General features: G+C 50.8%; 1 protein-coding gene across 1 annotated transcript; it reads left to right on the top strand.

The window, feature by feature from the left end:
- The first annotated feature begins 12,166 nt into the window (after window positions 1-12,166).
- On the top strand, window positions 12,167-51,011 carry ALPL (alkaline phosphatase, biomineralization associated). Its single transcript, XM_087701796.1, has 12 exons — window positions 12,167-12,239; window positions 19,072-19,199; window positions 19,693-19,812; window positions 20,986-21,101; window positions 27,183-27,357; window positions 33,725-33,900; window positions 43,497-43,640; window positions 45,043-45,112; window positions 46,748-46,882; window positions 46,991-47,182; window positions 48,232-48,351; window positions 49,757-51,011. Exons 2-12 carry the CDS (start codon window positions 19,127-19,129, stop codon window positions 50,023-50,025), a joined length of 1,590 nt encoding a protein of 529 aa, XP_087557922.1. The 5' UTR covers window positions 12,167-12,239; window positions 19,072-19,126; the 3' UTR covers window positions 50,026-51,011.
- The last annotated feature ends 17,294 nt before the right edge of the window (window positions 51,012-68,305 follow it).

The following is a 68,305-nucleotide window of genomic DNA, read 5'->3' as shown; positions in this document are numbered from 1 at the left end:
GAGTAGAGTAAAGTAAAAGTTGGAGTTTGGAGTTTATTCAATTTGTAGGCCGCCCTATTCCCCGAAGGGACTCAGGGCGGCTGAACAAAAGCCAAGGGAGGGGAAATTACAAAAAGTAAGACAAAAACAATCAGACAATACAAACGAGTTAAAAGCACAACAGACACAGCAAATTCGAGTAGGGGGGGGGGGGGGAACTCAACCCCAGGCTTGCTGGGACAGCCAGGTCTTCACGGCCGTCCGGAAGGCCCGAAGGGTGGAGAGGGTCCGAATCTCCACGGGGAGCTCGTTCCAAAGGGCCGGAGCAGCCACAGAGAAGGCCCTCCTCCGAGTAGTCGCCAGCCGACAATGGTCGGCCGATGGAATACGGAGGAGGCCTAATCTGTGGGATCGAATGGGTCTGTGGGAGGTAATCAGCAGAAGGCGGTCTCTCAAGTACCCAAGTCCAATACCATGTAGGGCTTTATAAGTAATAACTAGCACCCTGAAGCGTATCCGGAGACCAATAGGTAGCCAGTGCAGCTTGAGGAGGATAGGTGTAACGTGGGTGTACCGGGGTGCACCCACAATCGCTCGCGTGGCCGCATTCTGGACCAACTGGAGTCTCCGAACACTCTTTAAGGGCTGCCCCATGTAGAGCAGTAAAGTAAAGTAGAGTAGAGTAAAGTAGAGAATAAAGTAAAAGTAAAGTAGACTAAAGACAAGTAGAGTAGAGAATAGAGTAAAGTAAAAGTAAAGTAGAGTAGAGTAAAGTCAAGTAGAGTAGAGAATAGAGTACAGCAAAGTAAAAGTAAAGTAAAGGTAGAATAGAGTAGAGTAAAGGTAGAGTAGAGTAAAGTAAAGGTGAGAGGTGAGTGGAGTGGAATAGAGTAAACTAAAACTAAACTAAACAGAACAACATTCCCCATTTAAATCAAGGGGAAGGCAACTTCTTTTTTTTTCTTTTTTCTTTTTTCTTTTTTTTTGTTATCTTCCTATGAATCCCTTTCAAGGATTGATTTTATTCTAACCACTAATGATTTGCTTTCTAGGGTCAAGAAGACAAAGATTGCGGCTAGGGTCCTTTCGGACCATAACCCAGTTTGGATGGAGTTGGGAAGGGTAGTGCAGGCAAGAAGGTCTTGAAGATTGAATGAAAACTTATTTAGATATGAAAAGTATATTAATGATTGTAAAAAATTACTATCTGAATATTTTGTTTCGAATATGAATAAGGGTACATCTATGGAATTTGTATGGGACGCAAGCTAAGCGTATATGAGAGGAGTCTTGATGAATATAAATAAAACACATAGAAATAAGCAAGGGTTAAAACGAACAGAACTGGAAGAGGAAATTAAGAGAAAAGAGCTGGAGTTAACAATGAACCCAGACGATACAAAGGTTAAGGAAGGGAGGTGTGGTTTTCTCGATGCTACATATTATCATATATGGTGGACCTGCCAAAAGGTTAAGCAGAAATGATTTAAACTGTTAAAAGTTAGTTCAGTAAGAAGAAGCTAAGGTCAATGTAGAATGTCATTAATTTCTTTATCTCTTTTTTCTCAATAGATTTTAGACTGTGTTAGTTAAAAATCCATACCGTGTACGGGTTCTGGGAAGTCGGGGGGGGGGAGGAGGAGGGGGGGTTGGGGGGGGAGGGAGGGAGGGGCACACACACAAAAAATTGTACTTCAATGTCTTAATGATTGACAAATGACGAAATATTTGTGTGGTTTTTTTTTTTAAAGAAATAAAATAAATATTTGTCACAAAAAAAAGGGGGGGGAAGGCAACTTCTGACCCCAGGCCTCAAGCAAGGAATGTGGGGTGGCTGCTTCTCCTCCCTCCCCTGTAACACACACACACACACGTTCTCCCTCGCCAAAACCACTGGCTGCCCACCAAGAAGCCCTGGGCCAAGGGGATGCTAGCGGAAGCAGCCCTCGCCGCCGACACAAAATCACAGCACTGCAAGAAACGAAAGACTTCAACTCTTCCCACGTGCCTCCCCCTCCCCTCCCTGCTTCTCATTTAGTTCAGAACCAGCACAAAACTAATGCTGGCAACTAAAATCTTTTTCTTATCCCTATTTATTTTGGTTGGGGAAAAAATGATCAAGCAGCATTTATAGACTTGAAACCAGAGATTTTTTTTGTTGGGCATTCTACCGGAAAAAATGTGATTAAAAAGATGATATATCTGGTTTTACATAAACTGCAGCCAGAATTGTAAACCCCTGATGTTGCATTCATATTGCACTATACCGTACAATTCAATATTGTTACTGCCTTGGAATAGAAGCTGTTTTTCAGCCTATTGGTCTTTGTTTTTATTGTCCTGTACCGGCTGCCAAGTGGTAATAGTTCAAAAAAAAAAAAAACGGGAGCCCAGGGTGAGATGGATCTTTAAGAATGTTTTGAACTTTCTTAAGGCAGTGGGAGCTATCAAGCTTTTCCAAAGAGGGGAGAGGGCAGCCAATCATCCTCTGGGCAATGACGTCGACCCTCCGGAGCGCTGTCCTATCTGCCCCTGGGCAATTGGCAAACCAGGGACATTCCCGGGGAAGCCGCCCTGTCTCATCTTGCCCACCGGCATTCCCATTCCTCACCATCCAGTCAGAGCTGAAGAAGCTTCTTGGATGAGAAGCGAAACGTCTTCGAAAGAAAAGAAAAAACAAGGAAGTCCAGTTGCCTCTTGAAAAAGCACCTCTGGGACAACCATGACCTGGAGGACTTGAGAATCTCTGCAGACTTTTAGATATACAATTTGGGAGGAGGACCCTTGGAATGGTGGGGGAACAGGAAGGGATTCCCAGAGGGGAAAGAATTGGAGACTACAGGAACCATTTGCACCACTCAGGTGACCCTGAGGACACAGGCAAACCTCCAAGTGGCCTCAAGGACTCTCCAAAAGGATGCAAATGACCAGCTGCCTGCAAGGAATATCAATCCTTCCATTCCCCGCCATCCAGTCAGAGCTGAAGAAGCTTCTTGGATGGGAAGCGAAATGTCTCCAAAAGAAAAAAAAACAGACTGTCGAGGTTGCCTCCTGAAAAAAGCACCTTTGGGTCTCACCAGATTTGTTGACCAGGAATAAAACAAAGTGGGTTGTTCATCACGGTGGGAGCTGCAGGAAGGACAGGCCTGAGGGCAGGAGATGAACCCAAATCAAACTTTTCCTTGGATTGAAATGAATGACCATAGGCTCTCTCCTTCCTTCCTTCTCCATCTCTCTCCTCTCTCTCTTCTTCCTTCTCTCTCTCCTCTCTCTCTTCTTCCTTCTCTCTCTCTCCTCTCTGTCCTTTCTTCCCTCTTTCCTCTCTTTCCTTCCTCTCTCTCCTCTCTCTCTTTCCTTCTCTTTTGTCTCTCTGTCCTTTCTTCCCTCTTTCCTTCCTTTTCTTCTTTCTCTTCCTTCTCTTTCTCTCCTCTCTCTCCTTCCTTCTCTCCTCTCTCTGTCCTTCCTTCTCTTTCCTCTCTCTGTCCTTTCTTCCCTCTTTTCTTCCTTCTCTCTCTCTTTCTCTCTCTCTCCTCTCCTGCCTTCCTTCTCTCTCTCCTCTCTCTGTCCTTCTTTCTTTCCTCTCTCTGCCCTTTCTTCCCTCTTTCCTCTCCTTCCTTCTCTCTCTTCTCTCTCTCTCCTCTCTCTCTCCTTCCTTCCTTCTCTCTCTCTCCTCTTGGATGAGAAGCAAAACATCTTCAAAAGAAAAACCAGAAAGTCCTTTCTTCCCTCTTTCCTCTCCTTCCTTCTCTCTCTTCTCTCTCTCTCCTGTCTCTCTCCTTCCTTCCTTCTCTCTCTCTCTCCTCTTGGATGAGAAGCAAAACATCTTCAAAAGAAAAACCAGAAAGTCCTTTCTTCCCTCTTTCCTCTCCTTCCTTCTCTCTCCTCTCTCTCTCCTTCCTTCCTTCTCTCTCTCTCCTCTTGGATGAGAAGCAAAACATCTTCAAAAGAAAAACCAGAAAGTCCAGTTGTCTCTTGCGGGGGGGAAAAAGCACCTTGGGGACCCCAGCAGGGATCTGTTCAGCATCTCACCTCTCTTCCCCCTTCCCCACTAACCCTGTCCTTCGCCCTGGGAAATGGAAACTGGGCCAAAAGAATTCCTACCTGACCAAAGCTAGAGGGCTCCCCCAGGACTTGGGTCCCCTTAGGTCAGGAAGCCAGCAAAGGCCTTCCTGGGGAAGACCCCTGGCTTGTAGGGGTGCTGCACAAAGGGACATTGCTGTGTCCTTCCATACGCCCAGGAAGACGAGTTCGAAACCCACCCCATTCTCTTTAGCAGCCGGAAATAAGGAGTGTTGTACTCTTGAGTGCAGCGACACAAGGGAAACTGGGCAACGAAACCCAGAGGCGTTACTGGTTCTGAATCACTTCCTGTTCCCATTTCTCACTGGGCCTGGAAGAGAACAGGCTGCGCAGTTCCCACTGCAGCCGCCAGCAGGGCTCCCTTCCATCTGGACCGGCTCACCTTCCTGGGGTTGAGCGTGAGGCAGAGCCTCTGTCCCTTGCCAGAGGAAATGTTCTTGGCAGCCTGGCAAAGCCAGGAAAAGTGGCGCAAGCTGCTCGGGCCACAGCAGGACGCTGCCCACCCAGAAATGACCCGTGGCCTCAGAGCAATGCAAGGGCCGGCAGCTGTTGAAAAGGTTGAAAAGGGGCCAGAGCAACCAGCTGGGCACCCCACAAGCCCCGAACAGAAACCAGGCAAGGAGAAGAGCTAGGGCAGGTCGTCCTTCTGCGGGCAGACAAACAGAAATGCTGAGGAGAGAGATAGATAGAAAGTTAGAGAGAGAGAGAGAGAGATTAGAGAGAAATGCAGAGTTACAGAAAGAGAGAGATGAGAGAGAGTGTGAAAAAGAGAAAGCGAGAGAAAATGAGATACACAGAGAGAGAGAGAGAGAAAGAGAAAGAGAGGAGAGAGAGAGAGACAAAAAGAGGGGGGGAGACATAGATGAGAGAGAGAAAGAAAGCGACAGATACAGAGAGAGAGAAGAGACAGAGATACACAGAGTTACAGAAAGAGAGAAATGAGTGTGTGAGAGAGAGAAAGTGAAAGAGAAAACAAGATACGCACACAGAGAGAGAGAAGAGAGAGGGGGGAGAGAGAGAGACAAAGAGAGGGGAGAGACAGAGAGCTGAGAGAGAAAGCGAGAGAGAGATGAGGGGGAGAGAGCGAGATGAGAGAGAAAAAGAGACAGACAGAGACATGAGTGAGACAGAGAGAGACAAAGAGGGAGAGGGAGTGGGAGAGAGAGAGAGAGAGAGACAAAAAGAGGGGAGAGACAGAGATGAGAAAGAAAGCGAGAGATACAGAGAGAGAGAAGAGACAGATACACAGAGTTACAGAAAGAGAGAAATGAGAGAGAGTGTGAGAGAGAGAAAGTGAAAGAGAAAATGAGATACACAGAGAGAGAGAGAGGAGAGAGAGGGGGGGAGAGACAGAGAGATGAGAGAGAAAGTGAGAGAGAGAGAGAGATGAGGGGGAGAGAGCGAGATGAGAGAGAAAGAGAGACAGAGACATGAGTGAGACAGAGAGAGACAAAGAAAGAGAGAGAGAGGGAGAGAGAGAGAGAGAGGAAGGGAGGGAGAGAGAGAGAGAGAAGATGGGTGCTGTGCCACGATGACTACAGATGAGAGGATGAACCAAAGTTTAAATCATAGATAGCACTTCCTGCCCCGAAGCAGCAAAAGAAGGGCTGGATCCACCGTTGCTCAAGGCCCACAGGAAGCGCAAAAACCGCTTTTCCTGCCTCTTTCTAAGTAGTCCTGCCCACTATGAGACTGGGCCACCTTACCCGTCAGGTCTCCAAAGTAACTTCTGACCGTTCTGGGCGCCACGAGGAGGCAGTCGGAAGGGGCCAAGCCAACCCCGGGCCTCCCTCTCCTAGCAGAAGGGCGACTGGGAAGCAGCTGCGGAGTGGCTGCTGTTTACTTGCCTTCCCGGTCCCCATCCCACCCCCCAACCTTTTCCTGGCACCAGGCGAGGAGGAGACGTCAAGCAGCTGCGTCAGCAATCCAGGGGAAGGGTTCCAGCTTTTTCCACATCACTCGTCTACAGGAGCAGCAGCGGGCGGCTGTTCTTAGGGGGGGGAGGGCAAAGGTCACAGAGGCCGCCTGCCCCTCTTAGAGAAGAGGGCTGGGAGGAACAAGTGGGGGGGCGGTCTCCACTCTCCTTCTCTCTCAAGAGGGCCGCTCCGGCCAGGCACCCCAGGATCAGCGGGGTCTTGTTTGCAAGGTCTTGGAGCAGAAACTGAAGCAGCCTCGCTGGAGGGGAGGCCCGGCAAGGCGTTGGGGTGGAGACAAGAGCGGCCAGTGGGGCAGAGGCGGTTCTGGAGGGGCTACCCCAGCTAGCTGTGGCCTAGAGGTGGCGCTCTCGCCTCACAATCAGGAGGTTGTGAGTTCGAGCTGTGGTAGAGGCAAATGTAGGGTCTCCTGCTGGGGCAGGGGGTTGGACTAGATGACCTTCAAGGTCCCTTCCAACTCTATTAATGTCAAATCTGTTAAAGGGTGTAGGGTCTCCTGCTCGGGCAGGGGGTTGGACTAGATGACCTTCAAGGTCCCTTCCAACTCTATTAATGTCAAATCTGTTAAATGGTGTAGGGTCTCCTGCTCGGGCAGGGGGTTGGACTAGATGACCTTCAAGGTCCCTTCCAACTCTGTTCATCTGACAGCAGGAGCCTCACACTTTGTCCTCAGCCTTCCCCACGCTCTCTGCACCCACAAAGCCCACGGGGCTGGCGACCCTCCAGAGGATGAGGGGCCTTCTACTCCGTTCCCTCAGATGACACTGACAGATGAATAGGAGGCTGTGGGGGGGGTCATCCCCTCCTTTCGCCCCAATTCAGCCCAGGGGCCACTGAACATTGTGGGGCCGATGAAGGGCCAATGAGGGGGCGCGGCAGGGCCTCCAATCAGGGGTCACCTGGAGTTTTTTGGAGGGAAACTTGCCTATAAAAGGGGGGCGGCTGAGGGAACCCGGTCAGAGCTGAAGTGAAGAGCCAAGGGGAGGCAGTCCCGACAGGATCCAGCCCCGAAGACTGCGAGTTCCCCGCCCGGGAGAAGAGAAGCAGCGCTCCGAAAACCTCTGTCGGAGGCACCACCGACCCGCGAGACCTTTGCCGGCTCCGTCCCAGAGCTCGGCTGGGGAGCCCATGGGAGAGCGTCAGCCAAAAGAAGAGAGTCCCGGCCAAGCCTCGCTCGCAGTGCCCCGTCCCGAGCCCGCCGAAGAAGGCGGCTTCTCCCTACCGAACCGCGAGCGCGTTTCCAGTCCCAGCAGACTAAAAAGCGCGTCAGCTGGCCCGGCAAGGAAGTGAAGCCGGGGCCGTGCGCGAAAAGTCTCCTCCCCGCCCGCCCGCCCACGCCCGTGTGTGTCCGCGAGGCCAAAAGCCCGGCCAGCGCCTCAGGCCCGAGAGCAGCCCGCTGGCCGGAGGGGCGCCGGGCATGTGCGGCTCCGCCCTGGCTCCAGGCGCTCCCTCAGTGGCCTCGGAGAACGCACCATGTTGGGCGAAGGAGGGCGGGAGGCTGCCGTCCTCCAAGGAACGCCTGGGGCCGCAGTTGTGCCCCGCGGGGGGAGGGGGAAGAGGGAGCCCCGGGTAAGGTCCTGTTCCGCGGCTGAGCCTTTCCGTCACCGCCAGACGAAGCAGGCGAATTCTCCGCCGCCACGCTCGCTGAGGACTAGCCGCGTGGAGGGTCGGGGGAAGGGCTGGAGTCCCACAGGGGAGAGGAAAAGGTCCTGTGCATCAGCTCCCTTCCCCTGATGTCCCCCTTTCCCGGCTCACCATGGCCGTCGTCTCCGCCGAAGGGCTCCTTCCTCCGCGCCCGACTCGCCGCCCCGTGTCAGCCTGCGGGGCGGCCGCCGCGCACCACAGTCGTGAGGACGCCGCCGCCGAGTTAACCGAGCGGCACGGGCGCTGCCCAATCGCAGCCGGGCAACTGGACACACCTGGTTCCGCCCGACCAATCCGAGGCGGTGGGGGCGGGACTTCTGCGGGGGGGAGGAGTTACAGCAAGCGATTGCTTTCCTGCCCAGGTGCGCTTGAAGGTAACCACGCCGCGCCGCTTACCTGGGCGAGCGCGGCGGAGGGAAGGGACGCCGGGCTCTTCACGACCCCCGAGCTCACTCCAAAAGCTATGGGGCAGGAGACTCGAGCGGCCGTCTGGACTTGTTTGTCCCCACGGAAACATCCCGGAACAAGATGCGCTTTTCTGCCCCGATCCAAACGGGGGGAGGGCGGGTTCCTGTATACGCATATATGTGCATATATCAAATTGTGATGCTTGGCTGTCAAAGCAGATCAATCCAGTTGAATGAAACGGAAGAGCTCTCAATTTTCATTCTGTTTTGCAACCTTATGTTTATTAAAAGAGTGAGCCACAAACACCCAGGTCACATAAGGTTAAGGTTCGAACCGGTGCTGTCCAAAGATGTCTCCATGGTCATGCGGCTGGCATGACTCAACACTGAAGACGCATGGAACGCTGTTACCTTCCCACCAAAATTAGTGGTCCCTATTTTTCTGCTTGCATTTTTTACTTGCTTTTGAACTGCTAGGTTGGCAGACGCTGGGACAAGCCATGGGAGCTCACTCTGTTATGCGGATAAGCTTACACTGTTTAGGCATAAGTTTACACTACTCACACTGCAACTCCTGTTGCAAATAGCATCAGAAATACAAATAGGCTAAATCCCACCAAATCTCCCAAGCCTTGCGAGGTGGAAGCTGCTCCCCTCCCACACTTCCCATCCCACAGTAGTCTGGTTCCCATAATAAAGTGGCAGGGCAGCTTGACACAAAGGCTGCCCAGAAATCCACCCGAATCATTTCATATCTTCCAGACTGAACGGCTCGGCCCTTTCACGCTGCTTCTGAAATTTCCTTCCCTTTTCCTGAAACAGTTTGGCATTGTTGCCCTGCTGGGAGGAAGTTATGCAAGGCCGCCTCCCATCCTGTGATGGGCCCTGGGGGGTGGGAAATCGGGCACGGAAGGAGGCAGCCAGGGGAAAACCCCATGCTGCCTGCCCTCTTTGGAGAGGAGATTCCCCACCCACACTTATCTTAAGGGGGACTGTGGGAACAGCCTTCCCTGGCAGCCTGGCAATGAGACCCTTGCATGCAACTGAACTGTTCCTCACCCAGCCCAGATCTCTTCCTCTTGCTTGGGGGGGGGGGCATCTGGGATCTTTTCTGGGCAGGCAGGAACCTGATGCGGGGGGGCTCAAACTAGGCTGAGCTGTTTGGCTGCCAAGAAGGCATTGGTGGACACAAATAGCGCCTGCCTCCTGAATCAAGGTGCCCCCCCCCATTTAGGCTGCAGTCATGATTGATGGGTTTTCATGGCAAAGATACTGGAGTGGGTTGCCATTTCCTTCTCCAGAGGATCACGTTTTGTCAGAGCTCTCTGCTATGACCTTCCTGTCTTGGGTGGCCCTGCACAGCATAGCTCATAGTTTCATTGAGTTATGCAAACCACTTTGCCATGAGAAGCCAGTAATCCATGACATCTTAAGGAAGGCTGAGCGCCAAAGAATGGAGGCCTTTGAACTCTGGTGCTGGAGAAGAAGACTCCTGCATTGAGTCCCTTGGACTGCAAGGCCATCCAACTGGTCAGTCCTAGAGGAGATCAACCCTGACTGCTCTTTAGAAGGCCACATTCTAAAGAGGAAACTCAAAGACTTTGGCCACCTAATGAGAAGGAAGAAGGACTCCCTGGAGAAGAGCCTCATGCTGGGAACGATGGAGGGCAAAAGAAGAAAGGGACGGCAGAGAAGGAGGTGGCTGGATGGAGCCACCGAAGCAATCAGCATGAGCTTCCATGGGCTCCAGAGAATGGTAGAGGACAGGAAGGCCTGGAAGAAGGTTGTCCATGGGGTCACAATGGGTTGGACATGACTTTACAACTAACAACAAGGATGATGGGAGATGCAGTCTGGTGCTCAAATTCCAGCACAGCATCTCCACCCCTCCACCCTGCCCTGATCAACAGTGCCCTTCCTGTGGGTCTACCCACCCCATTTCTGACCACTTGCATGACTCCAGCCAGTTCTGACCCCATGGCACAATAATAAAAATCATCCAAAGCGCCACACTTTTTTCCCCACACCTGCGCCTATTTGTTTGAACCCAGAGAAGGAAAGGTGAGCTGGCAAAGGAGAGTGCCAGGGGCTGCCGACCGAGAGCCTGGGTCTCCCAGGGGGTTTGCAAAGACGAACCTCAAGCCAAGAACCTTATGTGGTTTATTCAATTGTAGTTATCCAAAGCCCTCCATAATCTTTCCCCACGCATGGCAGATAGGAAAAAATGTCCTTCCTTCTGTTTGCCTGGGTGCTTTTGCTTGCCCAGACTGGATTCTGCAACCGTCTCCCCAGCCTGCATGGAGGGGAGGGGGGCAGGCAAACAGGACCCTCAGGATCCACATCTCCAATCTGTCCCAGGAAGCAGGAATTGCCGCTGCGGAGGGAGCATTTCTTGGTTGTGTTTGTGTGTGTGTGTGTGTGTTGAAAAGGACACAGCTGTTGTTTTCTCACCGGGCTAATGTTTAGCTTGCTCTTGTTTTTACAGCTGTGTAGCCCTCGGGCTGGCATTTTCTCCTTTCCGGATTGGCAGCTTCTGATCATTTCCTTGCAATGCTGGGGGGAGGGGGGGCGTGCGCATGCCCGCAGCACTGCTTTGGCTCCAGGGTCAAAGTCTGCCGGTTGTGTTGCAGCGGGCAGGGAAGCTGTGCCCTGCTGCAGCCTTGGGCACAGAAATGCCTGGCAGCTTCCCAACTCTTTTGCAAAGGTCGGTCCCAGGAAAAGGCTTCTGCGGGCAGAAGCAGATGCCCAAGCTGGCACACTTCCCATCCTGGCGAAGCCCTTGCAGACCTTTCCAAGAATCTCACCTATTTTCATCCCACAAGCCAGGTACCACCGATGGGCTCAACGGAAGAGCCAAGAAAATCCCACCAGTGATTAGCACCTCCCTTGCCACTTGCAAGGGACGCGATGGCTCAGTGGCTAAGATGTTGAGCTTGTCGATCAGAAAGTTCGGAGGTTCGAATCCCTCGCGCCTTGTAATGGTAACATGTCCCAGCTTCTGCCAACTTTGCAAGTACGTTAAAAATGCAAGTAGAAAAATAGGGACCACCTATTTTGGGGAAGGTCAGAGCGTTCCCTGTGCCTTCCGTGTTTAACTCATGCTGGCCACATGACCACTGAGACGTCTTCGGAGAAGCGCTGGCTCTTTGGCTTTGAAATGGAGATGAGCACCGCCCCCTAGAGTCGGGAACGACTAGCTCATATGTGCGAGGGGAACAGTTACTTTTACCTGCCATTTGCCCCCAGCGATGGGCCGAGACCTTTGCCCGGCTCCGTCGCCGGAGAGCGCAAGGAAAGTCCCGCCCCTCCGCAGGCCGGCCGGTTTGTTTCTTGGCCAAGGCTGCCCCCTGCTGGCAAGATCGCAGCGCTGCAACCGGCAACTTTTGCGCCGCGGAAATGCCCGTTATTTCACCACCTGCACTCCCATGCGCTGCATCCAAAGCGATCCGGGGGGCGGAAAGGAAAGGACCAGATTTATTGGGATTTTTAGGGTGGGGGAAAAAAAAGGATCCCCGGTCAGAGAAGCAGCCATGGGTGGGAGAGACAGCCTTGCCCCACGACTAGGTAGCTAAGATACTGAGCTTATCGATCATAAAGGTCGGCAGTTCTGCGGTTCGAATCCCTAGTACACGTCTCCTGCGGGGGCAGCGGGTTGGACTAAACCTCTAAGGTTCCTTCCCACTCAGTTACTGTTACTGAAATCCTAATCAATTGGGGAGCCCCCACCACCCTCTTTTCGGAAAGGAGCTCCTTCCTCGTGTGAGTTCCAGGAAGAAAACTCCTCCTGAAACGGTAAAACTCCGCACAAGTCTCCGAGAAGGCTGGGCGATGCCGTCGGAGGCGCGCACCGCCCCCGGGTGCCCGACAGGAGCCCACCGGGGAGGGCAGCGGCCGCGATCCCCGAGGGAGACCCCGCCTAGTTAACGCCTAGGGCAGGATCGGAGCCGTCGGGGGGAGAGAGAGAGAGAGAGAAAGAGAGAGAGAGAGAGAGGCAGCGGTGCAGCGGCCGGCAGGGGGCAGCGTTGTTTTCTCCGGGCTCGGGGAGCCAAAGAGGGGGGGGCGCCGGCCGGGGAGCCTGCCCTCCCACCCCTTCCCCGCCTCCCTCCGCTGCCTCCCGCTTAAAAAGCCCCGCCGGTGCCCTGCAAGCGTGCCCAGGAGACCGACGGGGCCGGAGCGCAGGACGCGGAGAGGCAAGGTGAGGCAGAGGGAACCCCGCTCGCCCTCCTTCTTCCCCCACCCACCCCCATCCACGATCTTCGCCCTGGCGACCTGGCAACGGGGTCCCTTCGAGCATGGGCAGAGGGCGAAGGCGGGTCGGGCCAGGAAGGGCATCCCTCGGGAAGGGAGCTGGGAAGCCGGATCGCGTGTGTCGTGGGGAGGGGGGGGCACTTTTCGCTGCTTCACACTCTCTCTCACACACACACGAGGCTCAGCGGTGCCCAAAAGATGCCAGGCGCCCATAGCCCGGGCAGGTCCTGACCTCCATGCGGCCACCTTCTCCCACACCAGCCTTGCGAGGAAGACCACAATCGCTACAGGAGAGGGAAAGGAGACTGGAAAGCAACCGGGCTGTTTTGCCCTCCCCCTATCCCACCCCGCAGCTGGTCAGATTTGCGGCGGCGGGGGGGCTCCCCTGAATGAATCCCTTGGCAGGGCAGTCGGATCGGGTTAACTTCAGGCACGCTCAGCGAAGTGACGATGTCGAGACACCCCCTCTCCCCTGTCCGAGGATTCTGCTCCCCCCCACAGAAGCCCCAGCCAGGGATCCTCTCTCCAGCCTGGGTTGGGGTGGGGGGTGCCCATGGCTGGCATCCAGAATCCGTGCCAGGCAAGTGGGAGCAAGGCTCCCAGGCAACGCCGCCGGGCAATTTTGCCAAAGCAGCTGCCCAGCGTTTTGTCCTCCGCAAGCTGCCTGGCTCATCCAGGCCAACCTCCCGAGAGGGAAGGCAGCGGCGGGTGGGGGGGGGGAGGCCGGGGGGGTAGATTGAATTGAGTGTCCCATTGAAGGAGGGTCTGGAGCAGCCCGTGCCAGAGGGGCAGGAAGGCGCGGGGGCAGGTGTGCAAATCTAAAAGTCACGTTTAACCTGGGTGAGAAAGGGTGGCAGAGAACGGAGGGGAGAGAGGGGGTAGAAGGGGTGGAGTAGATTCCCCCCCCCCCAACAGGAAGAAGCCGGGAGTTTTTCAAGCACTCACCAAGTTTGCCCAAGACAATTTACCCAGCCTTGCCAAACTGCCACTCACAAGGCGGGCAAGTCCCGGACCGCACCTGTTGCAGATTCATCCCGGTGGCAGAGCAAGATGGGAGAAGGGGAGGTGGGGTGTTCCCAATACACATTACAGCCCAGCCTGCTGTGCCTCCTTTGTGGGCCAGGAAGCAGAAAAGAAAGGAAACAAGTGAGCTACAGAGCAGCAAGAATCCCCCCCTCCAGCCCCCTCGCCCCCAGCTAGAGAAAGGACCCTCCCTGGGATTACAGGAGAGACACTATGGAGCAAAGAGAGCTCAAAAAAGTAGCCCATGAAATCTGTGTTCGTCTGGCTGTCCCCCCCCCTTAGAGGTACTAATCCCACTCTATAAAGCTTTAGTAAGACCACACCTAGAGTACTGCATCCAGTTTTGGTCACCGCAGACGTTGAGACTCTAGAAAAAGTGCAGAGAAGTGCAACTAGGATGATGAAGGGACTGGAGGCTAAAACATACGATGAACGGTTGCAGGAACTGGGCCTGGCTACTCTAGTGAAGAGAAGGACCAGGGGAGACAGAATAGCAGCCTTCCAATATTTGAGGCGCTGCCATAGAGAGGAGAGGATCAAGCTATTTTCCAAAGCATCCGAAAGCCGGACAAGGAACAATGGATGGAAACTGACCAAGGAGAGATTCAACCTAGAGAAATTTTGGTGGACATTGAGAACCATCAACCCAATGGAACAGAAGTTGCCTTCGGAAGTTGTGGAAGCTTCATCGCTGGAAGCTTTCAAGAAGAGATTGGATGGCCATTTGTCAGAAATGGTGTAGAGTCTCTTGCTTGGGCGGGGCGGGTGTGTGTGTGTGGGACTAGATAACCTACAAGGCCCCTTCCAACACCGTTAATCTGTTAATCTTTCTACCTGGCTTTCAACCCGAATAATACCCCTTCCTTGGGGACAGTCGCCACATCGCCTAAGGTCACTCCATGCCTACAAGCATACCTGGGGACTTTCTCAAAGCGGCTCCCCTAGGCAACCGGACGGGCCCTGCCCAGAGTGTGGGTCTCGCATGACTGCCTTGCAAAGGAACAGGGGGGGGGGAAAGTGCTGAAGCGTGGCTGTTGGTTCTTCTTCAAGAGGGTGGCATGTGGGCCTTGAGGTTCCCTTTGCTGTCTGGCAGAAAGCAGGGGCAAGGTGAGGGGGGGCAGCCTCAGGGTGTCCACTGCAGCCCCCTGTCTGTTGCACGACCCTGGGATGGGGAGGATGTTCTTGGACAGAGTGGGAAGGGACCTTATAGGTCATCTAGTCCAAACCCCCCCCCGCTCAAGCAGGAGACCCTACACCATTGCTGACAGATGGCAGCCCAGTCTCTTCTTGAAAGTCTCAACTGATGAAGCTCCCACAACTTCCGAAGGCAACTTCTGTTCCACGGGATGATTGCCCTCACTGTTAGAAAATTTTTCCTTATTTCTAGGTTGAATCTCTCCTTGGTCAGTTTCCATCCATCGTTCCTTATCTGGCTTTCGGGTGCTTTGGGAAATAGCTTGACCCCCTTCCTCTCTATGGGAGCCCCTCAAATATTGGAAGGCTGCTATCCTGTCTCTCCTGGTCCTTCTCTTCGCTAGACCAGCCATGCCCAGTTCCTGCAACCGTTTTAGTCTCCAGGCCTTTGGTTGTCTGAGATAGATTCAGATTAACAGAATTGGAAGGGACCTTGTAGGTCATCTAGTCCAACCCCCCCTCCCGTCCAAGCAGGAGGCCCTACACCATTCCTGACAGATGGCAGTCCAGTCTCTTCTTCAAATCCTCCAGGGATGAAGCTCCCACAACTTCCGAAGGCAACTTCTGTTCCAGGGGTGGATTGTTCTCCCTGTCAGAAAATTCCTCCTTATTTCGAGGTTGAATCTCTCCTGGTTCAGTTTCCATCCATCGTTCCTTGTCTGGCCTTCGGGTGCTTTGGGAAATAGCTTGACCTCCCCTTCCTCTCTATGGCAGCCCCTCGAAATGAATTGAATTGAAGGACTTCTGAGACGCTCTTCCCCTGCTGTCCCCTGTTGTAGGAGACCCCCGATGGCCGGCTGGGAGAGCCTCTGCTGTGGGCAGAGTGGGTTGCCCAGATTGCTTCCCGTCTCAGGGCAAAAAAATAGCCCTGCCCAGCAGGACGGCGGCAGAATCTCTTTTTCCAAAACCTCCATCTGTATCTTGCCGAGGAAGCCCCCCACGTCCTGCTGAAGGCGGTGGGCTCAGCCGCTGCCTCCCCTGCTATCTAAAGACTGCCAGGGGAGGGCGGTGCGTATGGGCATAGGCAGCAGCTGCTCCGTCCATCCCAGGTGCCAAGACGCCTGGGAAATGCCTCCATCCGGCTCTTTCATGGCTGGGGGCCGGGGGGGGAAGCAATGGAGCGAGGGGAGGGGGGGGGAGAGAGAATTGGCTTTAAGCCTGCCTGCCAAAAGCTCCCGGCTCCCCTTAAGCGCATTTGATGGATTCAACAGCGCTCAGGGGAATAATCCCAGAGAATTAGTGACAGCAAAGAGAGGCTTACGGCAACGGGGAGGGAGGGGGGAGCTGCTTTGCCCCACACGCAGGTGGCAGCGTGGGAGAGCCAGGCCCCCAAGAGAAGATTTTGCAGCGAAAGGACTGGGATAGACAGGGAGGATGCTTCTCCCACGGTCAGCCCGGTGGGGAAGATTCGTCTGGTCGTCCGGATGCATGAAAAGGAGATTTGTGTGTGGCATCACAAGCGGTTGTTGAGGAGGAAGGGCCGGGTGAACTGCATCCAAAAGTCACTCTTCATTCAAACATTTCCCTTGGGAGCCTGCATTAGCGAAGGTGATGGACGATATCGCGCCGGTTCCTCCCACCAAGACTGTCCAGGCTCTCTGTCCAGTTGGGGGGCACCTTCCCCACCTGATCCCATCCGGACACAAGCTGGTCTGCCCTGGCACTGCCTTGTCTTGGTTCTTGACAGGTCTTGTGAGTTTTAGAGTTCCAACATAGCCCAAAGATACCAACTGCTTTGCCAGAAGAGCTCTCTCTCTCTCTCTCTCTCTCTCTCTCTCTCTCTCTCTCTCTCTCTCTCTCTCTCTCTCTCTCTCTCTCTCTCTCTCTCTCTCTCTCTCTCCTCTCTCTCTTCTCTCTCTCTCTTTTTTTTTTCCAATCTCTCTCTCTCTCTCTCTATCTATCTATCTATCTATCTATCTCTCAATTTCAATCTCTCTCTCTCTCTCTCTCTCTCAATCTCTCAATCTCTCTCTCTCTCAATCTCAATCTCAATACCAAGAGGGAATTTAAGCAGTGGTAAAATTCAATATTTTTACTACCGGTTCTGTGAGTGTGGTTTGGTGGCCGTGGTAGGGGAAGGATATTGCAAACACCCCATTCCCTCCCCACTCGAGAGGAAGGATACTGCAAAATCTCCCTTTCCATCCCCCTCCAGGGGAAGGATACTGCAAAATCTCCATTCCCTCCCCACTTCAGGGGAAGGATACTGCAAAATCCCCATTTCCTCCCCACTCCAGGGGAAGGATATTGTAAATCTCCATTCCCTCCCCACTCTTGAGGGAGGGATACTGCAAAATCTCCCTTCCCTCCCCCACTCCAGGAGAAGGATACTGCAAAATCCCCATTCCCATTCCCACCCCACTCTTGGGGGAAGGATACTGCAAAATCTCCATTCCCTCCCAGCTCCAGGGGAAGGATACTGCAAAATCCCCATTCCCTCCACACTCCAGGGGAAAGGATACTGCAAAATCTCCATTCCTCTCTCACCACTCCAGGGGAAGGATACTGCAAAATCCCCATTCCCTCCCCACTCCTGGGGGAAGGATACTGCAAAATCCCCATTCCCACCCCACTCTTTGGCCAGCCAGAGGTGGTATTTGCCGGTTCTGCGGGCTACTCAAACTTTCCACTACCGGTTCTCCAGAACCTGCTGAATTTCACCCCTGAATTTAATCCTCTTTTGAGCTGGACAAACCGTGTGGCCGTCTTTACGATGAAGATACGGAGGCGGCTGACCAAACTGGTTTTATTTATTTCAATATATATTTTTTGGGTGAGATTTCCATTCCAGATTATGAACCGCCCAGAGTCCCAAGGGAGTGGGCGGCATACAAATTTTATTAAATTGAAATTGAAATTGAAATCTGAACTCCCTGGCGTTCTCCCCATGCAAACAGTGACGCAGTTCTTTGATGGTCGCCAAAGATAAGCTCCCAACTCTCCTCCCTTCCTCTCTGCGGGTGAGGAGGAAAGAGGGCCCCGAAGTGGTGTAGGGTTTCCTGCCTAAGTTGGGGGGGGGTTGGACTAGAAGGCCTCCGAGGTCCCTTCCGACTCTGTTATTCTGTGTTTCTAAAGCTCCACCATTTCTTCAGCTTGCAAGCTGCCCTCTTCCTGGAGGCCGAAGCGAGGTAGTTCCCCAGGAGGAGGCTGTTGTGCAGCACCTGACCCCCCCCACCCTTCAAGGAAGTGCTCCCCGTGAGGCAACACACAGGAAGCCGAGAGCTAAAACCGCAGGACAGCCCAGGGCAGGAGAGGGGCTGGCAGCCACCAAAACCTGCAATCTTCTCCCGCAAAGGAATTCTGGGGCTTACAATTTGGGGGAGGGTGTTGTGGGGGGGGTGGAGCAGCAGAGGCAGGCAGGCCTGCTTTTCTTCCCCTGCTGCTTTTCCAACAGAGGGTGGTCCGGGGAAGACCCTCCAGGCTTGCCCACGCTTCCCTCGTGGCCCCGCGGCGATGGCTATCAATCCGAATAGAGCTGGAAGGGGACCTTGGAGGTCTTCTAGTCCAACCCGCTGCTCCAGCAGGAGACCCCCATCCCATTTCAGAGAGGTGGCTGTCCAGTCTCTTCTTAAAAACCTCCAACGATGAAGCCCCTGCAACTTCTAGTGGCAAGCTGTTCCACCGGTTAATTGTGTTCCCCGTTGGGAAGTTTCTCCTCAATTCCAGGTTGTTTCTCTCCCCGATTAGTTTCCATCCATCGTTTCCTGTCTTGCCTCCTTGTTGACACACACCCCCTCTTCTTTGTGGCATCCTATCAAATATTAGAACACTGCTATCCTACTTCTCCTTCTTTTCTCTAAACTGGCCATATCCAGTTCTTGCAACTGTTCATCGTGCGGTAGGGGAAACAGAGGGGCGCCTAAAGAAATAGAATAACAGAGTTGAAAGGGCCTTGGAGGTCTTCTAGTCCAACCCCCTGCTTAGGCAGGAAACCCATCACCACTTCAGTCAAACAGATATCCAACAGCTTCTTAAAAACTTCCAGTGTTGGGGCATTCACAACTTCTGGAGGCAAGTTGTTTCTCTGGTTAATTGTTCTACCTATCCGGAAATTTAGTTCTAAATTGCCTCTTTCCTTGATTAGTTTCCACCCATTGCTTCTTGTTCTGCCTTCAGGTGCTTTGGAGAATAGCTTGACTCCCTCTTCTTTGGGGCAACCCCTGAGATATTGGAAGACTGCTGTCATGTCTCCCCTAGTCCTTCTTTTCCTTAAACTAGACATACACGGTTCCTGCAACCGTTCTTCATACGTTTTAGCCTCCGGTCCCCTAATCCTCTTTGTTGCTCTTCTCTGGACTTTTTCCTAAAGTCTCAACATCTTTTTTGTAATGCAGTGACCCAAACTAGACACTGCATTCTAGGTGTGGCCTTACGAATAAGGATTTCTGAAGCGCTACGAACTCTTCGCGCAATTTTGATTCGGTGCCTCTGTTTATACAACTAAGAATTGCATTGCCTTTTTTGGCTGCCTCCACATACAGCTGGCTCATATTTAAGGGATCACCTGACCTTGGTGGCTGGCTCTGGGGCTTGATGGGGATGTCCCTCTGTGCTCCCTGTAGGATCCAGAGAATTTTGTCCTGTGTGCTGGGGAAACCGTTTCCCTGAGACTCCACAATGAAGGCCCTTCTGCTGATGCTGATGCTGCTTCCCTTCTTGGCGCAGGCCTCCCTCTCCTTTGTGGTCCCAGGTAAGAAAGGAGGCTGGCTGGGGTCCTCGGCCGGGACTGGGGAAGGAGCAGAAGCCCTATCCATCAAGGTTGTGTGTGTAGGGGGGGAGACACAGGTATTGGGGTGCTCTTGGGGGCTCAGTGGCTAAGACGCTGAGCTTGTTGATCAGAAAGTTTGGCAGTTCGGCGGTTCGAATCCCTAGCGCCGCGTAACGGAGTGAGCTCCCGTTACTTGTCCCAACTTCTGCCAACCTAGCAGTTCGAAAGCACGTAAAAAAGATGTGAGTAGACAAAATAGGGATCACCTTTGGTGGAAAGGTAACAGTGTTCCTTGCGCATTCGGCGTTGAGTCATGCCGGCCACATGACCACGGAGACGTCTTCGGACAGCGCTGGCTCTTCGGTTTTGAAAGGAAGATGAACACCGCCCCCTAGAGTCGGGAAGGACTAGCACGTATGTGTGTGAGGGAAACCTTTATTTGTACTTTACCCACTTCCTCCCCTCCCCATTGCAGAAAAGGAGAAGGACCCTCAGTTCTGGCGGCTCCAGGCCCAGGAGACACTGCAGAGAGCCCTGAGTCTTCAAAGGCTGAACACGAACGTGGCCAATAACATTATCCTCTTCCTCGGAGACGGTGGGTGCAAGATGGTGGAGTCTGCCTCTCCTGGGTCATAGGCCAGCCTGAGAAGGCCGATCGCCCCTTGGCCCCTTTCAGTCTATGCCCTCCCTTTGCTTAACTCACTGGTGATCATAAAGAGACACGCTAATTCATCTTTCCTTTGGCAGCTGCCACTGGACGGGTGTGGGGAGGGGAAGATGTGTGAAGGAACGGGAGGAGGGGAGGAGGGGGTGGAAAGTCCCCCAGAAGAGAGACGGGTCCTCCCCAGTGGTGAAATTCAAATTTTTTTACTACTTTTTGTGAGCGCGGCATGGCAGAGGAAGGATACTGCAAAATCCCCATTCCTCCCCACTCTTTGGGGAAGGATACTGCAAAATCTCCACTCCCTCCTCACTCCAGGGGAAGGATACTGCAAAATCTCCATTCCCTCCCCACTCCAGGGGAAGGATACTGCAAAATCTCCATTCCCTCCCCACTCCAGGGGAAGCATACTGCAAAATCTGCATTCCCTCCCCACTCTGGGGCCAGCCAGAGGTAGCATTTGCCAGTTCTCAAACTACTCAAAATTTCCGCTACCGGTTCTCCAGAACCTGTCAGAATCTGCTGAATTTCATCCCTGGTCCTCCCAGAGAAACTTCCCTAAACATTTTTTAAAAAAATTCTGCTTTTATTATTTTTATAAAGAACTTGGAGGCCAGGAGCATAGTTCCTCCTCCTCTTTTCCCTACAACAATCCTGCGAGAGAAATAGAGATAGAGATAGATAGATAGATAGATAGATAGATAGATAGATAGATAGATAGAGATAGATAGAGATAGATAGAGAGATAGAGATAGAGATAGAGATAGAGATAGAGATAGAGATAGAGATAGAGATAGAGATAGAGATAGAGATAGAGATAGAGAGAGAGAGAGAGAGAGAGAGAGAGAGAGAGGGGTCAACACAACTTGTGGAAATGCCCGTCAGGCGGATGCTCCCCCTCCAATTCCCCCCTCCCCAACCAGACTGACACAGATGACATTTTGGGATGTACAGGAATGCCATGGCTGCGTTTCTCAGCTGGAGACCCCCAAGGCTCCTGGGCGACCATGTTGCTGTGGCTTCATGGGGAAACTGAGGCAGCACCAGGGGCAACAGGGGGACTCTCTTAACTGGTGGGCAAGGCTCACCCAGATTCTCCTTCACCAGGGATGGGCATCTCCACCGTGACAGCTGCTCGTATCCTGAAGGGCCAGCTGCAGCGGAAGACAGGCGAGGAAACCATATTGGAAATGGACCGCTTTCCGTTCGTGGCGCTCTCTAAGGTAAGGAAGGCCCCGTCTTCCTTCAGGCTGACGGCTGCTGATGGGTGGAGGAGGAAGGGAAGCCGAAAGAGTCCCAAGCCGTGTGCCTCGCCCGTTCTCGGGAAACCTCCCCAGAAGTTGGCAAGGCTTCAGGTGACACATACGGACCCCGGCCGAGAGGGAGAGGCTGGCAGGGCAGCGGGAACCCCGAGGTTAGCTCATGTCACGGTGTGGGCAGAGAATGAAGAAGAGAGAGAGGAGAGAGAGGGAGGGAGGGAGAGAAGGAAGGACAGAGAGAGGAGAAGGAAAGAGAAGGATTGGCAGAGAGAGAAGGGAGGAGAGAGGGAGGGAGGGAGAGAAGGAAGGACAGAGAGGAGGGAGAGAGAAGAAAGGAGAGAGATAGGAGAAGGAAGGACAGAGAGAAGGAAAGAGAGAGGGGGGAAGAGAGAAGAAAGGAAAGAGAGAGGAGAAGGAAGGACAGAGGGAAAGAAGGGCAGAGAGGGAAGGAGAGAGAGGAGAGAGAGGGAGGGAGGGAGAGAATAAAGGACAGAGAGAGGAGGGAGAGAGAAGAAAGGAGAGAGATAGGAGAAGGAAGGACAGAGAGAAGGAAGAAGAGAGGGTGGAAAGAGAGAAGAAAGGAAAGAGGAGAAGGAAGGACAGAGAGAAAGAAGGGCAGAGAGGGAAGGAGAGAGAGAGGGAGAGAAAGAAGGACGGAGAGAAGAGAGAGAGAAGAAAGGAGAGAGAGAGAAGAAGGAAGGAAAGAGAGAAAGAAGGACAGAGAGAGAAGGAAGGAGAGAGGGAGGGGAGAGAGAAGAAAGGAGAGAGGGGAGTAAGGAAGGAAAGAGAGAAGGAAGGACAAAGAGAGAAGGAAGGAGAGAGAGGGGAGAGAGAAGGAGAGAGAGAGGAGAAGGAAGGACAGAGAGAAGGAAGGACAGAGAGAAGGAAGGAGAGAGGGAGGAGAGAGAGGGAGGGAGGGACAGAAGGAAGGACAGAGAGAGGAGAGAGAGGGGAGAAGGAAGGAAAGATAGAAAGAAGGACAGAGAGAGAAGGAAGGAGAGAGGGAGGGGAGAGAGAAGAAAGGAGAGAGGGGAGTAAGGAAGGAAAGAGAGAAGGAAGGACAGAGAGGGAAGGAAGGAGAGAGGGGGAGAGAGAGAAGAAAATAGAGAGAGAAGAGAAGGAAAGAGAGAAGGAAGGAGAGAGGGGAGAGAGAAGGAGAGAGAGGGGAGGACAGAGAGAAGGAAGGACAGAGAGAGAAGGAAGGAGAGGGAGGGAGGGAGGGACAGAAGGAAGGACAGAGGGGAGAGAGAGGGGAGGACAGAGAGAAGGAAGGACAGAGAGAGAAGGAAGGAGAGGGAGGGAGGGAGGGACAGAAGGAAGGACAGAGGGGAGAGAGAGAGGAGAAAGGAGAGAGAGAGAGGAGAAGGAAGGAAAGAGAGAAGGAAGGATAGAAAGAGAAGGAGAGGGGGAGAGAGAGAAAGACCGGGCACCAGAAGACAGGCAAATCCCCGTGGGCATGAGGTGCCAATTCACAGCCTGAAGGAAGCGAGGTTGCTTCCCGTAAAAGACAAAAGCCATCTCTGTAGGCAAAGAGGGAGGATGCCAGTAACTCGCAGAGCGAAAAGGCACAAGGTCAGTGCCCGGGGAATCTACCCAGGAACCTGTTATACTCTGCCATCACGCGCTTAAGACTGGCGGGGGTGGATTAAAGGACACAACGTCACACCCTGGTTCCTTCTCCCTGTCTGAAAGTTTCTCCTTATTTCCAGGTTGAGTCTCTCCTTGTTCAGTTTCCATCCATTATTATTCCTTGTCCGGCCTTCAGGTGCTTTGGAAAATAGCTTGACCCCCTTCCTCTCTGTGGCAACCCCTCAAATATTGGAAAGCTGCTCTCCTGTCTCCCCTGGTCCTTCTCTTTTCTAGACTAGCCATGCCCAGTTCCTGCAACCATTCATTGCATGTTTTAGCCTCCTGGCCCCTAATCAGATTCAGATTAACAGAGTTGGAAGGGACCTTGTAGGTCATCTAGTCCAACCCCCTGCCCAAGCAGGAGACCCTACACCATTGCTGACAGATGGCAGTCCAGTCTCTTCTTGAAAGCTTTAGCCCAGATTTAACAGATTAACAGAGTTGGAAGGGACCTTGTAGGTCATCTAGTCCAACCCCCTGCCCAAGCAGGAGATTGTTGACAGATGGCAGTCCAGTCTCTTCTTGAAAGCCTCCAGGGATGAAGCTCCCACAACTTCTGAAGGCATCTTCTACTCCATGGGTTGATTGCTCTCACTGTCAGGAAATTCCTCTTTATTTCTAATTTCTCCTTGATCAGTTTTCATCCATTGTTCCTTGTCTGGCCTTCAGGTGCTTTGGAAAATAGCTTGACCCCCTTCCTCTCTGTGACAGCCCCTCAAATATTGGAATATCCCGTCTCTCCTGGTCCTTTTCTTCTCTAGACTAGCCAGGCCCAGTTCCTGCAACCGTTCATCATATGTTTTAGCCCCCAGTTCCCTAATCATCCTGGTTGCTCTTCTCTGCACTCTTTCTAGAGTCTCAACATCTTTTTTATAGTGTGGGGACCAACACTGGATGCAGTTTTCTAAGTGTGGTTTTACTAAAACTTTTTAGAGTGGTGTTAGTCCCTCCCTTGATCTTGATTGTATCCCTCTGTTAATGCAATTTAGGATTGCATTGGCTTTTTTGGCTGCTGCTGCACACTGCTGTCTCCTATTTAGCTGAATGTCAACTAAGACTCTGGAATCCCTCTCACAGTCACTGCTATTAAGCCTGGTTTCACCCACTCTCTATGTGTCCTTCTGGTTTTTTGTCTTGCCTAAGTGATGACAGCCTCTGGCTGATCTCTGGGAAAAGTCACGCAATACTTCCCTTGGTGGGTCAACCCCCCCCTCCCTTTTTTTGGATGGGATTATGGAAATGGCAGTTACTGATGCAATGGCTCAGTGGCTAAGACACTGAGCTTGTCGATCAGAAAGGTCGGCAGTTTGGAGGTTCGAATCCCTAGCGCCATGTAACGGCGTGAGCTCCCGTGACTTGTCCCAGCTTCTGCCAACCTAGCAGTTCGAAAGCACGTAAAAAATGCAAGTAGAAAAATAGGAACCACCTTTGGTGGGAAGGGAACAGCATTCCGTACGTCTTTGGGAGTTGAGTCATGCCGGGCACATGACCACGGAGACGTCTTCGGACAGCACTGGCTCTTCGGCTTTAAAATGGAGATGAGCACCGCCCCCTAGAGTCAGGAACGACTAGCACAGATGCGCGAGGGGAACTTTTACCTTTATGGAAATGGCCAAGCTTACCAGGAGGGAGCCACAAGAGAGAAGAGATGGAACAATCCTTCCCAGGTCAAATATCTCATCTCCGATTTTCGCTTTTCTTCCGCTTCCTGCAAGTGTTTAAAATCTGCGGTTATCACAATGGACAGGCCACGCTTGCTTGCTCAAAGGAGGGATATTTCGCAACCGCCACCTCGCTTTGCCAACTCCGTGCCTCTAATCCCACGGACAGGAATGGGAGGATATTGATATCAATGTTTTTTGTTAAAATGTTGGAACACCGGGTTCTAGGCAGAGTTGAGACATGTTCGTAGTTAGCAAGTTGCAAGCTTGCAATCGTTGGCAGCCACCTTAAATGGGCAATAAAAAGAGCTGGACCCTATCGGAGAAACTAAAATTGTTTTTTTTAATAATGTATGTGTATATTTATATGTTGTATTTGTGCTGATAAATAAATAAAGGGAGACTAGTATAGATCTATTTCAAGCTATTTAGCTCTCATCAGCTAGCCATACCTTTACTGGGATTTGAACCTGGGGTATATTACATACTAGGCAGACTTCTTCACCATTAGGCCACAGGCTCTTATCCGTTATCAGCGAAGCCAGGGTGAAAGGTATCTATTAGATTTCTTTTACAACCCCCGGTATGCCCAAATATGGGAGGAAGATCACTACTTCCATTCTCTGTCCTTCGGCTCGTCACAAGAGACCATCCAGGCAGAAACCTGGATATTGGGTTTCTACCTGGATGGTCTCTTGTGACGAGCCGAAGGACAGAGAATGGAAGTAGTGATCTTCCTCCCATATTTGGGCATACCGGGGGTTGTAAAAGAAATCTAATATGTATGTATGTATGTATGTATGTATGTATGTATGTATGTATGTATGTATGATGTCACAACCCCTGGTATGCCCAAATATTTGGGCATACCAGGGGTTGTGACATAATACATATCTATTTCCCTAGCCTAGCTGATAAAGGAAGAGATCCTGTGGCTTAGTGGCTAATATAGCTGCCTGATATGTAATACAGCCCAGGTTCGAATTCCAGTAAGGGTACGGCTAGCTGATGAGAGCTAAATAGCTTGAAATAGATCTATACTAGTCTCCCTTTATTTATTTATCAGCACAAATGCAATATATATATATATATATATATATATATATATATATATATGTATGTGTGTGTGTGTGTGTGTGTGTGTGTGTGTGTGTGTGTGTGTGTGTGTGTGTGTGTGTGTGTGTGTGTGTATGTGTATATGTATATGTATATGTATATGTATATGTATATGTATATGTATATGTATGTACACACTCCACTTTCCACTAACCAGTGTGTCATCCGGGTATAAATATTTTGTGCCAACATTAAAATATACAATAAAAGATATTCATTATTTAATCTCATCTTGGCTAAATTTCCAATACCTTAAGTATCTAATCTTATAACCATCCAATTGTGATTTATTTAACTCTATTAATTGTATTAAATACTAATACATTTTCTGTACTTTAGATAACTTCTTTTACTATTAATTCTTATGTCTATTCTCTAACCACCGATAAAAAGATTCCCAAATTGAAAAATTAACAGTTTCTTCTTCCTCTTTGATTGTCATTTCTGCACATTCTAATATTTCCCTAATCACCACCTCCTCTGTAGGAACCTCTTCGCTTTTCCAATTTTCTGTAAATGCAACCCCAGCTGCTGTTATAACACGAATAATCAAATATGCATTTCCTTTTTTAAAAAAATTAACAAACATGTAAAATATACAGACACCAAATCTAGAATAAAACCACATTTACACAATAAAATATGAACAGGAGCTTCCTGTTCTTTCTAATAGCAATTATCAATCGATAACGCTCACCTTATATTATTTCCCCTTCTATTGTATCTCATTTGGATTTCACCATTCTTTCCTTTACTATAATTTTCTGGTAAAACCCCCTGCAGGAATATTTCAGGTTTTAACTCTCTGTGTTGTATCATCTTTTCCAGCCCTCCCGTATGTATTTTAGGCCAATATTTTTTTGTTTCTCGCACAGGTCCATCACATAAGAGAAATTAAAATTATTAATTTATTTATTTATTAATTATCAAAATTAATCAAAATTAATCAGGATTAATTAAAAGTAATCAAAAGTAATCAAAAGTAATCAAAAGTAATCAAAAGTAATTAAAATTAATTAAAATTAATCAACATTAATCAAAATTAATCAAAATTAATTAAAATTAATAAAATTAATTAAAACTAATAAAATTAATAAAATTAATTAATAAAAAGAAGGACTATACGAGACATGATAGCAGTCTTCCGATATCTCAGGGGCTGCCACAAAGAAGAGGGAGTCAAGCTTTTCTCCAAGGCACCTGAGGGTAGAACAAGAAGCAATGGGTGGAAACTAATCAAGGAGAGAAGCAACCTAGAACTAAGGAGAGATTTCCTGACAGAACAATTAATCAGTGGAACAGAAGTTGCCTCCAGAAGTTGTGAATGCCCCAACACTGGAAGTCTTGAAGAAGAGGTTGGATAGCTGTTTGTCTGAAACGGTTTAGGATTTCCTGCCTAAGCAGGGGGTTGGACTAGAAGACCTCCAAGGTCCCTTCCAACTCTGCTATTGTATTGTATTGTAAAATTGTTGATGGCTGTTTGCCCAAGGAGGGATCACCTCCCTCAGACCCCAGTTGGTAGCCGTAAGAGCTGGCACCCAGAGCCGTACCCCACACCCGTTGTGCCATCCGTGCGGTGGGAAGAAGCAGTCCCTACAAGTGAATCGCCCACCATTTTCCAATCCTTTCTTTCTGGCAGACCTACAACACCAACGCGCAGGTGCCGGACAGCGCGGGCACGGCCACGGCTTACTTATGCGGCGTCAAGGCCAACGAAGGAACCGTGGGGGTCAGCGCCGCCGTGAGGCGGTCCCAGTGCAACACGACGGCCGGCAACGAAGTGACCTCCATACTCAAGTGGGCGAAAACCGCAGGTGAGGCAAGGTGGCACAGTGGTTAAATGCAGCACTGCAGGCTACTTCAGCTGACTGCAGTTCTGCAGTTCGGCTGTTCAAATCTCACCGGCTGAAGGTTGACTCAGCCTTCCATCCTTCCGAGGTGGGTGAAATGAGGACCCAGACTGTGGGGGCAATATGCTGACTCTGTAAACCGCTTAGAGAGGGCTGAAAGCCCTAGGAAGCGGTATATAAGTCTAACTGCTATTGCTATAATCTAGATCCGTGAGGCCGGAACGATGGCACGCTTGCCACAGGTGGCACACAGAGCCCTCCCTGCGGGCACATGAGCAGCCCGTACCCATCATGCAATGCATGTGCAACACCCACCCACCCCACGCTCCCCCAGTCTCCCCACGCTTCCCCCCCCAACGCCCCATTTTGGGCCTAGTAGGCCTTCCTGCAGCCTCCTGGGAGCAAACACGGGCCGTCACGCCGCTTCCCCTGCACTCCCCCCGCCCCTGCGCATGCATGCACACCTCCCACCAGCCAGTTGATTTTGGGGTCTCTGCCGCACATGCGTGGTGGGAGGGGCGCATGCGAGAGAAGTGCGTGCATGCGCGGGGGTGGGGGAAGCGTGGGGGTGCAGCGCACCCCCTCCCTTATGGCCTGTGTCTACTCCCAGGAGGCTACAGGGAGGCCTACTAGGCCCAAAATGGGGCATGGGAGGGGGGGGGGTCAGGCACAGGGAGGCCGGGGTGTGTGTGTCGCGCCTGCATTGCATTATGGGTGTGGGCTTTCAACACGCTACGATAGAAACGTTAGCCATCCCTAACGTGGATTTGAGATGGTTGGCGGAGCACGGGATGAGCGGTCTGGCTTCCAGGCAAGGTTCCTCCCAGTGGCGGGTTGCCAATTTTTAAAAAAATTACCGGTTCGGGGGTGCGCAATTCTTTTGCGCATGCGCAGGTGGGCGGAGTCTCCCGCCACAGCTACTACCGGTTCACGCGATCCGAGCCAAACCGGGGAGCAACCTACCTCTGGTCCAGTGGTGGGTTCCAAAAATTGTGGGTGTGGCCTCCTTTGTGGGAGTGGCTTGCCGGCCATGTGACCTGGTGGGAGTGGCTTGCCCGCTAATGTGTTTTCTTTCTTTCTCTCTTTCTCTCTCTCTCTCTTTCCTTCCTTTTGTCTCTCTGTCCCTTTTTTCTTTTTTTCTTTCATCTCTTTCTCACTCTTTTTCTTTCTTTTTTCTTTTTTCTTTATTTATTTCTTCCTTCCTTTCTTTCTCTCTCTCTCTCTCTCTCTGTCTGTCTGTCTCTCTCTGTCGCAGTGGTGGGTTTCAAAAAAATTTGGAACCTCTTCTCTAGGTGTGGCCTGCTTTCCGGGTCCACTGGTGGAATCTCTTCTAACCGGTTCGGTAGATTTGACGAACCGATTCTACCGAATAGGTGCGAACTAGTAGGAACCCACCTCTGCTCTGGTCCCTCCTGAGGAGTACCTGTGTTGGGAGAATGGAAGTCTTGAGAAGGGTTGAACGTCAGATCTTGCGGAAGTTTTTAGGATGGGTGTGCTTGGAACGGCTCCCAGTTGGCCGGCAGCCGAAAGGGTGCTTGATAAAAACAATTAGCTTATGAAACAGCTGGGCTCGTGTTTCGTCGAGATGAGGTGGCGCTGTCAGCTGACCAGGAAACAAGATGGGGAAATGGGCCCCTGGCATGTTTGTATTCCTGACCCAGGGTGCTTCTCTAGAACGTGCCGGACTCTGGTGAAAAGAAAAAAAAAGCCTAGTGGTTAAAGCTCTTCCTTAAAGCTGTTTTCCATCGTGCAAAGGAGTGGCTGCCCGGGTGTGTTTTGAAATCGCCAAGAAGTGGCAAATAAGGCTAAGGTTGTGCAAATGCTCCCATGTACACATACCCCGTGCTTTGGAGCCAGGGAGCCAGAGATGACAAAGATCCCTGCAAGAAAGGGAGGGGATGATGGTTTGGGGAAAAGAGGGTGCCTGAACAACCCCGATGCCTTTGGCACCGTAAGGCTGAAGCTGGTTTGCTAAAGGGGGGCTCGGAAGCAGCCGCCTGCCTCCAGACATCCCAGCCCAGCCTGCGCCCACAATTTCAATGCCACATCTACTTCCCTCTGTCAGCTGCCTTGTAGTGAAGTATGGCTTAGGCAAACCGGAATCCAATTGGTTGGAAGGCACCAGGTGTTCTGACCGAGGCTTCCCAAGAGCATGAAGCCAACTCCTCGTCCCGACAAAAACCACTTTCATTAATTTGCTGTGAATTCCGCTCATCCAGATCCTTCGAAGGAGGATTCACAGTCACAGACCTTATCTGGTTTGGAGAGCTGCTAGGCCGATATCTGCAAAACTTGGCAAAGAGTCTCAGAGTCAGGAACCAATTAAGCAAACTGATTGCCTCCTGCAAACTCCACTCCCCTTTCGCTCCTCTTTTACGTCCTCTGGGAGGGGCCATTCATCATCCATCTGTGGCCTTACTCCCGCGTTGACCTCTGTTTTTTAGCTGTTCCCTTCGTCTGGCAGCTCTGCGCATGCGCACACTGGGAACAGGCTCCAGCTGTTCTTCTGCCCCACTGATGTCTGACTCTGAAGGCAGCTGATGACTGGCAGACGGCTCTGGCCCCCTCTCTGCCTCCAACACAGAGCCCTCATCAGAGCCTTCCCCAGATTCCAGGACTAGGCCACGCTCCTCCCCAATCTCCTCGCTGGCCGAATCTGCTGCCAGATCCGCTGGCCGCTGGTGGGCTGCAACACTGGGTTGGTGAAGGAAGTCTGCAGAGCATTCAGACAGTGGAGGAGATTTGCCCAATCTGCGGGCAGCCTTGGCTGTCCTTGGGAGTTTCCCCCAAGTCCAGAGTGCCCAACTTGGCATGGTTTCTCGTAAAGGCTCCTTTGGAAACCGAATCTAGAGTTGGTCCAGACACCGGAAGGAAGGATAGAAAAACTTGAACTTCCTTCAAAGGGGTGAGGATGGCATTGAACTCGGGACTGAGAGGAGGTGGTGACGTGTGGAACGTGGCCTTTTCACCCGTGCTCGGTGGCGTCTGAGCTGCGCAATGGATCCTCAGTCGGGGGCAGAAGCCCCGGACAGGAAGGGCTGAGGTTCAACCCACAGCCTCGTTGGGGAAGGTGGAGGGAATCCCTGCCCACAAAGGGAGGAGCAGGTGCTTCAGCACACTCGTCTCATCCCTGCATGACTTCTCTTCTGCACCCAGCTTCCTGCCCTGCAGCTCTTTGTTCTCAGCCTGCTCCTGCGGTTAACCACCACCCGACTCTGAAATTAAGGGACCTAGCTTTGCAAGAGGAAACCAAGAGGTGTCAGGGAAAGGAGGATTGTGATTGCAGAAGCTTTAAAAATGGTTGCTGTGGCCCACCAGCGGAGCTGGCAGCAGATTCAGACAGTGAGGAGGTTGGGGAGGAACATGGGCCAGTCCTGGAGTCTGGGGACGGCTCTGATGAGGGCTCTGTGATGGAGGCAGGGAGGGGGCCAGAGCCGTATGCCAGTGATCAGCTGCCTTCAGAGTCAGACATCAGTAAGGCAGAAGGACAGCTGGAGCCTGTTCCCCGTGTGCGCATGCACAGAGTTGCCAGATGAAGGGAACAGCTAAAGAACAGGGGTCGACTTGGGAGTAAGGCCACAGGTGGATGATGAATGGCCTCTCCAAGAGGAAATAAAAGAGGAGCCCAAGGGGAGTGGAGTTTGCAAGAGACAATTAGTTCGCTTAATTGGTTCGTGACTCTTCGAGGGTCCTTGCCAAGTTCTGCAGCTAACAGCCTGGCAGCTCTCCAAGCCAGAGAAGGTCTTTGATTGTAAATCCTCCCTTGAAAGATGTGAATGAGCAGAATTCACCGTCAATGAATAAAAGTTTTTTCCCCCCCCTCCGGACAAGGAGATTGCTTCATGCTCTCGGGGAGCCTGAGAACAATGGTGGGGAAGACTTTCAGGGCATCCCCTTTCTGGCTAGGTGAAACCCAGATTAGCAGCTGGATCGAAACCAAGAGTTGGAAAGGCCGTTGCTTAATAGCTTCCAGTAAAGGGTGGAAAGGAAGTAATTGGCTCAAGGGAAACAACCAAGGGTGAGAATGAGGGGCTGTCTAAACATTGAGACACCCGTGAAATCCACACGGGGGGGAATGGTACGATCCAGCTGAGCAGGATTCCTAGCCATGTACGTGATAAGAGGTATAAGTATAAACATGGACACGAACAAAGGAAATGGGCACGAATAAATGGGGACAATAGGACAGGGACGGAAGGCACGCTGGTGCGCTTATGCACGCCCTCTTACAGACCTCTTAGGAATGGGGTGAGGTCGACGGTAGACAGTTTAAGGTTGAAGTTATGGAGGTTTGAGGATGCAACAACAGAGTCGGGTAGAGCATTCCAGGCGTTGACCACTCTGTTGCTGAAGTCATATTTTCTGCAATCGAGTTTGGAACGTTTTATCTTGCGCTTGTATCTATTGTTTGCCCATGTATTATCGAGGTTGAAGCTGAAGTAGTCGTCGACAGGTAGCACGTTGTACCAGACAATTTTGTGTATTACACTTAGGGCAGACCTTAATCGGCGTAGTTCCAGGTTGTCCAAGCCCAAAATTTCAAGCCTGGTGGCATAAGGGACTCTATTGGGAGCAGAGGAGTGGAGGACTCTTCTCGTGAAATACCTCTGGACTCGCCCGATTGTATTAATGTCCGATATACTGTGTGGATTCCAGGCAGACGAGCTGTATTCGAGGATTGGTCTGGCAAAGGTTTTGTATGTCCTAGTTTGCAGTACAATGTTACCGGAGAAGAAGCTTCGGAAGATTAGGTTAATAACTCTTAATGCCTTTTTGGCAATGCTGTTACAGTGAGGTCTGGCGCTTAGCTAGTTTGAGATTTTCAGAGGAATTACTTCGCCTTGTTTCCCTTCTGGTATGCGCCGATCGTGACCCGTCAAAACCGCGGTCCACAAAAGCGCGATCGACGAAAGCGCGCATTTGACGTCATCACAGCGTGACGAAAAATATTAAAAATTCAAAAAAAAATTAAATTAAAGCAAGCCAATTCACATAAAGGTAAAGGTTAGGTTTAGGTTTAGGGTTAGGGTTAGGTTAAGGGTTAGGGTTAGGTTTAGAGCGTTAGGGTTACGTTTAGCGTTAGGTTAAGGGTTAGCGTTAGGTTTAGCGTTACGTTAACGGTTAGGTTTAGGGTTAGATTTAGGGTTAGGTTAAGGGTTAGGTTTAGGGTTAGGTTTAGGGTTAGGGTTAGGTTTGGGGGGTTAGGGTAAGGTTTTCGCTTTATTTTTACATTTTTCGATCACAGCGCGATGTTTTCGTCGCGCTGTGATGACGTCAAATGCGCACTTTCATCAACCACGATTTTGTCGTCCGCGGTTTTGTGGCGGAACCTGCGCCGATACCTTGGAGTTGTTCGATAAAAATGAAATCGGGAAGGAGGCCTTTTTCCCAAAGAAGCGTTAAGATTTGCAGAAAATAGCTCATACGCCCCGGAGGAAGTTTAGCACCTCCAATCTTGGCATGAAAACAGCAAAGGCTTCGAAGCATGCTGGCTGAATAAGGCACCCCTGGCTGAATTAATGCGTGGCATTAAGGGCACGACCACCGAGGTCTGTTAAACCGTGGGGAGGGGGTGCACAGGACACTAAGCCACAGACCCCCCAAACTGCCAAGAACGTGGCTGCCTGAACCAAGGAAATATTCCTCAAGGCTGAAAAACAAGGAAAGATCTCACTTTCTTTGCTGGTAAAGCACAGCTAGAAATATTTTGCTTGGTGTTCTTCTTCTTCTTCTTTTTTTAAAAAAAAACCCTTTGAAACAGGATTCTGTGCACTCTGCACAGCCAAATTTCAAAAGCGAGATAAACATTAAATCTCTAGTTAAATGCCCGCAGGGACTTATTAACCAACTGGCATTCAAAGGTTACAGCTTCCCACTTCCCACCGCCCAGGTTGGGCACAGATGTCTTCTTCAGAATTGCATTTAATGCAGACTCAAAAATAAGTAACCACAATAAATGTTGGGTTTCTTTTCCCACCTCCCTCCATCTTCCATGGGGTGGGAAAGTGGAGGGGAGGCTAAGGAGAGGACAGAGCCCCATTGTTCTTTCCATGGGTTGGAGTGTAGCAAGATAGATCACCAGCGGGGCAAAGTTTAGTTAAAATATTTTAAAAAACACTTCATCCAACTTGATAAACTTTCTGAAAGTCCAAACCCCTTGCAGAGAAGGAGTTGATTTAGCCGAGCAGCCAAGAAAAGGGTTGGCACCGCACCCAGGATGCCATGCCTGGCATCCTCCCAAGGGGGACAAGGGGGGGCTCATTTGCGCTCAAGAGACCCAATACCCTTCGTGGTGGCAGGGATTGATTGCCTTTTCTTCCTCCGGCTGCAGGCAAATCTGTGGGCATTGTCACCACCACCCGCGTCAACCACGCCACGCCAAGCGCCGCTTATGCACACTCGGCTGACCGGGACTGGTATTCGGACAATGAGATGCCCCCGGAAGCACTTCAACAGGGGTGCAAGGACATCGCCCACCAGCTGTTCGAAAACATCCCAGACATTGAGGTGAGTCCAGAGGGAGATGCCAGCCAAGCCGATATAGGGGAGGGGGATGCAAGCGGGCAGCTATAGACTTTGGGTAGGTCCAGAGTGTCATTTCTCCTCCTTGGATGGCTCCCTGGATGAAGACCTTCCAGGGACACCCCCCCCTCTCCAGGACTTACCCAGGTAAAAGCCAGCTGTGTGCAGCAGCTGCCAAAAAAGCCAACCCAGTTCTAGGCTGCATCAACAGAGGGATAGAATCAAGATCACGTGAAGTGTTAATATCAATTTATAAGGCCTTGGCAAGGCCACACTTGGAATAAGGCATCCAGTTTTGGTTGCCATGATGTAGAACAGATGTGGTGAATCTACAAAAAGTGCAGAGAAGAACAACAAAGAGGATGAGGGGACTGGAGGCTAAAACATATGAAGAACGGTTGCGGGAACTGGGGATGTCTAGTTGAATGAAAAGAAGGACTAGGGGAGACACAATAGCAGTGCTCCAATATCTCAGGGGCTGCCCCAAAGAAGAAGCAGTCAAGCTAATCTCCAAAGCACCTGAAGGCAGGACAAAAGCAATGGATGGAAACTCATCAAGGAGAGACGCAACTTAGAACTAAGGAGAAATTTCCTGACTGTGAGAACAATTAACCAGTGGAACAACTTGCCTCCAGAAATTGTGAATGCCCCAACACTGGACGTTTTTAAGAAGAGGTTTGATAACCATTTCTCTGAAGCGGTGTAGGGTTTCCTGCCTAAGCAGGGGGTTGGACTAGAAGACCTCCAAGGTCCCTTCCAACTTGGTTATTCTATTCTAAATGGAGACAGGTGTTCCCATCCAGTTTGAGCAACGGGAAGTCCCCTCCTTCTCCACTTCAGGTCTCCGTGTGCAGCAAGGAGACTTTGGTGAGCAGACCAAGAAGCCCCTTCAGGATCTGGGCCTGGGTCTGCTTTGATGCATTTTGAACCCAGGAGCTGGGAATGGGATGGAGGCTTCTCTTACCTGTTTGATCTTCTGTCAAGCAAAAAAACAACAACAGCCCATTGAGTGAAATGCTGGATCTCATTTCACCCAATAACCTGTGATCTTCTATGCTAGATTTTCCTTCTCCTCTGCCTCTCTCATCTTGGGACGACCACCAGGTTGTGGCCTGCCAGCGACCAGCAGAGCTGGCGGTAGACTCAGACAGTGAGGAGGTTGGGGAGGAAGATGGGCCAGTCCTGGAGTCTGGGGAAGGCTCTGACGAGGGCTCTGTGTCGGAGGCAGAGAGGGGGCCAGAGCCATATGCCAGTTATCAGCTGCCTTCGGATTTGGACATCAGGGAGGCAGAAGAATAGTGGGGGCCTGTTCCCAGTATGCGCATGGGCAGAGTTGCCAGACGAAGGGAACAGCTAACGAGCAAGGGCCGACTCGGGAGTAAAACCACAGGTGGATGGTGAATGGCCCCTCCCATAGGGGATAAAGAGGAGCGAAAGGGGAAGGGAGTTTGCAGGAGACAATGAGTTCAATTCATTCGGGTGAAGATCTGTTCCTGACTTCTTGCCAAGTAATTGCTGCTACAGCATGGAGTTTGGAAGATATCGGCCTGGCAGCCTGATCAAGGTCTGCAGTTGTGAAATCTCTTGAAGGACTGTTGGCTGGGACTTTGCTGGAGAGGAATTCCCTTTAACCTAAATAAAGGGGTTTTTATCGGGACGAGGAGTTGGCTTCATGATCTTGGGATCATGATCTAGGTCATAACGCCCCTTCAGGATCCGGGCCTGGGTCTGCTTTGATGCATTTTGACCCCAGGAGCTGGGAATGGAATGGGGGCTTCCCCTTACCTGTTTGATCTGTCAAGCAAAAACAACAACAACAACTCCATTGAGTGAAATGCTGGACCTCAATTCGCCCAACAGCCTCTCATCTTCTAAGCTGGATTTTCCTTCTTCTCTGCCTGTCTCACTGGGAGGACCACCCTTCCTTCTGAATCTTGGTCTTGGGTTGGCCGCCACCTGCCCACTTTCAACAGTCAAGCCGTCTCCCCAAAGAAGGTACCCACTGGTCTGTTTTTAAGGGCGGATGTGGATCCTTGTGTCTTGGATGAGGGCCAAGACGGGATTTCGTCAGAGCTCACTTCCTTCTGATCCAAGGGTGTCTCCAATGACGCTCGGAGATGGCTGTCAGTCATGTCGAGTTCCTCCACGAGGCGAGGTGGTGATGGACGAAAGCATGGGAAAGAGAGGAACAGAAGAGGCCTGCGGGGAGGGACACCTGCCTCTTGATGACCCACGAGGAGACTTCAGTTGACTGAAGAACACGTCCAGTACAACAAGCTTGGCTTGATTTCTTGAGCCCAAGCCAACATGCCTTCAGAACTTTACCTGTTGGTTCAACCTGAAGTGCATGCAACGCCTTAAATTCCTTGGAAGGTTAAAAAGTCTTCCCGTGGGCCAATGAAGGCTGGCTTCTGAGGAACTAAAAAGTACAAAGAAGGAGGCAGAAGGCTGCCCCACAGCCAAGGATGAAGGGGGCTGAGTCATCTTGGCAGCCACGGAGAGTTCCCATGGCCAGAAACCCCCCCTCCCCCCCATTGGGGGACAGCATAGTCCTCCTGTTGGTCTCTTCTCCTTTCTTTGCTCATCGTCCATTCTCTACTCTGGCTTTTTTCAACACCCCGACTCTATTATAACCACCAAGTTGATATACCACCGTGAGGAAAAACCACCCACGTTCACAAAAGCTGGGCTTTTGTGGTTTTCTTTTTTTTAAAAGGGAAGAACGCTTTCAATTACAGGTTGCAAAATTGCTTATTAATTGGCTGTTTTCTGGCAATGAAGTAAGAACACGGGTGTTCCTGGAAAAAAGTCCTTTCCAGGTTGACGACATTTTTGAATCTCGGCGTGAGTAATGCTTCGCCTTCGATTCGGCTGCTGGTTTAAATCATGGGGCTGGAGGGCAGCTCGGGATTTTCTTCCTTTTTGATTCAAGCCCAGATCGTTTTGATTCAAGTGCCCCTCCTGGCCCAGAGAAAAAGGAAAGAAGGAAGAGAGAGAAATCTTCCAACTGCCTTTGGCTATCCTTAAAGGGCAGCATCCCACGGCTCTGGAGCTGCATGTGGCTCTTTCATCCCTCTGCTGCGGCTCCCTATCACCGGTCGGCACCCCAATTTTGAGAGGAGCTTCCGGTTTGGGGGAGGGAAGCAGGGCGTACCAGGCAAGGGTTGGGTTTTCTGGTCAGCTCCGCAATTGATAAGGATTTCGGTTAGGACAGGTAGAGGAAAAAGGACGCCACGCTAGGAGGAGACTCTATGGTGGGGAAACCGGACTTCCGGTTGGCTCCAGAATTGAACGGGGGTCTTCCGGTTAGGACTTTTGTGACTCTTTGAGTGTTTAAGGTTGCCGAACTCTGGTCTAAACCGTCGAACCCCATATAAAACCGTTAAGGACCACCACCTTAATCCACCACACAAATTAATTCCAGATCGCGATGGTCTCAGGACACGCCCTTTGGCACCTGAACAATGGCATTAAACTATTATTAAAATAAACTTTCGTGACTGGGCAAGCGTTGCGACTTTAATGAGTTTCGAATGTGCCTGAAATGAAATCTATTAGCTCAGCCAAAGTAGACAATTGGAACAATATATCCTTGTTTGAGTGCATTTGTGTGCTAATTCCACTCCGGAGGATCTCCTGCCCTCATCCTGAGGCTCAGAACAATTTGATTTTTTTTGACAGGAGATTTTTGAAGCCTCCAGTTTTTTCCAGTTTCCTAGCTGGCAAGGGATTCTTTCTGTGATTCCTGATGATAATCTTTCAGAAGTGTTGTTCTTTGGAGTTGAGAACATTGCTAAGATGGCGGTTCTGGCCCAGGCTTTCCCAGCAACACGAAGCCGAGTCCTCGTCCCGATAAATCCCTTTTATTTAATCAACAGTGAATTCCTCTCTGTGTCCCAGCCCACAGTCTTTCAAGATAGCTCACAATTACCTACTTTTATCAGGCTCGGAGAGTGGCCAGGCCGAGATCTTTCAGACACCGCAATACTTGGCAAGAATGCAGGAATGAACGAATTGTCTCCTGCAAACTTCACTCCCCTTTCACTCCTCTTTTATTTATCTCTGGGAGGGGCCATTCACCGTCCACCTGTGGCCTTACTCTCAAGTCAACCCTTGTTCCTTAGCTGTTTTCCTTTCGTCTGGCAACTCTGCGCATGCGCACACTGGGAACAGGCTCCAGCTGTTCTTCTGCCTCACTGATCTCCGACACAGAGCCCTCATCAGAGCCTTCCAAAGACTCCAGGACTGGCCCACGTTCCTCCCCAACCTCCTCACTGTCAGAATCTGCTGCCAGCTCCACTGGCGGGCCACAACACCCAATTCCTGCAACCGTTCTTCCATTTGTTTTAGTCTCCAGACCTTTAGACATCTTAGTTGCTCTTCTCTGCACTTTTTCCAAACTGCAAAGACCCAGGAATTGGGGAGGAGGAGGAGGCTTAAGGGGAGAGCTGAGCCATGTTGGAAGGCCCTGGCCCCCTCTCTGCCTCTGACACAGAGCCCTCATCAGAGCCTTCCCCAGACTCCAGGAGTGGCCCATGTTCCTCCCCAACCTCCTCACTGTTTGCTGGCAGGCACCCACTTCCAAAGAAGTGCGGAGGGCTGGGTTCTGCAGAAACAGAAGCCTCTTTGCATCCAGTTTGAAATGCAGGCGGTGCCTGGGGGAGCTGTGCCAAGGTGTGCCCATGGGTTCTGAAGTGGGCTGCGGGGACAGAATGGCAGTGTGGCAGGCAGGTCGACCTTTGATCCAGGCCATTAATGGTAGAACAAAACAGGGACATCTCAGCCCGAACCCAGCCAATCTGCTTTCCAAAGAGTGCCACCCGGCTCCGAGAGAGAGGGCACAGCACCCTCTGGTGACAACTCGTCTTCCGCACTTTACTGGTGCAGGCGGCATGTTGAAAGAGGAGCTGAGCAGTGCTTCCTGGCATATGTGGGTCTCCGTAGGAGCTGTGCGTTCTTTCGTTTCCAAATGGCTTCTTCCCTCGTTTCAAGGAAGGTTGGTTTGGGTCCAGCCCTCCCCTCCTCCCAGGATTTGCTTGGCTGATCTCGGCAGCTGGCAGGCCCCAACCAGCATCTGGATTCCATGAAATGACCAACCTGTTCTGATCGAGGCTTCCCAAGAGCCTGAAGCAAACTCCTTGTCCCGACAAAACCCCCTTTTATAAATTGACTGTGAATTCTGCTCCTCCACATCCAGCAAAGTCACAGACCTTCTCTGGCTTGGAGAGCAGCCAGGCCGATATCTGCAAAACCTGGCAAGGAGTCTCGGAGAGTACAAACCAATTAAGCGAACTAATTGTCTCCTGCAAACTCCACTCCCCTTTCGCTCCTCTTTTATTTCCTCTGGGAGGGGCCATTCATCATCCACCTGTGACCTTCCTCCCAAGTCAAACATTTCATTGGCTGTTCCCTTCGTCTGGCAACTCCGCGCATGCACACACTGGAAACAAGCTCCAGCTGTTCATCTGCCTCACTGATGTCTGACTCTGAAGGCAGCTGATAACTGGCATACAGCTCTGACCCACTCTCTGCCTCTGATACAATTACCTACTTTAATCAGGCTCGAAGAGTGGCCAGGCCGAGATCTTTCAGACGCCGCAATACTTGGCAAGAATGCAGGAATGAACCAATTGTCTCCTGCAAACTCCACTCCTCTTTTATTTATCTCTGGGAGGGGCCATTCACCGTCCACCTGTGGCCTTTCTCCCAAGTCAACCCTTGTTCCTTAGCTGTTCCCTTCCTCTGGCAACTCTGCGCATGTACACACTGGGAACAGGCTCCAGCTGTTCTTCTGCCTCACTGATCTCCGACTACGAAGGCAGCAGGGCCCCCTCTCTGCCTCCGACACAGAGCCCTCATCAGAGCCTTCCCCAGACTCCAGGACTGGCCCAGGTTCCTCCCCAACCTCCTCACTGTCCGAATCTGCTGCCAGCTCTGTTGGTGGACCACAGCACAACCATCAGTAGAAAGCAGGTTGAGGGCTGATCTGTGTGTCAATCTGCATAAGGAGCGGCACACGCTGATCCACCAAGGCTGCCAGACATCTGAGGACAGAAGAACAACCAGAGCACAAGAGAAGCGAGCACTCTGCAAAGCCAGAGCTGCAAATGCTGCAACAATGATGCCCACACATCTCTGCCTGACATGGGGCAGAACATTTTGTGCCCGTATACGCCTTACCAGCCATCTGCGGATACATCGTGGACAGCCCACAAGCTGTTAGATGCCAAGGTCCTCTTCGAACATGATGGACGACCATCATCTATCCGCATAAGGAGGACAGGGAAGGAGATGGGGTGAAAGGCACCCTGGTTACAGAAGCTCATTGGACACGAAGCAGGAATTCTCAGAAGGAATTATCCTGGATTATCCCAGAGGCCGGTTCCTGGTTGGGGGCCATTCCCAGAATCTGTGGCCTTGCTGGCAACTTGGTTTCCCATAAGCAGAAATCTCACCCCTTGCACTGGTTAATCTGCTGATCTCATTTCACCCAATAACCTGTGATCTTCTATGCTAGATTTTCCTTCTCCTCTGCCTCTCTCATCTTGGGACGACCACCAGGTTGTGGCCTGCCAGCGACCAGCAGAGCTGGCGGTAGACTCAGACAGTGAGGAGGTTGGGGAGGAAGATGGGCCAGTCCTGGAGTCTGGGGAAGGCTCTGATGAGGGCTCTGTGTCGGAGGAAGAGAGAGGGCCAGAGCCATACACCAGTTATCAGCTGCCTTCAGAGTCAGACATCAGTGAGGCAGAAGGACAGCTGGAGCCTGTTCCCAGTGTGCGCATGTACAGAGTTGGCAGATGAAGGGAACTGCTAAGGAACAGGGGTCGACTTGGGAGGAAGGCCACATGTGGACGATGAATGGCCCCTCCCAGAGGAAATAAAAGAGGAGCGAAAGGAGAGGGGAGTTTGCAGGAGGCAATTAGTTCGCTTCATTGGTTCGTGACTCTCCGAGGCTCCTGGCTAAGTTCTGCAGATATCGGCCTGGCAGCTCTCCAAGCCAGATAAGGTCTGTGACTGTAAATCCTCCCTCAAAATACTTTGCTAGATGTGAATAAGCAGAATTCATAGTCAATTAAGCAAAAGGGGAGTGGAGTTTGTAGGAGACAATTAGTTCATTCCTGCATTCTTGCCAAGTATTGCGGCGTTTGAAAGATATCGGCCTGGCCACTCTCCAAACCTGACAAAGGTCGGTAATTGTGAACTATCTTTAAAGATTGTGGGAGAGGAAAGACTTTGCTGGAGAGGAATTCACTGTCAATTAAATAAAAGGGGTTTATCGGGATGAGGTCCCGGCTTAGTTCTGCTGGGGAAGCCTAGGTCAGAACATTATGAAACCCTTGGCTGGGATAGGAAGGTGGCCTTGGCAGGGGCGATGCCAGGAGGCCCTGAAACTGCTACCTCCCCTTCCCAAGGCCTGGCTCAACCATGGTGCACATCTGGGCATCCCAGCTGCTTCCGTGTGCCGGGAGCTGCGACCGTCCTCCACAGAGCCCTTGGCACCAGGTGCCCCTCGAGTCCACAGTGCAGCTGTCCCTGTGGGTTGAGGCCAGCCAGCCAATGGCTATGCCTGCTTCAGTGCCAACGTCAGCCCGTGGCATCGGGCACTGCATTTTTCTGGGGTAAATAAATAGGTGCGTCTTTCCGTTTGAAAACAAATCCTCCGGAGAAAAGGAAAGCTAAATCTGTCATTTAAGTAGCTTAATAGGGACATATTTTTTTTTTTAATATATAATTTTAACTTTGTTCCTAGGCTGGAAATAATTATACCTTCGGCAGCCAATTCTATTTAATATAGATCTCTCGGTGTGTAATTATTATGATTACTTCGCTGCTGCTGCTGCAGTTTCGTGATTCACCTCCTAAGACTCTAAATCCAAAGCGGAGGCTGGAACGGCAAAGCAGAAAGGGACTGTGGTCAAATAAATATGTTTTCCATCAAGACCGCCTCAGATGCTCGCCCAGCTGAATTAAAATCCTCTTCATTTGGGGAAGGAGCCTGAAGGCGCCAACCCAGCCCTCGGGCAGCGTTCAGGTTGCCTCAAATTGCTCTTGGCCTCTTTCCCGCAGCTTCTGCCAAATCCCTGGCTCGGTAAGAGAGCTGGCCACAAGGATGGAGGCCTCCCTGTGCCGTCATGGGGAAGCCTTTGCCTCTCGGAGCCCTGTGTTTCTCGGCGCCATGCTCTGCTTTCCCAGGATGTCTCTGACTGTTCGGGCCCAGCTTATCCAAAAGCAGGAAGCTGACTCCTTGTCTCGATAAAACCCCTTTTATTTAGTTCAAAGGGAATTCCACTCCAGCAAAGTCCCGGCCAACAGTCTTTCATGAGATTTCACAACTACAGACCTTGATCAGGCTTGGAGAGCTGCCAGGCCCGATATCTTCCAAACTCCATGCTGTAGCAGCAATTACTTGGCAAGAAGTCAGGAACAGATCTTCCCCCTAATGAATTGAACTCATTGTCTCCTGCAAACTCCAATCCCCTTTCGCTCCTTTTTTTATTCCCTATGGGAGGGCCCATTCATGGTCCACCTGTGGCCTTACTCCCAAGTCGACCCCTCTTCTTTAGCTGTTCCCTTTGTCTGGGAACTCTGCGCATGCGCACACTGGGAACAGGCTCTAGCTGTTTGCCTGCCTTACTGATGTCTGACTCCGTGACCCGTCAAAACCGCGGTCCACTAAAGCGCGCCCGATTAAAGCGCGTACCTGACGTCATCAGCAGCGCGACGAAAAAAATTAAAAATAAATTAAATTAAAATTAAAATTAAATTAAAGCAAGCCGATTCACATAAAGGTAAGGGTTAGGTTTAGGGTTAGGGTTAGGTTAAGGGTTAGGGTTAGGTTTAGGGTTACGTTAAGCGTTAGGGTTAGGTTAAGGGTTAGCGTTAGGTTTAGCGTTAGGTTAAGGGTTAGGTTTAGGGTTAGGTTAAGGGTTAGGTTTAGGGTTAGGTTTAGGGTTAGGTTTGGGGGGGTTAGGGTAAGGTTTTCGCTTTAATTTTAAATTTACCGCTCACAGCGCGATGTTTTCATCGCGCTGTGATGACGTCACGTACGCGCTTTCGTCGAGCGCACTTTAGTCTACCGCGGTTTTGTGGTGGAACCGTCTGACTCTGAAAGCAGCTGATAACTGTCAGAAGGCTCTGGCCCCCTCCCTGCTTCTGACACAGAGCCCTCATCAGGGCCTTCCCCAGACTCCAGGACTGGCCCATCTTCCTCCCTAACCTCCTCACTGTCCGAATCTGCTGCCAGCTCTGCTGGCCCCTGGCGGGCCACAACACATAACCAGTGCAAGGAGTGAGATTTCTGCTTGTGGGAAACCAAGTTACCAGCAAGGCCACAGATTTTGGGAATGGCCCCCCGACCAGGAACCCTGGTCCCCTCTCTGCCTCCGACACAGAGCCCTCATCAGAGCCTTTCCCAGATTCCAGGACTGGCCCACGTTCCTCCCCAACCTCCTCACTGTCCGAATCTGATGCCAGATCTTTTGGCGGGAAACAACATTGACGTGCAGGATCGACGTGGGGAGGTGGCTGCCTTAACTGGCCTGGGCACTTCGGCGGCAGTTACGCTCTTGTCTCTCACTCAGGTCATCATGGGAGGAGGCCGGAAGTACATGTTCCCCAAGAACATGAGCGATGTGGAGTACCCGGATGAGGAGAAATACAAAGGGACCCGGCTGGACAATAGGAATCTGGTCCAGGAGTGGAAGGACGCCAAGGCCAAAGACAAGGTGAGGATGCAGTTGGCCAGCTCAGCAAAACAGTTTCTGATCATGATGGGATGTAGCGCTAATGTTACCTAGTTTAGATAATGAAACGCCTGTGAGAAAACCACCAAGGTCAGAGAGCACCAAGGACCCCACAGTCCTTCTCCTCCTTCTCCTGCTCCTCCTCCTCCTCCACCCCCTCCTCCTCCACCCCATTCCCTTCTAGCACTGATAGCGTTTCCTAGTTTGGGTGATGATTTTGATTTTGATTTTTGATTTTAGCTTTATTTGTATGCCGCCCTTTTCCCTGAGGGGACTCAGGGCGGCTCACAATTCAGGGGGAGGGAAGTACAAAACAAGTTATACACATAAAGACAATACATCGTTAAAAAGCACAACAGTCATACTATTCAGGTGGGGTTGAAGTCTTTAGCCCCATGCCTGTGGGGGCAGCCAGGTTTTAAGGGCTACGCGGAAGGTCTGGAGGGTGGTGAGGGTACGAATCTCCACAGGGAGTTCGTTCCATAGGGTCGGAGCAGCCACCGAGAAGGCTCTCCTCCGGGTAGTTGCCAGTTGACACTGGCCGGCGGATGGAATTCGGAGGAGGCCTAGTCTGTGGGATCTTATTGGCCTAGTGGAAGTAATGATGAAACATTTGCAAGAACACAACCCAACTCAGACAGCACCAAGGGCCCCACAGTCCTTCTCCTCCACCTCCCCCCAGTGATGATGTTACCAGACCTGGTTACTTGAGAGACCGCCTCCTGCCAGTTACCTCCCAAAGACCTATTAGATCCCACAGACTAGGCCTCCTCCGAATTCCATCTGCCAGCCAATGTCGGCTGGCGACTCCCCGGGGGAGGGCCTTCTCTGTGGCTGCTCCGGCCTTATGGAACGATCTCCCCGCTGAGATCCGGACCCTTACTACCCTTCCGGCCTTCTGCAAAGCAACTAAGACCTGGCTGTTCCGGCAGGCCTGGGGCTGTTGAATTATCCAGCCCCATCAGATGTTACGACTGTTGTTGAATTTTAAATTGTTTTTTATTTTTGTACTCCCCTTCCCTTCTTATTGTTAGCCGCCCTGAGTCTTCCGGGAATAGGGCGGCATACAAGCCAAATAAATCTAATCTAATCTAATCTAATCTAATCTAATCTAATCTAATCTAATCTAATCTAATCTAATCTAATCTAGTTTGGTTAATGAAATGCCTGCGAGACCCCCAAGGACCCCACACTCATCCTCCTCCTTCTCCTGGGCTCTCTCAGCCAGAGATTCCCGGAGGATCACCCGAGTAATCTCAGGGTAGTATCCCTTCAGCCTGGCGCTCCTGAGCCACAACCCCCTTTCTGAGCTGCCCTGGCTGTCCTTGGAAGGGAAGGGGGAAATCCTTGGCTGAACCCACCCTCCCTTTCTCTCTTCTCCCAGAATGCCCTTTATCTATGGAACCGGACGGAGCTAATGAAGCTGGACCCAGCGAAAGTCGACTATGTTTTGGGTGAGTTTGGCAGATGGGTGGGAGCTCAGGTGGGCTCTCAGGGATCTGGCCCCCTTTAGCAGAGGCTCCCCTGGAGATCCCCTAAGGCCTCTGGAGTGACCGCTCTTGCCACGAGTCGCTTGGCCGGTCCCGCCACTGAATTTGTCCCACTGCCGAATGTCCCTCTCGCGAACAAAGGACCATGCTCGCTTTCCAAGCACAAATGGATAAAATTAGGGAAGGGATCACCTAAGACAGTGATGGCAAGCCTTTTTCTGCTGGCATGCCAAAATTGTTTGTGTGCGTGCCCACACCAATTCAATCCACCCTGCCCACCTGCGCAAGCCCTTGTGACTCCCCCCCCCCCAGGCTCTGGAGGCTTTCCTGAAGCCTGGGGACGGCGAAAACGGCCTTCCCCGGCCCTCTGGAAAGCCGAAAATCAGCTGGCTCGTGCCCGCATGTATGCCAGACCTGACAACTGGCATGCCAGCAAATATGACTCCCTGTGACACATGTGTCATAGGCTCGCCATCACAGACCTAAGAATTCGGGCATGTCGTTTGCCCTCCAGTGTGGGATGAATTTTCAGGCAATTCAAAGCCCCTTAGCTTGCTGCCCCAGTTTCGTTTAGTGGGTGAGGTGGGGAGACCGATCTCTTCTGAGTATGCTGCAAGTCCGTTTTTTTGTCTTTGGGATACCGTATTTTTGGGACTATAAGACACACCGGAGTATAAGCCACCCCAAGATTTCGAAGAGGAAAAGAAGAAAAAAATTGTTTATGGCCTCCGCATGTCCAGTTTTTGCTCTCCCCAGGAGCACTCTGCAGGCCTCCCAAACCCTTCTGTGCATCCCATTTTTGCAAATAACAGGCCCGTTTTTGGCCTCCCAATCCCCCCCCCCCCAATATCCTGTTTTTGCCCTCCCCGGTCTGCCAGAGGTTGTATTCAACAGGTTCTGACCAGTTCTGGAGAACCGGTAGCGGAAATTTTGACTAGTTTGGAAAACTGGTAAATGCCACCTCTGGCTGGCCCTGCCCCCATCTATTCTCTGCCTCCCGAGTCCCAGCTGATTGGGAGAGAATGGGGATTTTGCAGTATCCTTTCCCTTTCATGCCCACCAAGCCACACCACACCCACCAAGCCACACCCATACAACCGGCAGTAAACATTTTTGAATCCCACCATTGCTCTTTGTGCCTCGTTTTTGGTGAAAACAAGACCCAAGGGGTAGGGTTTCGGGAGGCCAAAAATGGCCATATTTGGAGTATAAGACGCACCGACATTGCCACCCTCTTTGAGAGGGGGAAAAGTGTGTGTTATACTCCAAAAAGTACGGTAATCAATTACTATGAGGTTCTACTCTCCGTGTGAAAGTTTCCTTTTGTAAGAAGGGGAGTTCCAGAGAGCTCTGGAGAGGAGAGGACGGGCAGTTGAAGGTTGGCACCCTGGCAAGAAGGAGCAAGGTTGGAGAGCCTCACAGGAGCAGCCAGAACGTGTCTTGACATGCAGCTGTGCACACCACAGCTCATCCCCAGGACAGGAAGACGCTGAAGGGCAGAAGCTGAAGGGTGGAGGTCCTGGTGGAATCCCCCTCCTCAGCTGCCTGGGTGACATCTTCTGGGCATCTCTTGCCAAGTCCTCTCCTTCTTCTCCGTAGGTCTCTTCGAGCCCATCGACATGATGTACGAACTCAACAGGAACAACCAAACGGATCCTTCCTTGACCGAAATGGTGACCGTGGCCATCCGAATCCTCCAGAAGAACCCCCGCGGATTCTTCCTCCTGGTCGAGGGTGAGCCACGGGAAGCGGGGACACCATAGCCACTGGAGTGGTGGGGAGACCAAAGAGGGCTGGCGGGAGAGAACCAAACTGGGAATTCACTCTCCCTGTTCTCTGAAGGTGGCAGGATTGACCACGGGCACCATGAAGGAAAGGCCAAGCATGCCCTGCACGAGGCGGTAGAGATGGACCGGTCTATCGGCGAGGCTGGCATCTTGACCTCTTTGGATGACACCCTGACAGTGGTGACCGCGGACCACTCCCATGTGTTCACATTTGGGGGCTACACAACCCGCGGCAATTCCATTTTCGGTAGGCGACATCTCCATCCACTGGCGCCCGTAATACTGTGTGAATGCTTGAAATCTTGGGTCAGCAAGAAATGCCCCTTGGACAGCCGAACGCACGGTTCCCTATGGGGACAGCCCAACTTGTGGGTCACGTCCACTTGGTCCCATAATATCAGGTCTCCCTCGCCCTGGGCGAAAGGGGGCTGGGAAATACCATATTTTTCAGAGTATAAGACACTCCGAAGTATAAGACGCACCTAGATTTTGGGGAGGAAAACAAGAGAAAAAAAATATCCTGCTTCCCAGCAATATGCCTCCTTGCAGCAAACAGACGATATACACTGTTTGTGGTGTTACATTTCAGACTATACCTGTACAGATGCTGTTAAAATTGATGTGGCTTTATGGAAGTATACGTTATTCTCTGCTATTTAAAAGAAGATACAATAGCACTGGGCCTCTTCAGATGAAGCATTTATTTTAAACAGCTTCTTCATTTTGTTAAGCTGTCTAGAACAATAATAAAGCGGTCTTTGAAAAAAATAAGTCTAATAATTTGAACATTCTATAGGCATTTATAGCTTTTGACTTACCTCCTTGCAGTAAACAGCCTGTTTCAGTTTAGCCTGATTAGCACAAGAAAAAAATATCTGCCTGTGCCTCCCAGCAATTTGCTTCCTTGCAGCAAACAGCAAACAGACGGTTTCACTTTCAATTTCAGTTTCAGCACAGCCTTCCTATGACCAGCAGTTTCAGGCTGCAGGGATTGCTATAGCCTATTGCCACCTCCGCAAGCCTCATTTTCCCTGTTTGCTGCCAGGAGGTAAATTCCTGGGAGGCAGAGGCCAAAGGGTGGGGGCTGGTGGGTGCGTGGGGATACATTCGGTGTATAAGATGCACCCAAATTTTTACCCTCTTTTAGGGGGGAAAGGTGCGTCTTATACTCTGAAAAATACGGTAAAATCTGGGTCCATATAATGCCGGAATTGATCCTTTCATCTCCATGTAGAGGCAGGTCCCCAAAGAGGTTATGGGAGAAGTCTTGGTAATGATGTCATCCTCTTTCTCTAGGGCTGGCCCCGATGCAGAGTGACATGGACAAGAAGCCGTTCACTTCCATCCTGTATGGAAACGGACCCGGGTACAAAATAATAGCTGGAGAGAGAGAGAATATCTCAGCGGTCAATTTCAGTAAGTACCAAGCAATGGTTCCCCATCTTCCTCCCAGCAAACGGGGTTCAGCGAGCCCCCCTTCATTTTCAAAGGGTCGTCTAGAAAAGCTCTTTGGCCAGTTCGGGCTGGATTTCTCCCTGTTTTAGGACCCCCCGGATCAGCTATGGTATCCTCCTGTTCTGACCCAGGCTTCCTTAAAACGCAAGAAACGGAGTCTTGGTCCCGGCAAAACCCCTTTTATTGACACGACTGTGAATTCCTTTCATTCGCAGCCAGCAAGGCTTAGCAAACAGTCTTTCTGAGGAATGTTTATCAACACGAACCTTATCTCGCTTGGTGAGCTGCCAAATAACTAGTTTCCAAACGCAGGGCAAGGTAAAACTTGGCACAGAGTCTCTTAAAGTCACAAATAGAACTTTCCACTCTTGAACCAACCAAAGGAACAAATTGTTTCCTGCAAAAGCCCCCTCCCCCTTCGCTCCTCTTTTATTTCCCATGGAAGGGGCCAATCGCCTCCAAGGTGTGGCTTTACTCCCAAGTCGACCCTGCTTTCTTAGTTGTTCTTTTCTTCCGGCAGCTCTGCGCATGCGCACACTGGGAACAGGCTCCAGCTGTTCCTCTGCTTCGCTGCTGTCTAGCTCCTTCTCTGCCTCTGATGCAGAGCCCTCGTCTGAGCTTTCCTCAGCCCCCAGGACTGGCCCATGTTCCTCCCCAACCTCACTGTCCAATTCTGTTGCCAGCTCTGCTGATTGCCGGCGGGCCACAACACCTTCAAAGATTTGCCAAGGCATCTCTTCTCCCTTGACTGATCTCCCAATGCAGTGGTGGGTTTCAAAAATTGTTCGAACCTTCTCTGTGGGTGTGGCCTCCTTTGTGGGAGTGGCTTGCCACCCATGTGACCGGATGGGAGTGGCTTGCCGCCCATGTGACCGGATATGAAGATGCCGACAACACTTGTCAGAACCACTTCAAATTACCTCACACACAGCACTGGCATGCATAAGAATATGATGTAAACTTGTTTTTTAAAAGGCATCTTTGGTTTGCGTTAAAACAACTTCAACACACGCAATGTTCTGATTGCACCACAAATGCAGTAGTCATCCTTACCTTTGACAGAGGCACTGAGTTTTATAAATATGAGCTTGATAGTGTAGAATAATCATATCCAAGGACCAGTGGTGGGTTTCAAAAAATTTTGGAACCTCTTCTGTAGGTGTGGCCTGCTTTCCGGGTCCACTGGGGGAACCTCTTCTAACCGGTTCGGTAGCTTTGACGAACCGGTTCTACCGAATAGGTGCGAACTGGTAGGAACCCACCTCTGTCCCAATGCCAATGGGCACTGGGTCTGTATCCTGCCTTCCTTCATCTTCCTCCCCCCTCCCTCTGGGGAATCACCCACCTTCTCTCTCTCCCTCCACAGCCGATGCCAACTACCAGGCACAGTCAGCCGTCCCGCTGCGCATGGAAACGCACGGAGGGGAGGACGTGGCCGTCTTCGCCAAGGGCCCCATGGCTCACCTCCTCCACGGGGTCCACGAGCAGAACTACATCCCCCACGTGATGGCCTATGCAGCTTGCATTGGCGAGAACCAGGCACACTGCCAGTCGGGCACGCCAGGCAGCCACTCTGGATCCGTCCCTCTCATTTCAACCGTCTTCTCCATCCTCCTGCTCCGAGTTTTGTTCTAAAGCCTCCAGCTCTTCGGATTCTCCGGATCGAGACTTTTTTGGGGCTGTTTTGAGATTTCCAGCCTCAAACTACCCTCAAGGGGTTTCTGGCTTCAAGGAGGGGAAACCACATTGGACGATTTGGCTTATTCCCCAAGGAACTGCTCTGCTTTGCCCTGGGACAGAACGATCCGTGGCGTCAGGATCGGTGCCAATCGAAGCAGCTGGAAAAGCCGGGATATTTCCCCCCCCTCCCGAACCCCTCTTAAAGGAAGAGAAGGGCTTGTCCCATCGGGCCAGGAAGGAGCATGTATGTCTGGATCGCCTCAACAGTCATTTCCGGGCCTTGAAAGGTTCTACCTGGGCCTCAAACTCTTCCAAAGCCAATTCAGAACAGAAATATAATAAGGGTGTCCCATTTCCCTGCCATCCTGTTTGCCTGCTTTGACCCACTTTCGCTGTAAGTGAGCCGTGATGGCGCAGAGTGCAGTATTTGCAGGCGCCTTCTGCTGACTGCCGGCTGCCTGCAAATTTGGCAATTCGATTCTCACCAGGCTGAAGGTGGACTCAATCTTCCGTCCTTCCGAGATGGGTCAAATGAAGACCCAGATTGTTGGGAGGGGAGGGGGGGAGAGCAAGAGGCTGACTGTCAACTGCTTAGAGAGGGCTATAAAGCACTGTAAAGCGGTATATAAGTGCTAAGTGGTGGAACTCAAGAGACAATCACATCCACATCAGCCGCGCCTTAATTTGAGCCCCAAAGAATTTTCCTAGCAGCTTCCAAGTGTTCCCTCCACCCCTACCCGAAGGGAGGGATTCACAGGAAATCCTAGGCAGGGGTGATCCAGGATACGAAGCCCATAAATTACCAAAACCCATAAAAAGAAGATCTGTGCCTCACCCCAGCTGCTGGAACAGAACAGTCCTACGTAGCAATTCTGCAGGCTTTAAAACATCTCGCCCTTTTCATCCCCCCACCCTCACTAGGAACCGTGATTTAAGCACACAATCTGAAAAACAGAAAAACTTATTGCTGCCGGGGAAGGAATCAAATGAAGCGAGGAGGGGGCAGTAGGTACCATCCTAATAAGCCAGGGGTGGGTAGTCCCTGGCGTGAACGCTGGCTCTCGTTACGCAGCATGGTTTGTAAACGCCTCGGCTTGCCGATTAGCACAATGCACAAACCCGGTTAACTGTGTGCAGCTTATTCAGCAAACCCTGGTTAAAGGAGGCAAAAATTTGGCTTCGTTTGAGAGGTGGACAGAAACGACTGCAGACTCCACCCTGGGCAGGTGGCGCAGTGGTTAGGGTGCAGTACTGCAGGCCACTTCAGCTGACTGTTATCTGCAGTTCAGCGGTTCAAATCTCACCGGCTCAGGTTGACTCAGCCTTCCATCCTTCCGAGGTGGGTGAAATGAGGACCCAGACTGTTGGGGGCGATATGCTGATTCTGTAAACCGCTTAGACAGGGCCGAAAGCCCTATGAAGCGGTATATAAGTCTAAGTCTAACTGCTAAGTCTAACTAACTTACAAGGGCTGCGGTGTAAACATTTATCGGGGTGGAGAGCCTATTACAAACGGTGTCCCTCCTGGTGCAGAAGGCTGCGTAGAGTTGGCAAATGTGAGTCCGCGTGTCCCAGTGGTGGTTTACGACCGCTACACCCTGGTATGGGCCTACCAGTGACTGCCGGGTACTGTTCCGGTACGATGCTCTGGAGGGCCACCCACCTGTCCGGCATCCTTACCTGTATTTGAGCTCTTCGGGGCTTCCACGCATGCGTACGGCGCCTGCGCGATGCTCCGCTGAGCAGATGGAGCATCGCGGAGCGTTGCAGACGTTAAGTATGCATGCATGCAGGCGTGCATGCTGCGCGCATTCATGTGGTTGATGCCGGCCCCCGTTGCACCATACTGGTTGCAATGGGATCCGGAACCTACCACTGGCGTGTCCACGCATGCTAAAAGAAAGTGCCTAAGTGGGATGCCATAGAGCAGGGGCGGGTGGGAGGGGCGAATCCATCCAAACTGGCTGAATAGCACCTCTAACTGGAGGATGCGGCTGCCCTCCACAAAACAGGGGGGCTAGATTGAAGTCAGACAGGTCTTAGCAATGAATGTCTACCTGGAGGTCAAACTCGCTCTGGCTCTTTACGCCTTGAGCATCTCCTTGTCTTTTACTTTTGCTTTTCATGGGCTATAGGTTCGGGGCAACCAAATGGCATCCATTGTCCCTCAACTGGTCTTTTAACACCATGGAAGTCATTCCCGCAAGCCATGAGGGATGGGCAAGGATTCGCCTTGAGAGGCCATGCGTGGAAGGGGAAGAGGTGGGAAGGGCGGTCCTCTGTGACCATCTCTGAACGTCTCTGGAGGCTTCTGGTGGCCGCAGAGCAGAGGTGAAATGCTACCGGTTCGGCAGAGCTGGTAGTAAAAAATGCTAACGGTTCGGGCGAATCGGTAGCTCCGACGATCAGCAGTGTGACAATCAGCTGTAAAATCACGCGGCATAGCTTAGTGACACACAGCTGATCGTCGGAGCTACTGGTTCGCTCAAACCCTTAGCATTTTTTACTACCACTTCAGGTGAACCGGTAGCATGTGCGCGCGAAGCGAACCGGTAGCGAAGTGAACCGGTAGCGAAGCGAACCGGTAGCGAAGCGAACCGGTAGCGAAGCGAACTGGTAGCAGACTTCAGAGCATTTCACCCCTGCCACAGAGCATCAGGCTAGGCTCCCAGTTATCGTTGGTTGGGTGCAGCTTGACTTCTCACAGCCCTTCCGGTCTTCCTCTTCAGCTTCCTGACTGTTGGGCAGGGAAGGAGTGTAGGGAGCAGAGGTGGGGGCAGCCTCTTTTCCCTCTGCAAGGACAGGACTGTCGCCTCCGCCTGCTTCCTTGGCAGGGCTGAGCCTTAAGAGCACAGGGAGATATTTTCGCTTCCAGACAGAGAAAGCGCCAGACAAGCAGCTTCTTCATCTTTGAGGGATGGAAGGCTTCTCTGCCAAAGGTGCCCAGACCGACTGGCAGGAAGACGGGCACCGTCCACCTTGGGAGAGAGATCTGTGGCAGTTGCTCTCACTTAAAAAAATACAACAACTCTAAATTGATTTTTTTTTCTCCTTTGCTTGCATAACTTTGTTTTTTTTAAAAAATTGAAATTCAGGGAAAGGAGAACTCTGAAATAAAATTATGTTGGACCAGCTGAAGAACTGGCTGTTTTGAAGGAAATAGGCCCTTCCAGGAGCACAAGCGGGGATCCAGAACTAAAGATGTGATTTGGGAAACAGCTGGGGAAAAAAGCGATGGGAAAGCCATCTGCCGAAGACATTTCACAAAGGAGGATTCTTCCGAAGTTTGGGAATCAGCTCCTCTCTCTGGAATTGGAATTGGAATAAGTTTATTTATAGGCCGCCCTTTTCCCTGAGGGGACTCAGGGCGGCTAACAACTTATAGGGAGGGGATACAAACAGTAACATATAACATAACACATAATTAAAAAATAAACAACATTCATTCAACATTCGGGTGGGGGCGGATCAAATCTTTACCCCCAGGCCTGGCGGGATAGCCAGCTTTTGAGGGCTGCGCGGAAGGTTTGAAGGGTGGTGAGGGTACGAATCTCCACGGGGAGATCGTTCCAGAGGGTCGGAGCTGCTACTGAAAAGGCTCTCCTCCGCGTAGTGGCCAGCCGGCACTGGCTGGCAGATGGCACTCTGCTCGCTTGGGCCATCCAGTTCTGGGTGTTGAATCGGGGGCCCTCCTTCCCGCCCCATTCACATGTTGTAAAAGGAGGAGCAGGGAAAGAATTACCCCAAACCCATCCAACGAGAAACAGAGGAAAGGAATAGAAAAACAGAGTTGGAAGGGACCTTGGAGGTCTTCTAGTCCAACCCCTTGCTTAGGCAGGAAACCCTGTACCACTTCAGACAAATGGTTATCCAACATCTTCTTAAAAACGTCACGAGTTGGAGCACCCACAATTTCTGGAGGCAAGTTGTTCCACTGATTAAATTTCTAACTGTCAGGAAATTTCTCCTTAGTTCTAAGTTGCTTCTCTCCTGGATTAGTTTCCACCCATTGCTTCTTGTCCTACCCTCAGGTGCTTTGGAGAATAGTTTTACTCCCACTTCTTTGTGGCAACCCCTGAGATATTGGAAGACTGCTATCATGTCTCCCCTATAGTCCATCTTTTCATTCAACTAGACATACCCAGTTCCTGCAACCGTTTTTTATATGTTTCACCCTTCGGTCCCCTAATCATCTTTGTTGCTCTTCTCTGCACTCTTCCTAGAGTCTCCACATCTTTTCTACATCATGGCGACTAAAACTGAATGCCGTGTTCCAAGTGTGGCCTTACCAAGGCCTTATAAAGTGGTCGTAACACTTCACGGGATCTTGATTCTATCCCTCTGTTGATGCAGCCTAGAACTGGGTTGGCTTTTTTGGCAGCTGCTGGCTCCTATTTAAACGGTTGTCCACTAGGACTCCAAGATCCCTCTCCAAGTTACTACTATTGAGCCAGGTACCACCTATACTGTCCCTGTACACTTTGGTTTTCTTGCCTAAATGTAGAACCTTATTTTTTTCACCATTGAATTTCATTTTGTTAGATAGTGCCCAATGTTCCAGTTTGTCAAGATCCTTCTGCATCTTAAGCCTGTCTTCTGGAGTGTTGGCTATTCCTACCAGCTTGGTCTCATCTGCAAATGTGATGAGTTCCCCGTTTATCCCCTCGTCCAAATCATTGATGAAGATGTTGAAGAGTACTGGGCCTAAAACAGAGCCTTGGGGTACTCCACTGCATACGTCCCTCCATGAAGATGCAGTTCCATTGAGGACTACACCTTGAGTGCAGTTGAGAGCCAGTGGCTGCTCTGCTATTCTCCTGAGGGGGGGGGAGAGTAGGGGGCTGATGGGTTGCCAAGGAGTTTCGGGATGCTTTAATTGTGGAGTGCGTGCAGAGGGGAGATTCAGAAATGTCCCCTTAGAGCAGTGGTTCCCAAACTTGGCAACTTTAAGACTTGTGGACTTCAACTCCCAGAATTCTCCAGCCAGCAGAGCTCTGCTGGCTGGAGAATTCTGGGAGTTGAAGTCCACAAGTCTTAAAGTTGCCAAGTTTGGGAACCACTGCCTTAGAGCCTAGTGGCTTGCAGGTCGTATCTCTCCACTGAAATCTGGGACAGTTTGACACCTGGGCTGACCGGTGGAGAGAGGGAGGGAGGGAGGGAGGGGACACATCGCCTTGCTGGCCCCCAGAACCCCTATTACTGAGGACAAGTGGTGGGGAAACACCCCCCTCCCCTCGTCTGGGGTGCTTCAGAGTTGTTTGCCAAGCCGAGTCAACAACTGCTGGACTCAACAGAGAAGTGTCTGATCTGGCACCTTAATAAATACATGTATTCCTATATTTATGGTTGGTGGTTTTGCCCTCCACAAGCGCAGCCGGGCACAGAACGCTAGTCAAAAGGTGTCAGGAACCGAAAATGACAAATAACAGAGCAGGGGTAGATGCTCAGCACAAAAGGGACATTGCAGAAATGCCTGGATCAGACCGAGGCGGTGAGGGCTTGGATGCAGGCTAAGATTTTTATGGTGGCTTAGCCGTTGCTAGGTTTGGCGACCAGAAAATTGGCAGTTCGAGACTCCAGCACCGCGTGATGGCGTGAGCTCCCATTCCCACTCTATAAAGCCTTAGTAAGGCCACACCTAGAGTACTGCATCCACTTTCAGTCACCCCACTATAAAGAGGATGTTGAGACTCTAGAAAGAGTGCAGAGAAGAGCAACCAGGATGATTAAGGGCCTGGAGGCTAAAACATAGAAAGAACGGTTGCAGGAACTGGGCATGGCTGGTCTAGTGAAGAGAAGGACCAGGGGAAACAGGATAGCAGTCTTCCAATATTTGAGGGGCTGCCACAGAGATAAGGGGGCCAAGTTATTTGCCAATGCATCTGAGGGCAGGACAAGAAGCAACAGATGGAAACTAATCAAGGAGAAGGGCAACCTAAAATTAAGAACCACACTATAAAAAATATGTTGAGACTCTAGACAAAGTGCAGAAGGGAGCAACCAAGATGACGAGGGGACTGGAGGCTAAAACATACAGAGAACGGTTGTAGGAACTGAGCATGGCTAGTCTAGTGAAGAGAAGATAACAGCCTACCAGTATTTGAGGGGCTGTCACAGAGAGGAGGGGGGTCAAGCTGTTTTCCAAGGCACCCGAAGGCCAGACAATGGAAACTGACCAAGGAGAGATTCAACCTGGAAATAAGGAAGAATTTTCTGATGGGGGGGAACAATCAACCCGTGGAACAGAAGTTGCCTTTGGAAGTTGTGGGAGCTTCATCCCTGGAAGCTTTCAAGAAGAGACTGGACTGCCATGTGTCAGAAATGGCATAGGGTCTCCTGCTTGGCAGAAGAGGGCTGGACTAGATGACCTACAAGGTCCCTTCCAACTCTGTTAATCTGTTTATGGGGCAGCGCAAGGCGGAGGGCAGGGAGACAGATGCAGGCAGCTCTGGGGGCGCCTCTCCAGCCTCAGCAAAGCCCCTCTGCCCAACAAGAGGGGCTCCCTGGTCCAGAGTCACACAACAGGGTCACATTTCAAGCGAGGAGAAGAACTTCAAGGCTTCTTCATACACCACACTGGTGGTCAAAGGAGGGGGACTTGGGTCTCAGAGAGGAAATGCCAGATTCTGACCGCTCCCCCCCCACCCACCCAGTGAGCAAGCTCCCCCCTCCTTTTTGCTCTGTCTTTAAGTTAGCCACAACCAAATAAAATTTTCTCCTTCTGCTGAAGTTTACTCAGGCTCCTGGCCAGGGAGAACAACGCAACCGCTAATTGGCCAAGAGCCTCAGTGGAAAGTTCAGAGTCCGAGGAAGAAGCTCGCCAGCCGTGGCACCTGGTGCCTTGGCTGGACGGAAGCCCCCAGGGAAACATCTGGGCAGAAGGGAACGGCGCTGGCCCTCCCTGGCTTCGGCAACAGGCGGCCTCATCCGTCTCACCTGAAGAGAGGCCACAGATGTTTCCCAGACAGATGTTGACCAAGGAAAGCCTTGGGGAGGGATTCTTAGTGGACAGCCAATTAAATATGAGCCAGATGTGTGCGGCAACAGCCAAAAAAGCCAATGCAATCCTAAATTGCTTTAACAGAGGGATACAATCAAGATCAAGGGAGGTACTACTACCACTCTATAAAGCCTTAGTAAGGTCACACCTAGAGTACTGCATCCAGTTTTGGTCACCACACTATAAAAAAGACGTTGAGACTCTAGAAAGAGTGCAGAGAAGAGAAACCAGGATGATTAGGGAACTGGGGGCTAAAACATACGATGAACGGTTGCAGGAACTGGGCCTGGCTAGTCTAGTGAAGAGAAGGGCCAGGGGAAACAGGATGGCAGTCTTCCAATATTTGAGGGGCTGCCACAGAGAGGAGGGGGGTCAAGTTATTTGCCAAAGCATCTGAGGGCAGGACAAGAAGCAACAGATGGAAACTAATCAAGGAGAGGGGCAACCTAAAATTAAGAACCACACTATAAAAATATGTTGAGGCTCTATAGACAAAGTGCAGAGAGGAGCAACCAAGATGATGAGGGGACTGGAGGCTAAAACATACGATGAACGGTTGCAGGAACTGGGCATGGCTAATCTAGAGAAGGACCAGGGGAGACAGGAGAGAGCAGTCTTCCAATATTTGAGGGGCTGCCACAGAGAGGAAGGGGCTCAAACTATTCTCCAAAGTACCTGAAGGCCAGGCAGGGAACAATGGATGGAAACTGACCAAGGAGAGATTAGAAATAAGGAGAAATTTTCTGACAGAACCATCAAGCCATGGAACAAAAGTTGCCTTCGAGAGTTGAGGGAGCTTCATCCCTGGAGGCTTTCAAGAAGAGACTGGGCTGCCATCTGTCAGGGATGGTGTAGGGTCTCCTGCTTGGACTGGGGGGGGGTTGGACTAGATGACCTACAAGGTCCCTTCAAACACTGTTAACCTGTGTCTGGATTGGTCAGGGAGGGTTACACTTTCAAGATCCTTTGCTTCAATTGGTGGTTATCTCTCATTTCGCTCTTCTTGGTCACTTCCAGACCCCTTCGCAATTGCGGCCCTGAAATGAAATTCCAGGTTGATTCTTCTTCTTTCTTCTTCTTCTTCTTCTTCTTCTTCTTCTTCTTCTTCTTCTTCTTCTTCTTCTTCTTCTTCTTCTTCTTCTTCTTCTTCTTCTTCTTCTTCTTCAAGATGCCCCCAACAAGTCAGATTCTGGGGAGAAACGCATCCCTCCACATGCCTTAATCCCAGGTCGTGCAGGCGGGCACAGACACTGGCACAAACCCCAAGCCACACAAGTGTCCTCAGATGCCACTCAGGCCCCTCCGCCCAGGTGGCTGTGGATGGGTGGGCAGCCTCAAGAGGGGCCCCTGGTTGCACTTCCCCTCCTGCCTCCTGGTGGGCACAACAGGGGCAGGGAAGGAAGGGCACGCCAGATGGGCAGATGTCCTTTGAAGCATAAGATGCCACAAAGGAACCTCTGGGCAGCTGCTGGCTCCAATTCTTGCCAGGCCCCACAAGCAGGCCACCGGGGACAATGGGTCCTCCCTTCCCGGCCTCAAATGCCTTGTGGTTATCGGTCAGTTTCCATCACCAGGTCTCCTGACCCAGACAAACCAGCCAGCCCTGTGGACCAAGGGACAGGCCAGAGTGGATCGGCTTCCCTGTCTGCCCAGTTGAATGTCAGGTCTGCCAACTAGCCTGGCCACCGACCCTCAACTGTGGTTCGTTTTTGAAACGTTTTCCCCTGCAGAAACACTGCAGAGAAGAGCAACCAAGAGGATTAGGGGACTGGAGGCTAAAACATAGGAAGAACGGTTGCAGGAACTGCAGGGATGAAATGCTACCGGTTTGGGCTGGTTCGCCCGAAACGGTAGTAAAAAATGCTTAACAATTTTTTAAAAAAGGTTCTGATGATCAGCTGCGCTGCGCAATGGTAGGAACTTTCTTAAAACTTTTTTTAAGCATTTGGGGTCCGTTTTTGCTCCCAGGAGGCTTCCCTGAGGCCAAAAACAGGGGATTGGGGAGGGGTGCTGCGAAAGAAAGAAAGGGAAGGAGGAAGGAAGGAAGGAAGGAAAGAAAGAAAGAAAAAAAGAAAGAAAGAAAGAAAGAAAGAAGGAAAGAAAGAAAGAAAGAAGGGATGGGAGAAAAAGGCAAGGAAGGGAGAAAGAAAGAAAGAGAAAGAAAGGAAGGAAGGAAGGAAGGAAGGAAGGAAGGGATGGGAGGAAAAAAGGCAGGGAAAGGAGAAAAAGAGAAAGAAAGAAAGGAAGGAAGGAAGAAAGGATGGAAGGAAGGAATGGGAGAAAAAGGGCAGGGAAAGGAGAAAGAAAGAAAAAGAAAGAAAGAAAGAAAGAAAGAAAGGGATGGGAGAAAAAAGGCAGGGAAGGGAGAAAGAAAGAAAAGAAAGAAATGAATGGGAGGATGGAAGGAAGAAAGAGAGGGAAAAAGGAGAGGGAGGAAGGAGCACAAACATGGCACTAGATTCAGCTTCAGAGGATGCCTTGAAAGATCACAGCAATCCAGGACTCGAAGGGACCTGGAGATCATCTAGTTCAACCTCCTGCTCCAGCAGAACATTGTTAGTTTGTCTTATGACTCCCCCCCCCATGACTACATAGCCACACCCACCCAGTCACATGACCCCTCCCCAAACCACACCCATAGAACAGGTAGGAAAAAACTTTACTCAGGAACAGGGTATGTCTAGTTGAATGAAAAGATGGACTAGGGGAGACATGATAGCAGTCTTCCAATATCTCAGGGGTTTCCACAAAGAAGAGGGAGCCAAACTATTCTCCAAGGCACCTGAGGGTAGAACAAGAAGCAATGGGTGGAAACTAATCAAGGAGAGAAGCAAGCTGGAATTAAAGAGAAATTTCCCAACAGTTAGAACAATTAACCTGTGGAACTACTTGCCTCCAGAAGCTGTGAATGCTCCAACACTGGAAGTTTTTAGGAAGATGTTGGATATCCATTTGTCTGAAGTGGTGATGGGTTTCTTGCCTAAGCAGTGGGTTGGACTAGAAGACCTCCAAGGTCCCTTCCCACTCTGTTATTCTATTCTAGAACCTTTTTTAAAAAATTGGCTTTTTCAACCTCCAGAAATGGGATGAAACCGAGCCTTTCCTGGCAGATGGCACCCAAGGCAACAATGTGCGGCTTGGAGGGAGAGGCTAGCTAGACCACGGGCTGACCACCAGGAGCCTTGGCCAGCTGGGTTGGCAGCCAGAGTTGGGGAAAGGTTTGCTCAGCGGGAGGGTTTGGATAAATATTTATCTCCTTGGGGCAGGTGCCCCAAGGAGGTGAGAAAGGGCCAAAAGTCTCCTGTCAAACCCCGGCAAGATTCAGGTGAGAGGAGGAATTTGATGCCCAGATAAGAGAGGAAAACAGAAGTGGTTCCCCAGGTGGCAGTAAAGGGGCTGTGCCAATGCTGGCACCCAGCCTGCTGCCCGGGAGTAGAGACCAGTGCCCCTTCCAAAACCAACCAATCAGGTCATCGTGGAGGGCTGGCAAAGCTGGATACAGAAAGCCTCTGTCTTCCCCAAGCCACCAGGCCAGGCTACCCGGGCGCTAAGAATAGCAACCGGGCAGGAGACAGGGAAGTGCCCTGAAAAACACTTTCTTGCAGATTTGCTCTTTGCGGAGCCAAGTACCAGCTCTCTTCCGGTGCCAGAGCAGCAGCACGTGGCACATCAGGTCCTGGCATTTTGGGGCGAGCTGGAGTTATCTTCCCCTTGGCAGGTTTAATACAGGGGTGCAGATTTGGTTTCAGAGAGCTCAAACAATAAATAAAGCAAAAATAGAAAGCAGCCACAGGTGGTTTTCTTTCGATTTTCTTCCTCATCAGATTTCTGTCTGAAAGGAATATCAATCCTTCCGTTCCCCACCATCCAGTCAGAGCTGATGAAGCTGCTTGGATGAGAAGCGAAACGTCTTCAAAAGAAAAAAAACCAGAAAGTCGAGGTTGCCTCCTGAAAAAAAACACCTTTAGGTCTCACCAGATTTGTTGACCAGGAATAAAACAAAGTGGGTTGTTCATCACGGTGGGAGCTGCAGGAAGGACAGGCCTGAGGGCAGGAGATGAACCCGAATCAAACTTCCCTTGGATTGAAATGAATGACCATGGGCTCTCTCCTTCCTTCCTTCTCCATCTCTCTCCTCTCTCTCTTCTTCCTTCTCTCTCTCCTCTCTCTCTCTCCTTCCTTCCCTCTCTCCTCTCTGTCCTTTCTTCCCCCTTTCCTCTCTTTCCTTCCTTCTCTCTCTCCTCTCTCTCTTCCTTCTCTCTCTCTCCTCTCTCCTTCCTTCTCTCTCTCCTCTCTCTGTCCTTCCTTCTCTTTCGGCTCTCTGTCCTTTCTTCCCTCTTTCCTCTTTCCTTCCTTCTCTTCCTTCTCTCTCTCTTCCTTCTCTTTCTCTCCTCTCTCTCCTTCCTTCTCTCCTCTCTCTCTTTCCTTCCTTCTCTCTCTCCACTCTCTCTTCCTTCTCTCTTCCTTCTCTCTCTCTCCTCTCTCCTTCCTTCTTTCTCTCCCCTCTCTCTTCCTTCACTCTCTCTCCTCTCTCCTTCCTTCTCTCTCTCCTCTCTGTCCTTCCTTCTCTTTCCTCTCTCTGTCCTTTCTTCCCTCTTTCCTCTTTCCTTCCTTCTCTCTCTTCTCTCTCTCCTTCCTTGTCTCTCTCTCCTTCCTTCCTTCTCTCTCTCACCTCTCTCCTCTTTCTCTCCTTTCTCTCTCTCCTTCCTTCTCTCTCTCCTTTCTCTGTCCTTCCTTCCTTCCTTCCTTCCTTCTCTCTCTCTCTCTCTCTTTCTCTCTCTCTCTCTCTCTCTTTCTCTCTCTCTCTGCTAACCCTCAAGGTCACTGTGCCTTCTTCTTTCCTGGCAGTTCCTGCCAACAATTCACAATATTGGAGTTACTGCAAGGCCTTTCCCAGAAAAACCAAGCTTCTAAAAAAAAAAGAATAACCCCAAACCACTTGGCAAGTGACAATATGGAAAGCATCTTACAGCCAAGTGTGGGTAGGATTCCCCCCACAGGACCAGACGAACCCCCCACCCCCAACTCTCAAGCCCAGAATTGATCACCTCACATCCACAGCCTCTTTTCTTCCCTCAAACCTCCGGGACGAGAAAACGCTACACTTTAAAATTAAACATCTGGCCCTTTTACAAACACAAGGCAACCACTGGCTTGGATCTGATCCCTCTGGAAGGGCTGCCATCCCTGGGATTGACAGAGCGTGCCTTGAAATATTGGTTTATTTCTTTGCCCCTCACACATTATTAAGCTGGAGAATTTCCTGCCTGAGGTGTGTGGTGATGGTTACATATTTAGACGACTTTCAAGGTAGAATACCTGAATCTCGCCAGAGCTGTTGAGGGATGCCTTACATTAGTGTCCCTGTGCTTCAGGGGCCCCTCCCCTTGAAAAACAGGGATGGGGGAATCGGATCCTGCCCATGGCTTCTGCAGGGGAGGGATGGGGCTGAGGCAGGAAGGATCTCCTCTTGGTGCTATTTTCGCTGCGTTGATCCCAAAGGCATCAATGTTGACATTGTTAGTTGTGAAGTCGTGTCCGACCCATCGTGACCCCATGGACAATGTTCCTCCAGGCCTTCCTGTCCTCTACCATCCTCCGGAGTCCATTGAAGCTCACTGCTTCGGAGACTCCATCCAACCACCTCCTTCTCTGCCGTCCCCTTCTTCTTTTGCCCTCCATCGTTCCCAGCATGAGGCTCTTCTCCAGGGAGTCCTTCTTTCTTCTCATTAGGTGGCCAAAGTCTTTAAGTTTCCTCTTCAGGATTTAGGACCTTCTAAAGAGCAGTCAGGGTTGATCTCCTCTAGGACTGACCGGTTGGATGGCCTTGCAGTCCAAGGGACTCAGTGCGGGAGTCTTCTTCTCCAGCACCAGAGTTCAGAGGCCTCCATTCTTTGACACTCAGCCTTCCTTATGGTCCAACCTTCACAGCCATCCATTGCAACTGGGAAAACCATCGCCTTGACTAGACGCACTTTCGTTGGCAGGGTGATGTCTCTGCTTTTTGTTAGCTGTCTAGATTTGCCATGGCTTCCCTCCCCAAGCCTCTTTTAATTTCTTGGCTGCAGCCCCCATCTGCGGTGATCTTGGAGCCCAGGAAAATAAAATCAGTCACTCCCTCCATTTCTTCCCCATCTATTTGCCAGGTATTGAGAGAGCCGGATGCCATGATCTTCGTTTTCTTTTTTTCTTTTTGAAAATTTTTAGGACAAAAAAACTTTTACAAATGTTTACCTCCCCCCTGCCCTCCCCACCTGAACCCCCCCAACCTTTCCACACACCCCGACTTCCCAGAACAAATACAGGGTATAAATCTTTAACAAAGATGTTCTAAAATAAACTTAAAGAAAGTTAGTATCATTTTTCATTTGAGCTTTAACTCCTCTTTGCTAGGCTAACTCTAAACAGATTATATCATTCCTTGCTTCTTCAGTCATAAACTATCTGGAATTTCTTAGTCCTGTATTTATTTTGAATATAGTCAATCCATCTTCTCCACTCCAGTTTATATTTCTCATTTGAGTGATCCTTGAGATATGCTGATATTTTAGCCATCTCGGCTAGGTTTGTTACTTTTAATGTCTATTCTTGAATCGTAGGCAAATCTTCCTTCTTCCAGTATTGCGCCACCAACAGTCTTGCTGCCGTTATTAAATACAAAATCAAGTTAGTCTCTATAACAGTACAATCAGTAGTTATACCTAACAAGAATAACTGAGGGGTAAACTTTATCCTTCTTCATTTTCTTAATGTTGAGTTTCAAGCCCTCTTTTGCACTCTCCTCCTTCACCCACCTCAAGAAACTCTTTAGTTCCTTTTCGCTTTTTGCCCTGAGAGTGGTGTCATCTGCATAGCTGAGGTTGTTGATATTTCTCCTGGCAATCTTAATTCCAACTTTTGATGCGTCTAGCCCCTAAAGGTGGCACACGGAGCCATTTCTGAGGGCATGGGAGGCATTGCTCTGTCACTTCCAGTGCGTATGCGCACACTAGCCAGCTGATTTTCAACCTTAATTTTCGGCCTCGATTTTTGCCCGTTTTTCACCCTCCAGAGAGTTCCCTGAAGCCTCCTGAGGGAGAAAAACGGCCCAAGGCACAAACCAGAAGTTCTGGAAATGGGGGCTTCCCTGAAGCTTCCGGAGGGAGAAAAACGGCCCAACGCGCAAACCGGAAGTTCGTAAACAGACTTCTGGTTTGCGCATTGGGCCGTTTTTCACCCTCCTAAGGCTTCAAGGAAGTCTCCGGAGGGAGAAAAATGGCCCAACAGGCAACCCGGCAGTTTGGGAAATGGAGGCTTCCCTGAGGCCTCCAAAGTTTGAAAAATGGCTCAATGCACAAACTGGAAGTTCGGAAACAGACTTCCGGTTTGCATGTTGGGCCATTTTTCGACCTCCCCAGGCTCCAAGAAAGCCGTGCGCGCATGCGCGGGGAAGCTGGGGGTGTCACGCACGCTTGCGCGGGGGGCATTAAATTATGGGGGTGGGCATGTGAGCGAGTGTGTGTGCTTTTGGTACACCGAGGTGAAAAAAGTTTGCCATCCCTGGTATAAGGGACCGATGCTGAGCTTCCCACAATAGCAATAGCAATAGCAGTTAGACTTATATACCGCTTCATAAGGCTTTCAGCCCTCTCTAAGTGGTTTACAGAGTCAGCATATTGCCCCCAACAATCCGGGTCCTCATTTTACCCACCTCGGAAGGATGGAAGGCTGAGTCAACCTTGAGCCGGTGAGATTTGAACCTCCGAACTGCAGAACTGCAGTCAGCTGAAGTAGCCTGCAGTGCTGCATTTAACCACCGCGCCACCTCGGCTCTTAGGCAGAACAAAGGCAGAACAAAGCGAAAAGTGGCGAGTTCCTTGGCATTTCTAACTGGGTGGGCTCCTTCCCTTCAGGTAAACATCAATTTGCTCAGCACGAGGTAGATTAAAGGGGAAAGCACTTAATCCCAACCGGTAACCCAGGCAGAGAGGGGGCGCGGGGGAGTGGGAAGTCGTCGGAGGGATGCTCATCACTTGAACGCAGAAAGCACAACATGCCTTTCTTAAACGGAGGGAGCGGGAGCCGGTGGAGGGCCGGCGCCCAGGGTGGCCGCTTGCTGGAAGTCTCCTTGTATCACACACCACAAACCCCCCCTCTTCCAAAAAAGGAAAGGCAAGAAGGGGAAAAAGGAAAAAAAAGAACAGATAATGGTAGGAACAAATTGTTTACAGCTTGAAATGACTAAAAAGTTCTCCTCGTCCCAGCTGCGGCCAAGCTGGAGAGCTCTTGATGGAGGATCCATTTTCCCTCAGACGACGGTTCTCAGGGTGGCCTGGAAGACTCAGGCGGGCCGCGCCCCCCTTACCCTTCCTGTTTGAGATTTGTTTTCACAAACTTTGAGCGGATCAAGTTCAGAGGGTAATGGGGAAATTTGGCTGGAGATCTTGCAGAGGCAATCTGCTGGGGGAGAGAGAGAGAGAGAGAGCGATCCAATAACACAATGACCCTTTTGTCCCCCACACTCTACCCCGTGTCCTTCACATCCCCTCTTTTATCAGAAAATAACAGCACCCCTGGCGTTGGAAATGGCCCTCCGGAAAGACAGCATCTGCGCCATGAAGCATCTTCCTGCCTCCCAAGATTATAGAGTTGGAAAGAAATGTCCTTCTGGGATCAGTTCCAAGTGGGGGAAAAGACTCTGGAAACATGGAGGCTGCTTGGAAAGATGGTTTAATGGTGGACAGGATCACATGGCTTGAGCTCCTGAACAGAAAAGGGGGAATCAGATGCTCCAAAGATGTTGGGTGAAGAAGAAAAAAGAGAGACTGAGATGCTGAAAGTCCCTGGTTTTATGCCCACTCTGGCCTTTGATCTTGCTCTTGTATTCTGATGGGTTGTCAGGCACCCAATGGGGCCATGCAGGGGCAACTTTTAGGTTGTGCTTTGAGTTCAGGTTTGGTTCAGCATTGCTTCTTCCCAGGTGCCCTGTGGTGAGTTTCTGTAGAAGGCTAATCCTATCTTTGTTATGTAGAGTAGATGGGCTCAGAGCCCCTAACGGCTCATTGACAAAAGTGGGGGCTATTAAGAGTAACTCTGTTTTCCTGCCTAAAACATGTTTCTCCATTTCTGATCCAGGGAAATATAATATTCTGCCTTTTCAATATTTCCCAGGATATTTCATTATTTCTAGGAGAGGCGTGGCGTGGGTGCTAACTTCCTACAATAGGAAGTGATTCCCACCCTGCCTCCCACTTATCTCCACTTGCTTCCCCGCTAAGACAACACTCCTTTAATTATTTTTTAATTAATAGGTGGAAATGATGAGGCGCTCCGCTTCCTTCCTCAAGCCTTTCAGAATTTAGAATAACAAAGCTGGAAGGGACCTTGGAGGTCTTCTAGTCCAACCCCCTGCTTAGCAGTGGTGGGATTCAAAAGTTTTTATTACCAGTTCTGTGGGCGTGGTTTGGTGGGCGTGGCATGGCTTGATGGGCATGGCAGGGGAAGGATACTGTAAAATCCCTATTTCCTCCCCACTCCAGGGGAAGGAAGGATACTGTAAAATCTCCATTTCCCCCTCACTCCAGGGGAAGGATACTGTAAAATCCCCATTCCCTCCACATCAGTTGGGACTCAGGAAAATCCCCATTCCTTCCAGATCAGCTGGGACTCGGTGGGCAGAGAATAGATGGGGGCGGGGCCAGTCAGAGGTGGTATTTTATTTACCGGTTCTCCCGACTACTCAAAATCTCTGCTAACGGTTCTCCAGAACTGATCAGAACCTGCTGAATATCACCTCTGGTGCTTAGGCAGGAAACCCTACACCCCTTCAGACAAATGGTTATCCAACATCTTCTTAAAAACCTCCAGTGTTGGAGCATTCACAACTTCTGGGGTCAAGTTGTCCCACTTATTCATTATTCTCACTCTCAGGAAATTTCTCCTTGGTTCTAAGTTCCTTCTTTCCTTGCCTGGACCCCTCTCAGGCGTGCCAGAGAGGAAGGTGTAACAGGAAAGACGGAGCTGCAAACCCTGTTTTAAAGATATTTCGAGGATGTTGGCTCCCTCTGCCAGATCATTCCCCAAAACAAATACACGAAGCATCCTCTCCCACGTCCCTACTCCTGGGTTGCTCCTGTCCCCAAAGGTGATGTCATCGCAAAGCTGGCTCACTTTCTACGCAGAGTCCCGGCAAGCTTCCTCGGATGTCATCAATTGATTCCCTCCCGTCCCTCCGTCCCCACCTTGCTTGATCATTCCTCATATTTGATGTTGAGATTTTAGAAAGATTGCAGAGAAGAGCAGCAATGATGATTAGAGGCCTGGACGTTAAAACATATGAAGAACAGTGGCACAACTGGATATGTCTAGCTGAATGAAAAGAAGGACTAGGGGAGACAGGATAGCAGCGTTCCAATATCTCAGGGTCTGCCCCCAAAAAGAGGCAGTCAAGCTATTCTCCAAAGCATCTGAGGGCAGGACAAGAAGCAATGGGTGCAAACTAATCAAGGAGAGAAGCAACTTAGGAGAAATTTCCTGACAGCGAGAAAAATTAATCAGCGGAACGGCTTGCCTCCAGAAGTAGGGGGTGGTCCATGGGGGCTTTTAAGAAGAGATTGGACAGAAATTTGTCTGAAATGGTACAGGGGTTGCCTGCTTAAGCAGGGGGTTGGATTAGAAGACCTCCAAGGTCCCTTCCAACTCTCTGGTTCTGTTATTTGTGAATCAGGGAATTGGACAAGCAGAAGTCTGCGGGCATGAGTTTGGCCAGACATAATAAATCAGCGGGTAAATAAGAGCTGGGAATCTGATGGTGGAAGCTTCCCTCTAAGAAGATGGGAACAAGGAAAGTTCCCAAGGGAGCAAGTGTGGATGGATCTCCAAGAGATCTCCAGGAGATCCATTCCTGGGTTCCCAAGTTATTAAGTTTCTTGTAGTGCTGCCGTGGTCGGATGCAAATTTAGTGGCATTTGAATTAACGCAGAGGTCAGCAAACTTAAACACTTAAAGAGCCACAAAGGTCCTAACTGGAAGCTTCTCATTCAATTCTGGAGCCAACCGGAAGTCCACTTCCCCCACCATAGAGTCTCCTCCTAGCATGACCTTCTTTTTCCCCCTCCTGACTGGAAGTCCAGTTCCCCCACCATAGAGTCTCCTCCTAGCATGGCCTCCTTTTTCCTCTCATGACTGGAAGTCCGGTTCCCCACCACCACCATAGAGTCTCTTCCTAGCATGGCATCCTTTTTCCTCTACCTGTCC

The sequence above is a fragment of the Thamnophis sirtalis genome, unplaced genomic scaffold (assembly GCF_051295495.1).
Source record: "Thamnophis sirtalis isolate CommonGarterSnake01/CBP01778 unplaced genomic scaffold, rThaSir2_p1.2 scaffold_15, whole genome shotgun sequence".
In the NCBI taxonomy this organism is placed as follows: Eukaryota; Metazoa; Chordata; class Lepidosauria; order Squamata; family Natricidae; genus Thamnophis; species Thamnophis sirtalis.
This window is presented reverse-complemented; position numbering and strand designations above follow the sequence as displayed.

Excerpts from the sequence above, each read along its gene's own strand:
- ALPL (XM_087701796.1), top strand. The coding sequence starts at position 19,127 with ATGAAGGCCCTTCTGCTGATGCTGATGCTGCTTCCCTTCTTGGCGCAG. Across the intron at positions 27,358-33,724 it reads CAAGTGGGCGAAAACCGCAG|GCAAATCTGTGGGCATTGTC; the intron begins GTGAGGCAAGGT and ends CTCCGGCTGCAG. Across the intron at positions 48,352-49,756 it reads TATCTCAGCGGTCAATTTCA|CCGATGCCAACTACCAGGCA; the intron begins GTAAGTACCAAG and ends CTCCCTCCACAG.